Source organism: Protomyctophum bolini (assembly GCF_963924005.1).
Source record: "Protomyctophum bolini genome assembly, chromosome: 1".
Lineage (NCBI taxonomy): Eukaryota > Metazoa > Chordata > Actinopteri > Myctophiformes > Myctophidae > Protomyctophum > Protomyctophum bolini.
This window is the reverse complement of record NC_137862.1, coordinates 16,130,771-16,202,859: the sequence shown is the minus strand read 5'-3', so window position 1 is coordinate 16,202,859 and position 72,089 is coordinate 16,130,771. Positions and strand designations below refer to the sequence as shown.

General features: G+C 42.3%; 1 protein-coding gene across 1 annotated transcript; it reads right to left on the bottom strand.

The window, feature by feature from the left end:
• Window positions 1-38,139: 38,139 nt before the first annotated feature.
• LOC308319489 (nuclear pore complex protein Nup205-like) lies at window positions 38,140-44,088 on the bottom strand (the record flags this gene model as incomplete). Its single annotated transcript, XM_080769595.1, has 1 exon — window positions 38,140-44,088. One exon carries the CDS (start codon window positions 44,086-44,088, stop codon window positions 38,140-38,142), a length of 5,949 nt encoding a protein of 1,982 aa, XP_080625721.1.
• Between the last annotated feature and the right edge of the window lie 28,001 nt (window positions 44,089-72,089).

Sequence of the window (72,089 nt, the reverse complement as noted above, 5' to 3'; positions counted from 1 at the left end):
TGGGATTTATTTCCATGGCCAAGCAAACGTGTGCAGGAAATGTGGCTCTAATCAATCCAGTGGTTCATGAGATTAGCCGCGGATATACAGGCGGATACACGCTCTTCTAGAAGGCCCTCCCTAGAAGGCCCTCCCAAGCCATAAAAATAAATGTTACCCTGACATACATACCCAACCGACTCGATCGCACTGCACCGATCACAGTACCTTTTTTCTCACCCAAGATATCATCAATAGCCAATAACGGCACATTATGGTTATAATTTTTTCTCTGACAATACAACGACTCAAACTTAATACATACAGGTATGTTTTACGTGTAACCTCTATTAATCTAACTCTAATATATTAAAGTAAGTAAGTAAGTAAGTAATTGTTAATGGCAATTTAATGTTTGTATTAGGGACAAGATTATGTACATTTTCTCTTCATTGTCAATGGTGTTTTAAAAAAAAACATTGAACTAAACACAAACATTAAACCTGTATATAGGAGGGGTTATAGCGCCCCTCAACAATGATGTGCTAGCTGCCACCCACCCACCTCCCCAAAATAAAAAGAAAAGAAAAGATGACAATGGCAGATATTTATTTCCAAGCAGTGGGACAGAAGAAAGGGAAATCACCTATCGCTGACCTTAGAGGAGTGCTTCACACACAAACTGACTTTTTTCTATCAATGACCCACCCTGTGAAGCCTTGTGTACACACATAATAAGATGTGTTGATAAACTCCAACACAGAGCTCAGTATAATCCAAATGTCTTGTATCCAAATAAAGGGAGTGCTGCTTTAAAAAGCGCTTATAATCTGTGATACCATTACAATTACTTCAGTAGTTTCAAGGTTAACTACTAACAGTCTTAATTTACAAAATGTATACATTATTAATTCATTTGTGTTTAGATAGTTCTCATGACGGAAGGCCAGCTGTGTTGTAGGTGCAGGGAGGGTGCTGCTGAGTGGCTGACAAAAGGGCTCTGGTGTTGCCTTTTCCATGTACTGGTATTAGAATAGTAGGAGTTGGCAGCAGAGAGGGTTCACTAAGTACCGAAAGTAGTTAATCAACTATTGCTAACACATTAACTATCCGTTTGTGAACAATCTATTACATACACTATTTATAAGGGATAGTTATATAAGTGTTTGTTTGTTTGTTTGTTTGTTTGTTTGTGTGTGTGTGTGTGTGTGTGTGTGTGTGTGTGTGTGTGTGTGTGTGTGTGTGTGTGTGTGTGTGTGTGTGTGTGTGTGTGTGTGTGTGTGTGTGTGTGTGTGTGTGTGTGTGTGTGTGTGTGTGTGTGTGTGTGTTCATGCGCATGCACGTGTGATATAAGTGTTACCAATGCATCCAACAGGGATACATTATAAGCAGTTTAGATATTTCCTCCTCGGATACAAACAGAGTTTACGCCACTGCGCAATTTAATGATTTCTGTGGATTTGAAAACAGGTTTGGGTGAAGCCGAGGACTTAAATAATAGCGAGAGTGGTATTGAACCTCTTCGGAGAAGATCAAATGCGGCTTTCATTAGTTTAGTACAGCGCCAGGGCCTCATTGATGACTTGTCAGACAGTCTTCCCTTCAATACGCAGCGAGAGGCTCTAAAAATCATCCTTTTACTGAGCCCTCTCAGCTGTAAATTCAACCCAGCTCAATACCGCCCCAACCCCCCCGTCTCTGTCTCTCTGCAAACCTCCATTACTTCTTACCATGGATTAACCTCATGCTGTTGATCAAAAGGAGCTTCTCTGTGTTGTCTGCTTCAGCCAAGGCCCCATCAATGCATTAGCCACTCATAATGAAATCTTCAACTTATTATTATGGAAAAATCCATTGTTTGTCCACAGGTACCATATTTAGTGGGGAGAGCATGATCTTCCGGAGGATTAAGGAAGTGCTTAGGGGGTTTCAGAGGGGAAGGGGAGGAGAGGGGAGGGGGGGTGAGATTGCCTCACAAAATCAAGGGCCTTATGCACCTTTTTGTGGGGTGAGACTGTTTCCAATTAAGACAGCATGAGGCGCACAATATCACATTGTCACGCAGTAAACAGAGCTCTGCTTCCCACAGAAAGAGGATTGCATCGCCCCTCTGGGGCTAATCATAGTGTCACTGTCCTATTTTTCCAGGCTTGCATGTACGACTCAATACCACATAATCTCCACAGCTATCAACGAGTATCAAGCGGGCATGAGATACCGATCATATTTAGTCATTCCAGTCTATTCCAGGATTGACCCGTGCGTGCAAACAGTGCTTAATAATTCACGTTGCATTAGTCCGCCCTTGGGTTTGACGTGTACTTACAGTAAATATGATACATACGCCGGGGCTAAAAGCTTTACATAAAACTGTCTCCAAAGAACATATTAACCCATCTTTGTTTACAAGGGACGAGTCGGAGAAAAAGGACAATTTGGCGCAATGGGTCGTAAAGCACCCGGTGCTTCCTCCCTACCTCGCTGGCATGCGTACACACACGCCTCTCGCAGACATAACGCAGACGCGAGCAACTAAATCACCCGGGGACGGGAGCATTTAAGAAGGAGTGTCACATTTCTAAGTAATAAATAGCAGAGATTGATTTGACCTCCCAGCCAGGACCCTCAGTTTACTTATACACACACAAGTTAAGAAAAATGGAAGCTCTCCACCTCTCAGGGGATCTATTGGAAGGAAATCAGATAGGCCACTGTGGGGGCTTAAAGCGGCATGGCGGTCCGGCAGGGTCAATATGGCACTGCCTCACTCCTCCACCACCAGCTCACTATGGTTACACGCAGGCATCAGAAGCATGTCAGAAACATCTCCAGCTGTTATCTTAGTGCTGACTTCAGAGATGTACCGCAGGCACGGACGAAGGTCAAAGGGTTTCTGTTACTTCAGGACAAACAGATCTGCCTTTTGCATTATTCACAAACCGTTGCCCACTCTGCTCATATTCCAAATGTAGCCCCCCCCCACCACTTGCTTTAAAGGGCACCATACCCAAGACAATATATCCACCCCTCATATACACAGCTCAATAAATAAAAATTAGTGAAGTGAGGGACGCTCTTATCATCGTACATCATCATCATGACGTAACATGTTGATTTGCTCGGACACATATTCTCCATTCATTGTCAATGGAATTTTTTCCTACTTTGTGTAGGAAAAAATTGCCGATTTGCTCGTCCACATACTGTATGACGTAAATTCTCCATTCATTGTCTGGTAAGACAAAAGTCTAGACTAATAGCTGAATATAGGAGGGGCTAAAAAATGTGTCCGAAAGAGCATAGATAGAATGTAAGCATACGAACAACCACGTGTCCTTGAGCACCACTTACTGATTCACTGTAAGTCAGTCAGGATGACATCAGCTATATAAATGCTCACAATGAACAAAGAAACAAGGGTGAACAGTATAGGATTGGGTACCGTTTCCTATACTAATAGTATCTACCGGTACCAGATCTGACATGTTACAATCATGGCTGTAATGTGGTCAAATTGTGACTGACGGATTAACATCGGAAAGGACGCAGTATACTGATAATGCTACATTGTGAACAACAAATCTGTATTGTCACTGCGCTTGCAGAGATGAAATCCTGTGTTCATCGTCTTAAATAACAAAAACACTAGTATGTATATCTATCTATCTTGCATTGATGAGATCCTGCGTTCATATAGCGTAAATCATCACGAGACTAATCGCGGCACAGTTAATATCAACAAACAAGGTTACAAACGTGATTATTGGTAAATAAACTCAGGTCATTTTCATACGGTATGCTTCTCCCATAAAGGACAGATCGATGATAAAGTGTCATGTTATAAATGCGATAAAAGTTTAAATCACATTCACACAAATTGGAACAAAAAAGTTTGTGTTGTGGCTATGAGACTTGAAAACCTGGGTTCAAGTTTCAATATGAGCAAGATAAGCATTACATCACGGATGTCACGTGTGTGAAATGTTTTGCACCAAGCATCACATAAAAATGACATGGTCCAGGCATCGTTTTTGGTACCGGTACTATTTTTAAAAGTATAATTTCAGGTATCGAAAAACGAAAAGCAACAATACCCAACCCTACAGTTATGGGTACTGTGAAAAGCAAAGGTACCGCCCAACGAAACATTGGGACATCTGCCCCGAGGACCGGAAAACGAAAGCAGGAGACCAGCAGGTGTAGCCCAGGATCACAACATTTGAGTACATCACCAGAAGGCAACTACTATAGGGCTCTTTCAACCTGTGAAGCTGCGTGTGTGTGTGTGTGTGTGTGTGTGTGTGTGCATGTTTTGGAGGGGGTTTAGGGTGGAGAGAGAGAGGGGGGGGGGGGTGTCTCTGTGAGCATTTACAGTGACATAGTTGGAGGAAATTGCCTGAGACGCAGGGGCCAAAAAGCTTGTATGAGAGTCTGGCACCCAGCTGCTGGACAGAGCTCAAATAACATTACATTTGCTCAAGGCTTTAGCTGATGCTCTAAATCACAGCAGCATTACAACGAGTGCAGCAGGTAAGAAACGCTCCCGTTTCCAGACTGCAGCAGAGCAGAGGTGCTCATAATGTAATACTGGTAATCCTGCAATGGTCATGTAAGATACAACAGTCATCGCCCCAATGTGCTAACATTGCCTCCAATGAGTCTGGCAATGCACACCTGCTTCCAGAATTGATATAGAGGAATTCACCATTCAAACCCTATACACATGTACTTGACCCCTCAGGGTTCTGTTCTTGGCCCCCTCCTAAACAGCAGATCTACAAGCTATGAGCTGAATATTTGTCCATATGTTTGCCGAATGTTTGCATATTATGCCCAGAATAGGAACGCTATGGCTCATGTGGTTAATGGCAAGCATGGGGCATCAGCATACCACCAACATCAGTGCAGATTTAAGGAAAGTCCTCCTCGCTATAAGAGCAGAAACAAAACAGAAGCTGTTCCTAGTGAACATGTGGTGCCCATAAACCTACATCCTATTTACTGTAATTCTATTGCTGTAGCCACATGAATTATCATTGACGCAACATGCAGTGACAACACCTTCAAAATATGTCAACCGCACCAGATAGTATAGCTGCAGAACCAATCCACATGATTCAGTTTCCATTAGGTGGTTTGAGTTAACTACAGTGGAGGGATGTGAATGACAAAGTAGCGAGAGTAGTCGTAGAGAGAAGCCCTTGAAAAGGTTCTCCTCAGTGAGTGAGAAGATTATACCAAATGTATGTTTCTGTGGAACTGTTACTGTATGTGGTTTACTGATAATCTAGGATAGGAAGATGTACTGTAGTGAATGATTGTTCCAAAAAGAGAGACAGATCTTTACAGAAATAGTTGTTAGCCTTATGATGATCAAAAACAGTTGTTCCTACGTACTCAGCCCACCCTTTATATTTACCACTGTGCCTGTGCTGTAAGTGTAAGCTATCCGTATCCTGCCCAGAGATTGTCAAAGGTGGAATCCTCAGGGCATACTGTAAACACTGCACTCTCTGAAACATAGCATTTAACACATACATCTGATCTGATACAACCATCACCCATGCTATTTAAATTAGAGTGTGCTTAAAGCACCATACCAGTGGTCTGGCATGTTTAGCCCATTTGTACACTTGATTAACACCTAGAACGCCCAGGGGCATCAACTGCCATAAAAGTTTACGATAATTATGTTTCCACTATTTGTTTTCAATGTGTTGGATTATATTTCAAGCAGGATTCAAGACTATGCCAGATTGCCAGTTGATTTTCATATCAGAGTAATTAATCAAATTCAAAACAAAATAAGAAACTTTCGATGGCTGACAGAAATCAGCAGGTGATCAGAGATTTCCACGGCACCTATTGAAAGTCTGGGGGAAATCTGAATTAAATTAAAGATCAGTAGGCGGAGCTAGATCACCCGATTGTCTGAACACAAGATAGCACCACAATACTTTATCGCCATTAGGTTCAGCCACATTCAGGCATCCCATGATACACCGTAGCATTAGTGCTTGATAGTGACATTCATTAAGTGCTTGGGATCTTTCAAATAATTGTTTTCTTAATTAAACTTTGCATTAATTTGAGACTGGCGTATCGTCGAGCGACGCCAGGGCCTCATTGCTAAGGAAGAGATTATACTACAGTAAATAACTTTTTGTCCTGTGGTTCTAAAGGCAGTTTACAGTTGTAGCACTGCAGGAAACATAGGAATGCTGTGATAACATTGGCTCAGCACACTATTGACTATCTCGCGGCTGCTTCCCCCCATGGCTCTGCAGAGGGAAAGGAGGGGAAACTGGCCAGTGATGAACGATGGCAGTGCAGTCAATGAAAAAATCAGCTGGGAAGCACAAAGCTCTTAATGCTCAGGCATATTGGTTGCTGACGGGAGCAAATAACATCAGCATAGCACTTATAGAGACCAATCATACATTTCCAACCAACAAGTACACACACACACACACACACACACACACACACACACACACACACACACACACACACACACACACACACACACACACACACACACACCCCCCCCCCCCCATCCGGGACCCTGCAATAAATTTTTCCCCCCTGATTAAACAGTAAATTCTGCATGCCTATCAGGTTCCCATTAAGTGGGGGGCCCGCTTTCAAAAACATCATTAATCAACCAAGGGAGATATGGCGCGAAATATCAGTCATCGATTGTAACTGCTTATGACAGTTTACACAGCTTTATATCTGCAGGGAGCGCGCACTGATCTATCAATTACCGGCAGCCCCTGCAGCATGCTAATTGAGCATTTTCCTCTCTAATGCATTTCCACTGTTATCTTATAGGCTAATGAAACCAAACAAATCAATAAATATAAATTATACATGCAAAGATGTACTGCTGTGAACATAAAGCCTCTAATTAATTGCACTTGATTAATTTATATACTTTAATTATCTCTCCTAGCTGCAGATGGCATAAATATCTGGACAATCTGCTTATTGCTATGTCAGTCATAAAACGGCAGACAGTGAAACTATTAGGCCTGGCTAGCTTTGTCACTGGAAAACACACAGTTGCTGACATAAAAAAAAAGGCTCACCACTGAATAATTTAAGGGGAGCAAATTGCCAGACAATGCAGGGCTTGGGACTGTACTAATTTCTCAGCTGGTTTATTATGGTGAGTGGTCTATTTTATATGCACTGAGCGAAAATCACCACTGTATCTTCAATAGTCATTCTTTATGGCCCGTTTCTGAATGGTCAGGGCAAAAATATTCAGAAAACTCGTCTTTAGAAAGTGCAGAACAATCTTTCTACATGAAGAAAAACGTGAGTATCAAAGACTGGATAAACAAAGACACTTAAAGCTTTTTTATAGAACATACCTGTAAATTATTCTGAGAATTGGGCTGTACAATTGTCACTAGTTGGACAAAAGCTTGTTACCATTAGTATTCCTAATACTGGAATCTAGTGTGCTATACTGTATGGATTTCAACTTGCATTAGTTTCATTTACAAACAAGTCATTTTTAGCTGATGCTTAAAAAGCTGCAACTTTCCCAACAGACAAAAGATCTAAATAACTGGAGTCTCCCAGACCTCTATACTACAGTAGGTTCAACATTTGTAGATCTGCGGTTTTCAGTGAACGTTTGCTGGTTATCAATGGTTTCTTAGCTAATTTAGTAAATACAATCTAACAAACGAAAAGTGACCCCATTGGGAAGATCAAAGAGGACAGCAGTCCCCATTACTAGAATGATGATGGTGATGGTGATGAGATAAAAGTATGTTGAATGTGCCTGGCGGAAATAACAAAATAAGTTGCTTTCTTACCAAAGGGGAGGAAGGTTCTAGAGGCTTTGGGGGATGGCTTTACATCTTGATGCTGCTAATGAGGGTGTTTTTAGTATAATTACCCCAACAGGGTGCTTGGCAGAATAATTACCAGAAAGAAATTACAACAGAACATTAGTGTGTCCAGGTACAGTAAATATGTCGAGATAGACGGTGACGAGTCTTCCGCTCTCTGTGAAGTTGAACCTTTTCGGGGAAAAAACAAGCTGTTATTTCTCCCAACATGTGCCAAACTCTGCCCTGGAAAATTGCACTATCAATTTAGTCCCACACAGCAATTGCAGGTTTTCTGATAAACCATTTCCTTTTCAAGTGTTTTTTTTTTAGAACATCTTAACTCTTTTACAGTTGACTGCCTGTGTGAATATCTGGAATTTACGGAAGGTCTTGAATGTCTTGACCAATTGTTGGATATGTGTAGGTGTCCTTCATATAATACAAGTCAACTGCCTGGCCGGTGGGACATGGCGGTTTTATGTGCAGCAAATCAGCAGCCCACATTTGAAATGTGCTTTTATGAAGTAAGCAAATACTTGGCAGGGATGTGCAGCGCTTTTTAGTGGTAGGCGACTCCAGACATATAGTTTAGACCACATAAATGCCTCACTGTCTATAAAAACACCTGGGTGTTTTTGGCTCCGACTTCAAACGCTGTCCGTGCACTCCGTTTACCCTCACACATTTTACATGTGGCTGCATGGGCTCTTCAAGAAAAACCTACCCCGTTATTTGTGTGGGCATCTGAACCTTGTGTGGAGCTGTTAAATGTGTACCGCTTTCAATGCTCTAAAACCTTCTCAGCAGGTCTCACATTAGAACGTGGGCTTGTGTGTTGACCCTGATATCAGGACACCATGTGGTTGGGTAGAAACTAGAAACCTTATGTCCAAAACTCTTGGACATAACTCATTACTCTTCAGGAAATGGGGGGGGAAATAACCTACAGTAGGTTCCAATGGACAGTAATTATTTAGTCATTTTATTATTTTACTCAAGTAATAATGTAATTTTCATTGGTTTTGTATAAACCCCACGTCAAATTTCCAACATGAAACATAATTAAATTAATTTTTTTAACATACAAATAAAATGCAAAAAATATCAGTCACGGTGAGCTTGTGAACTACGTGACTTCATATACTTCATATGACAAAGTTGATGAAAAAAACAATATAGATACAAGGTTTCTGCTCAACAGCTACAATTTGTTATTAATGAATGCATGCCACGTGAACCTGATGTCTTTACAGATAATCTGCCCCTACCCCCCCCTCCCTCTCTGTCATTACCCCCCCCCCCCCCCCCCCCCCAAGCCTCTCCCACCCCACCTATCCCCTTTCTTTCTTTTCTGAAGATGCAAGTAGGCCGGGCGCAGCTCATGCTTGCGACCAGCAGCAATAATTTTGGTTTGACTGATGTATTCACATGTTTCAATGCCTTATGACCTGCTGTAAAACCAATTGCCCTTCGGGGACACTAATAAAATAACCTTGAGGATAAAGTCACGAGTCACGACCCAATATATAAAATAATTAACATATTTCCCAAAAACTAAAAAGAACAATGAGTAAGGAAAGGTACTATGTTTACCCAGGGTAACTGGACTAAGCTCAATAACTTGTTTACAGCCAGGCCCTGCTCATAGAACATTTCATGGTAGGGGTTCAATGCCTTGTTCAAGGGCACTTCAGCGGTGGTAATTTTAACGTGCCGGTCCGGGGATACGAACTAGCGACCTTCCGATATCAAGACCGCAAAGCAAACCGTTCGGCCACCGCTGCCACCGAGTGGCCCGTTGTTGATAAATAATGCACTAAAACATTAAGTGCACATAATGTACTGTATGTCAAATATGAAGCAAGCAACAGTAACCAGCTAGCACATAGCTCACACCCTTCAGTTTGCCCCGTAAAGGGCTCAACAGGCATCATGGATGGCACATTTTACTGGGGAGCGACGTAACAAATCACCTGGAATAACAGACTTTAGCCCACACAGGTAGTGTGTTGAGAATGTTTGCTGAAATAACACAGCTTCTTGTTCTACGAGCGTTCTATGAACTTAAAATGGCATTTATTCTAGGTTGTGTTCAAACATTTAGGTTCCAAGGGTTGATATACTACTGTACTGAATGTCTTGCACTGTCCCGCTGCATTGTATTGTATTCATTCAACTTTGACGCCTCTATCACATGGAACTATTTTTTGGGTGAAGTGATACACAAAAAACATAGTTCTGTGTGATAGAGGGGTCAAAAATGAACGAAAGTTGCACTAATATTTTAGAAAAAGGTCAACAATACAAATGACATTAGGTTTGTGGATTAATTTACTTCTACTGCGTGGCCCCAGTGCCCCCCACAAAATGACCGGAACTACTTAATATAATAATCACCAAAACCAAAGCAGAACTCCCACCACGGGACTCGGGCAATCAATTAATACAGTTGCAACCACTATACTAATGGTAAGTATTTCATACAGCTTAAGTTAAAAAATCTGAACTATGCCTTTAATAAAAGTAGCATATTAATTTGGGGGTAGGCCTACTTGACGCTCTAACTTCCCCTTGACAATTATTAATAGGCCTACATTCACTGCACTTGTTAAGTGATTTCAATACTGAAATCACTTAACTGCAGACCCAAGACAGTCACTATAGAAAACTTAAAATTGGCTGCAGCCATTTTATGGACAAAACGCAGCACATCCATGAGGAAATGTGAAGGGGGGAAAAAACACATAATTTCACCAACATTGTTTCTTGACTTTATCTTTTCTCCCTTCAGAGCCAGTGGGGTTTTTAATCATCCCGATATGATTTAGTCACATTTAAACAATAATGATCACGGAGGGAGCGTCATTTGGGACGAGGTGATCAATCAGCGCCTCATTCAGCTTTAATTCATGTAGATGCACACCTAATACTCATTACAAAGATGCAATTTCCAACCAGTCGCAGCTGATTAATGGGGATCTGTCTCTCCGAGTGTTTCCTCGAGCCGCGCCATGCCTCCAGCGGGATAGATGACTTTCATACAGACAGCACCAGTCCCTCGGCTCATTTGTTTTAACGACATGCTTATGACAAACCGGTCGGCTGACAACTTGTTCGCCAGAGAACGATCAAAGTGACACAGTGGAGAAACAGCCAAAAGAGTTTTGACGTTTGTTCATTTAAACGTCTGCAGGTTTATTAGTAAAGTGCAGTTTATTAGTGTAAGTATTATCACCCAAGAGCGTAACCAGGTAAGATGTGTTAATGTCAGAGAAAGGTAGTTTACAATAGAAATTCTCAACCTGTGGGCTGGGGCTCACTGGTGGGCCGTGGGGCCCCCAAATAATTGACAAAACACAAATTAAGGAGTATAACTTTTTAAACCTTGAAAAATGTTTTTTCAATATGCTCAATTCCTCTTTCTTTTTTTAAGTGGCATGATTTAATTACATTTGTCTGACGGTATCTCAATTTAAATATAAATTTCATTGTCATCTCAGTTTGGTACGAAAGTTGTAGATGTTTAAAATTAAACAAAACAGTAGAAGTCTCACTGTTTCATTATAGTACATAAAATATAAATATATTATAATAAAAAAAAGCTAATTTAAAATATGCTTTCTTATTCACACTCACCAGTCATCAGGAGTGTGTGTGTGTGTGTGTGTGTGTGTGTGTGTGAGTGAGTGAGTGAGTGAGTGAGTGAGTGAGTGAGTGAGTGAGTGAGTGAGTGAGTGTGTGTGTGTGTGTGTGTGTGTGTGCATGCGCGTGTACGCACGTGCATGTGTGTGTGTGTGTACATGCGCGCATGCTCATGGGATGCCATGAGCTCTTTGGCATAGCCATAGAAGAGCATGGACATACTTCTGGTTGATTATGGCTGACAGGAATCCACTACAAAGCAATGTGTTGCAATGCCTTCTAACCTACAGTACTGCTTTCTTGTTCTGTGTGGACGAGATGATGAAGCATTAGTCTGACATGTCGCCGGGCTGAAAGCTCAACTTTTTAAGTCAAATTGTTGTCCATATCTCCATATAATAACGTGTTTTTTCATGAATTAACACCCTAACAAAAGGAGCAGATCCACAAGCTTGACACATGGCGCGAAGTGCTGCATTTTGTGTAGCTCTGCTACTATAGTTTTTTGCTGCCAAGTATTGAGTACAGGTGAGCTTTCAATGTGGAGCAATGTTAATAGGAGAATTGAAATGCTTTTACATTTAAAATTATATTTTTATGTTCATTGGCTATGTGGATCACAGAATGAGAGAGAGAGAGAGAGAGAGAGAGAGAGGCGAGCAGTGAGAGGACTGGGAGCAAAATGAAGTGTGGAGAGAGAGAGAGAGAGAGATAGGAAGGCGGTCGTCTCTGGTGGCCTGGAGAAAATCTATAAGCTGTGCATTTTAATAGAGACACTCAGAGTCCCTAATAGTCATTTTCCCAGTGACGGACTGCTTTGATTCCACTTTTATCAGCTGGTGGTTGGTGACCGTGGCTGAGAGGGGGATTATGACAGTCCTATGACGAGTTCCAGGTGGCTGTGTGAAGTTGAACGCAGTGATAAAGGGTCCATGTCTGGCTGTGGGCTTGACCCAGCGTGGCCTCCCCTCCCCTCCGTCACCTATTCAGTGCATCCTTCAGCCGTGTAAAGTAACTAAGTACATTCACTGTACTGTACTGTACTGTACATATTACATTTTTAGGAATTTGTTTTTACTACAGTGGAGTATTTCCGATGGTCGTGTAATTTTAGTTTGACATCTCTGCAGGCACATATACTTTTACTCCACTGCAATTATTTGACAACTTTAGTTACAAGTTACCTACTGTACTTCAGGCCTAGCCTATGTACATTTTACCTACTGTACTTCAGGCCTAGCCTATGTACATTTTGGCTATTTTCAAAAGATTTGCATAGACTATCCTTTTTTTTTGTTACATTTGAAAACGTGTGAAATGGGACATTGTGCATAATGACTTTTACAAGTATAATTTGACACCAATACTTTTTGTATGTTTACTCAAGTCAATTTTGATTACCAGACTTATACTTGTAACTACATTGCAGTATTGATACTTTTACTTAAGTAAAACAAAAATAGAGTATTTTTCCCCCCACTGGCATCCTCCCTTCCCTTCCGTTCCGTCGTATGCGGGAGGACCTAGCTATCCCTCCTGTGCTAAGTGGGTTTGGGACTGGAATCCCCTTCTCACGCCACGCCACACACGCTTACTGTACGGCACCGTTTCCCAAACAGTGGGTCCGGACCCATTTGAGGGTCGGACACATTTATATGGGTCTCTATATTTTTTGTTTCCTACATTTTGCTTTTTAATTATCATAATTTCAAAACAATTTAAAACAAACATTCACAAAAACAACATTCATTAATTAAAAATTCAAAGATTTTGTGTTCATGAAGATCATGAAGAAATAAATAAAAAGAATCAAAGAAAATCACATTTTTAAGAAGTTTAAGAAATGTCTCTCTCAAGCTAAAAAGTGTGGAAACAGCTGCTGTGCAGTACACCCAACCGCCTGTAAAAAGTAGCAGCCACGTTTTGACGCGATGCAACAATTATGATAATTGCTGCGGAGACCTCGGCACTGAAGGAGTAAGGCCAATCTGATTAAGGGCCCAAGCTTCTGCATGATCAAATATTAATCTGACATGTCTTCTTCGCCCTGACCTGGGCTTGGAGACATAAGCAGCTTCTTATGGTCTTATGCATTAACAGATTTGCACCGGCTGAACTCATAGCAGCAGGCTAATAATATTGGACATGCGAGGCAGGACAGTGGCGCAATCTCCTGCGAGGAGGGGGATCAGAATCCACTTAGTATAAACTGAATTAAAAATAACCGCGGCTGATAATAAGGCTAATCTTTATGACAACTCAAATTATTTCAACTCAGTAATGACAGTAAATGCCTACAGTATTAGGACAGAAATTCCGAGGACCACCTGTTGGATTAATTGGATCATGTACAAACAGTTGGTTTAAACTCTTCACCGGGGTTATACGGCGCGCGCGCACACACACACACACACACACACACACACACACACACACGCGCGCGCGCGCGCGCGCTCACACACGAGCACACACAAAATGTGAAGATTACACTTTTGAAATTACCGGTACATCAAAAGTATAATCACCTCACAATAATACAATAATTTCCTTTTTCAATTTTCAATTGCAATGCTTTGTCAAAACATAAATAATAACAATTAAGAGTCCTATGAGCAAATTGGAAGATTGAACGACACCGTTTTGAGTGCTTATTTATTCATTATGTGTGATACACAATAATGGCATGATGGCTAAGTAAAAGTATCAATACTGCAATATAGAAATACTCTTACAATTAAATCCGGAATCCAAAATGTACTTGAGTAAAAGTTTTGGTATAAAAATGTACTTAAAAGTACAAAAAGTAGAAATATGGATTTCACAAATAAAACAGATCCATTTCCAAAAAAAATGCAAATGGTGCCTCAGCTTCCTTTTGCAGTGATAGCCCACAAGCCTGTGCCATTTCAAGAAATAAAACAGTATCCTAATTGTTTAGATTTTCACAAAGAAGAATCCATCCATCCATCCATGTCATCTCAACCTTGCTTATAGATTGGTGTAAGACGGCACCATTTCAAAAGAATCACAATAAACATGCCGCTTGAAGTGGAATCTCTCAGCCAGAGGAAAATTAACAAAGAATCATCACATAAGGAGTCAGCCGCCACAGCAAGCGCTTTTACTAAGATTTACAAAGTGTTAAACAATTATGTAATAACTGCGGAATTTTGTTATTTATGAATATATGAATTTGACATGTACTTGAACTCAGAATCCAGTTTAAGAAAAAGGGTTGCTACTGCCCCAATGAATACTAAATGAATTGGTCAATGCCGAGCTTGAAGACGGCTTGTTGGGTTTAAACACATGCTCACCATGTCATAAATACTGTATAGTACAGAGAGCAAACAATAAACCAGTCACACAGTGACTAGACAGCAACTGACAGTTTTAAAGGATTAGAACAATATTAAATCAACATAAATTCCTCGCAGTATTTAACAACACTAAACAGCTTGTAAGAACCAGTGGATTATGTATGTGGATTATAAGGTATCGGCCCCCTTGCTCTCAGGGGCAGACTCCAGATGACTTAATCTACTTACAAAGCATATTTAGGTATGATTTATAAATGAGATAGGGCTTGTTGCCAGGTCAAATCTTAATTCAAAACATATTGTTTGCCCTGTCTGGCATTAGCGCAACAGATGTCCCCCCCAACCGACTGACTGTTGCATGGGATCCACACGCAGCATGCAATATCAGGCTTACTGTGTGCTATAGTGTGCTGTACTTGTAATGGGCACGGAATGCAGAATTGAGCACATGTAAACCACGGGACACGCTAAATAACATCAATGGATGTATGGACACTGAATACGTGTATCTTTAGGATGGATCAGTGAGAAGGCAGTCTTTTGTGAGAGAAAATAGGCCTCGTCTAAATCAAAATGTTAAAAGTTAACAGCATAAACTGATTGCCTGTACAAAACCCATAGGGTAAACAATGCAGGGGCTGTTGTCAACTTAGATCAAATTTTCCGCGCAGCAGAAGATGACTGTTAACACTTTGTACCGTGTGTGTCATCATCTGTCTAGATTGTCATTAGTCAATATGTATTGTACGAAATAGTGTTTTTATTTTACCTTTTATTTTGGCTTTATTTTTCTTCTAGTGTATTCATATCTGTATCATAAGTGACTGAGGCTAAATATATAGCCTTTATTTTCTTGTATTTTTTTTAGGTGATACGTTTTATTTCTAAATTAACAGTTCAAAACGGCAAATGTTTTTTTAGAGTCAATAAATGGTTAAAATGATATTGCAAACCAAGGTATTTTACCACTTTAACCAGGGAAAGCATCCGTGTCATTTTCAATTTTATCGTTTTATCGTTAAAAAATAGCAGATATACAAGTTCAACTTGTACATCCGCTACATGGCAATTGGTCTGAAGTACTTTATATAATTTACAGTAAACTTCTGTACAAGCAAACCAAAGCCATTTGTGTGAGAACAATCCTCCCTGGCTAATATGAACCCAGATGCTTTACAGTACAAAACTTGTATTATTTTATTTTAATTTTTTACTCACCGGTAGTTCAATCACTTAGGTTAGCCTAACTCGCCGAAAGCACTGAAATACGATATGACCTCAGTGAAATAATTTGTGTAAATACAGTCATAAACGGGGCCTGGAACACAGCCGTGACAGTAACGGGCAGTCATGCACGGTGCAAACAAAGTCTAAAAAAAACAGATGACTGCAATGAAAAACATCCTGACACTATTATTCTTTTCTTTTCAACTGAGAAGAGCCTCTTCATGGTCAAATGGCCTTCTGCTATAACTCTGGGACTAATGGGGTCTAGGCATTTGCTTCAACACCGTATTCACAATACTTCAAGTATGTCTATATGAATGAATTAAAAAATTAAGACAATGAACAGCTTCAGTAACAAATTGTACAGCACATGGCTGTACTGTATCTATATATACATGTATTTCATATTCAACATAATCCTCAGCTCAGTGTTGCATAATTGCAATGTGCATAATTTATACTTTGTTCCAAGTTGTGTCGCACATCGAAAACGGCAGATCTACAAGCTCATGGTCGTGTACACATAGTATATGTATACAGTATGTATATGTTGTGCAATGAAGTCTGAATCAGGCTAGTGTTTTCCAGTCCAGTTGGTGCAGGGAGTGTCAGGTGAGGATGGTTGAGCATCAGACAGGTGTCCTATGTACCTGCTCTTTACTCTGCTGTCATACTGGAGCACAACACTCGCCAACACGCCACTAGAGCCACCAATGAAGCGAGACGACAACATACCAAGTAACGTAAACACACTTACGAACACGGCTTCAAATACAATGGTGAAAGTTGTGAAGTTATTGTCTACTCCAACTCATCATCACACTCCTAGCATTGGCCTGGACGGTGCAATCAATCAATATTATAGTGTTTATGCAGAAATGTCAGGTACAATTTATGTAGAGGCTGTTGTACTGTATAGTTTATTCGTGGTGTAACTGATTAACTTTTTTACTAGACCTGTATCTCTCGTAGTTCATTGAGCACAGCATATTGTATGTCAATGTGCAAGCATTTAAAGTGGTTGAGCCTTTAAATAAGTAAGGCTTTGACATTATTATTAGCTGTAGTAGTAGTAGTAGTAGTAGTAGTAGTAATAGTAGTACTATTATATTATCATTTTATCTGATACTAACCCTAAAAAGAGTATAGCACAGTTGACAGTTATACTAGAAGATCCCTTTCTTGACTCCAGAAGATTGAATACTCATCCGGGACAAGCAGCATATTGACGAGACATCGAAGCGGTGGTGACATCATTTATTTGGCCAGAGAGAGAGAGACAGAATGTTATTCTTCTCCTCTGGGTCGAGCATGCAGGCCCCTAGTCCTACTACTACTGTCAGCCTGTGGCCATTTCACAGCCCAATCTAAACACACAAATGGGAGAGGAGATTGAGTATTTTCACGGCACGCTGCCTTCCTCCGCGATCATGCCACATGCGGGCTGACCAGCACAAAGTGACCACAGCATTACCTTCTGACCCCCCCACTCCCCCCCCCCCCCCAAAAAAAAAAAAGAAATAAGGGAAAAAAAGCTAGACTGGCCAGCGTTCCTGACTGAACGGCGCAGTAGTGATGAGCACCATGACCGCACCATGAGAGAAAGCGAGCGTGCTCTGTGAACCCCGTGTGACTGCTCTGTGAACAGAGCTCTACCTCTCTGCTATCTGTCTATGTCTCTTGTTCTGTGCTGTTACACAATTGGATTATTGCGCCCCCACCCCTTCGATCCTAAACAGCTCCCACAGATTTAATATGCCACCGGAATTTGATATTTGACTTAATTTAGATGGAAAACTCATGACATGTGGCTTGTGACCTCCTGTTGAAATAGCAACAGACTCATTAAGTCGTTGTGTATTAAAACTCTCAGGTCCTATAGGTGGAGGAAAACCTCCCCAGTTGGTCAGCAGCTAGACTTAAAAATAAATAAATAAATAAAACATACATAATTGTGTTCCTTTTTTATATCATATTTCATAAGAAATATTCATAATCATGCAGAAAAACAATGGTAAACAAGGTAGAAATAAATCAAGTGGTAGTTTCCAAAACGCTACAGTATCCACACTATAGTTATGTAGGCCTACTGTAAAGTGTAAACAGTATCTTATGAAGTTGTTTATACAGCATCTGTAAAATATGGAGTGTTTTCAGTTTGTCAGCCTCAGTGTTATATTATTTCAAAAGTAGTGTTATGATTCAATATCATTCCATCATTATTGTTATGTGCAAGTAGTGCTATTTTTTCCAAATCTGTCATTTAACTTACAGTAGGAGACCTTTCTCATCAAAGACGCTAAAAGAAGGAAGGAAAGGCGAAGAAAGTCTAGACGGAGCTATCTTTGACGTAGACTTGATGTGAAAAACAAAGTTTGCATAGTTTGACTCTAACATGCAGACAGAACGGTGACAGTGATACATTAGTTAAGTAAGGCGTAGACAGCACATTATCTCACGGTGGCCACAGGTTTAGTTTGCAATTCTTCACAAAGCTATGACTGTTGTAAAAAAAAAGAAAAACACCACTGATTTTATAATCAAAAACATTGAATGCATGTGTGTGTCTGACTCTGAACATTCTCATATCAAAGACGGTAGATTTTACAATGAATTTAATTAATTTTACATTTGTTAAATTGTTATTTGCTCAGAAAGCAGGGAGTAAAAACAACAACTGCATTTAAGAGTTATAATAAAATAGAAAAATACACAAGTCATGTTTAAACTTGTATGTATGGTTTTATAAAGTTTCTTCCACCACATGTACAATGTATGATATTGGTCATTGGTAATACTTTGTTGGAAATAAACAAAATATATTACTTTAGCAAAACCTAAACATCAGGAGAGTATGTCCATGAGCCTAACCCATACACTAATTAATGTACCTTGTACATAGTATACTGTAATAACGACCAATTTAAACACCATGTACAAACTATAATAATTAATAAGCATTGTGACATTATCTCTATCTCTATCAGTGTACTGTGATGTCAGTTGGATGCATGCACAACGCACATAACATCATAACTTTCTTAAATTTATATATTTTTTTCCATTTTAAACTTTTTAGCTATGATTAATAAAATAGCTTAAATTGGAGGAGGGGGACTGTAAGCTGACCTCATAGTCTACTCAAAAAGGAAATCTGGAAAAAGAAATACTAGCAATTGTCACTTTTATCCTTGATATTTTTTATATTCATATCAACGTCATACTTCAAAAAACGATCATGTGACCAATAATACCTGTGAACTGCCGTGTATGTATGTGTGTGTGTGTGTGTGTGTGTGTGTGTGTGTGTGTGTGTGTGTGTGTGTGTGCGCGTGCGTGTGTGTCTCTCTGGCTGGATTATTTCCACTGTGGTGCACTACACACCGTTCTTGCCAGATTTTGTGAGAGAATTAAGCAACCAGGTCTAGGAAAACAAGCCCAAAATAAGTGATTTTGCGTCTTCGGATGGCTAATTGAAAATAGCCAATCGTGTTGATCTGCTAAAAATAATAATAAAATGTGTAATATTGAAGACATTTTAAAACATTCTAACACCACAAATCTGGTACGGCGGCTTCCTATGGAAGTATTTGTCCTAGGGAGAAATACATATTAATTTGGGGGCCGATCATATTTGAGAACCACTGGTTTAAATAATAATTATAAAAAATATAAAAAAAAGAAACATGCCCCCAAAACCCAGCAAACCACCAATATTTACAAGCAAGCTTTACAGGAAAAATAAGCTAAAAGAAAATTGCTTATACTAAGCGGGACGTGGCAACCCTGGCGCACGGTGTGCGCAGCGGCGGCGGTCTGCTCTGACTCTGGGCAGGTGCATGCAGCAGCCCTCCATGGGGTATCAGGTATCCCCCTGGCCTGGGCCTCTCCCCATTTGTCATGGTGAATGAGTGGTCTGCCTGACTGCACTTTCTCATTCCATTTCCTCTCTGGCTGCGCTGAGGCCCTACCACCCACTGTACACGCTGTCATTTCTGTAGCTACCCCAGACCCCCCCCCCCCCCCCCCCCCCCCCCCCCCGAAACCAGTTCTCCATTCACATGAAGTGTGAGCAATAATGCACTCTCACATTCCTGCTTCCAATGGTTTACACGCTATGACCCCCACCAGCTCCATCCCCAAACAACTATCACCTCACTCACTCTCTCGCGCACGCACGCACACAATGACGGAAAAAGCTAATTACTCCTGTATTAGTTTTACCAAGTGTAAAGAAATATATCTGACAGACTTCAAACAAAAATTAAGAAAAATAAGTGCATGATCATGATAACATACTTCAACAATAACAATAATAACACTATCACTAACAGTGTTATTTTTAAGTATATATACACCTTTCTCACGAATCTAAGTTTCAAAATGTGCAACCATTCAACCAGGCCAAAAAAAAAGCATGCCTGCCAGATGCCCGTCCGCTTAATTATTAAGCTGTTTGCCATGTAGTGCCAACACACTCTCCTCTCACGCTCTCATCGCTTACAGAAAACAAAGGTGACAGTCAGCGCTGCTCTTACCTACATACAAGACATCATCAACATCTACATCATCCGTATAATACAGCTCTGATATTAAGACGCAACAAACTGAGCGCACCCTCGTCTCTTCAAACCGTAACAAGTAACTGAAAACAGAAAACATTATCTGTTCCTGCTCAAAGAGGAAGTGAAACACAGAAGGAAAAAAAGAAAAAAAGACAGCGAGAAAATAGGGGTAATTGCAGAACACCCCAAGCTCGACCAATAAAGAAACTTTTCTCTTTCACCCCACCTCCTCCCCCTCCTGTTTTTGTGTAAAAAAAAAAAAGAAAAGAAAGAAAGAAAAGAAAAAAAGAAGAAAACCAGGAAATCTCCACTTATTTCAACAAACATTGTGCCTCAACTCAGGAACTAAGCCGGACCCTTCCCTCTCCACCCAGCGTGCACACGTGTGTGTGACTGTGTGTGATTGTGTGACTGTGTGTGTGTGTGTGTGTGTGTGTGTGTGTGTGACTGTGTGTGGAAGAGCAGCAGAGCATGTGCTTGTGTTGTCTACTGCCACTTGATACACATTGTTAAGAGACTGCAGCGCCATCTGCTGGCACTACAAGTGTTGAGTGTGGAAAAGGAAAGAGGCCAGGGATAATACAGAAGAGTACAGGCACGCGCACACGCACGCACACGCACACACACAAACACATTTTTGGCAGAAAGACTCTACAAGGACTCAGTGGACCAAGAGTGTCTCTGGCAGCTGTACTAATGTTAAGAGGGTTCAAATCCTACACTGGCAATGAATCACTTTGGATTCAAAATGTCCACTAAATCAGTGTTTCTCAACCTGTGGGTCGGGCCCTCATATGGTCTGGGATCTGGGGTGCAGATGATTTGCTTAATGTGCACTTTTCTTCTCTCCATTAAATGGTAAACATACCAGAATACAGGCTAACATGGTATTAATTACTTTTAAGACCTTTATAATACCCAATTGGACAAATTGTCTGATATTACGTAAGAGAGAGGCAAACGTTGTGATAATAGCCAATCTACAAGCTCACAGGTGCGAGGTGCTGTGAGCTTGTATAGTTGAGCTATTTTTTTGACTAATGCATCTGTGGAACCGAGTCAAACTAAATGTAATACCTACAATTCCAAGTGCTTGTCAGGGTGGGGGGGGGGTCCCCAGTTCAAATAGGATTATTGTGGCCGGAAAACCACTGTACTAAATGACACAATGCTTGGTAAGAACTACACAGTAGCAGCAAGTGTAATGCCTGATTCACACTCCATCGTGTCACAGACACTATAAGCTCTTATAGATGAGAGTGCCAAAAAAAATAATGGACACAACTTTTTCGCCTTTACTTTGGATTATTTTTGGAGGGACAGACAGTAGGCTGACAGGAAATGGGGAGAGAGATGGGGGATCAGGAGTCGAACCGGCGGCACACTGCCAGTGGGTGCCTGGACCGCTGAGCCACGGCCCAGGCCTGGACACAACTTTTTAACAAAGCTAGAAGCTTTGGGTCTAATGCAGGATGTTTTTTTGTTTGTTTCTGTCTTTATCCTTTGATTTTTATGCCATTGTTTTTTAAACCCAGTAACACATTGTAATTTGCTAATAAAAACGTAAAGTGTGTTAATAAAATATATTATTCTATATTCTCGGCACATGGCTGCACCATCATACGGCAACGTAGAAACCGGCCTTTTGGAAGACGCAATCCTTCAACACTGAACGACGTCCAAGGCCCATAACTTCCAGGGGTCAAAGTACAGCTTTTTTACATGTCACATTCATAACTGTGACCTGACCTGCAGGGGTTCCACATCCCCAGCCATGCCGGCATGCAGCTGGCAACGAGTAACAGGACACATAAACAATCTCTTTGGTCCTGCCCTCATTTCCCTCCCGAGGATCCGCCGAGGACGACTAATAACGACTTAATCAGGCTGATTGCACATCCATCACCATGATCTGTTTCTCACTCCATTTTTAACTGAAGGAGGGGCGGGGGGGGGGGGTGTTTTACTTGGGAAATGAAATATTTGGCGACCTGCGCCTCTGCCCCCCTCTCTCTCTCGCTGGATAGAGAGAGAGAGAGACCTTGCAGCTGAGTAAACAGCAGGGACTGGTTAAGTGGACAGGTAAGAGGTAACCGTGGCATCTATGAGGCTTTGCCATCGCTGCTGCAATGAGTCTGAAGTCTGAAGGCACAAAAAACCAAATACATTTCAAAATGACCTCCCTTTCTCTCACCCCTCTCTAATTTGTCATCTATCATCTCCAATGCAAGGAGACGATAAATTTGACATCGCCACGACCACCCAGCCCCCTTTTTCATTGTTGTACATCCATTAATAATATGCAATTAGGAACGCGTATAAAACATAATTTGTCTAATTATGCAATTAACGTGCAATTAATCACTTGCTGAAGCAAATTTGGATGTAGTAAGTTGCATAATGTATGCTCAACATGCCATAATACAGCTGTCGTGACTCTTGTCCACACTTGAGGAATGTGAGCGCTTAAACAATACGCTATATAAAATAAAATAAAACACTATCAATTCAACTTAAAATAATGTTATAAAGACAAAGTCAGGTGTATCATCTCTTTGATAGCAGCATGGTCATCCTAAAGCCTGATTTATACTGTGCACGTCGGTGTGGCATTCAGTGAAAATAGGCGATCTACAAGCTCAGAACGTGCCGCATCGTGACACGCCAGATAGCGTGTAGATTGGCTATTTCATTTTAAGTATACAATAGGCAAAAAGGCCACTCAAGTTACACAGGCGCCAGCAATCCTTACCTCCACCTAATCTTCATAGTACCTCACCCTCCCACGTTCTCACTACTGGACCTGCTGCTGTGGCAGACAATACCCATCAGGTTGTGTGTGTGTGCGTGCGCGTGCGTGCATGCGTGTTTCTCTAAGCCATGGAGTTGGCTCTAATGCTCCTGATGTGGTCATTAAGTGGAGACATTTGGTGCGGTGGAGCGCTAAGCCTCTCAGTGCTCAGAGACTTGGAGAGCGATGTGGAGATTCCACCCCTAGTCCTCCCCCGGTAAAACCCACAACTCACCACACCACCGCCCCAGAGCACCTGCAGGAGAATTAAGATCCTTCTGCGGGGGTCTATACAGAGTAACATCAAAGACTGATATGAAGACCCACTAACAAGACCAGAGGGCATGAGAGAGAGAGAGAGAGAGAGAGAGAGAGAGAGAGAGAGAGAGAGATAGAGGAAGGGAGAGACAGTCGTTGGGAAAATGAAGAGAATCAATATCTTTGAGCGGAAATGGGGGAATTATGCAAACGCAATATTCACCATTGCGGGAGAGAGTTGTAAAGACGTCAGTTTTCATTTTCTCGCGGTGATATCCAAAATAGAGCCTGCATAACATGGGCTTCACCTCCGGGAGGTTTGAGGGATATTCTCCAATCATTGCTCAAACATTATTAGGGATTACCGACTTAATACAAACGGGTAATTTATGAAGCTGTAAAAAGCGGAGTTGAGAGTATCAAGCATTGAAACATGTGAATGCTGAAGTGCAGTAAACACTGCCATAAGCCAGAACGCACTCGGTAAAGATACATAGAGAGAGAGAACAGAAGTCCTGACGTCACTTGCATAACACCTGGGCCGGGTCACGGAAGTGATTCCTCTATGGAAAATAACATTGGGTCATCTTAGAATCGTCTCAATTGGCGTCCAAAAATAAACAAAGTCCCCCGGCAATATGGTCAGGGAGGTGGCTCTGTATCGTTTACGACAATCAGTCCCTCATAATTGATAAAACTGTTTCTGGTGAATATTTAATTAATTTGGCGGCCGTAAAGGCTAGTGTTTTCTCATCGTCAGTTGATGTTCCATATCCGTATGAGACAAACTGTCAGGCTCATTTTGTTTATTTTTGGAGCAAAGTTCTAATATGACGCAATATGAAACACCTCTAGGGGAATTTAGAATGGGGGGTTGGGTTGTGGATTTTTCAGCTTGAATTCTGGTATAGAGCCATGCCCTCTTGGAGAGTTTCTATCCAAATATCTGACAGACTTTCACTGCTAATTGAAAAACTGTCTTGAGAGATTACCAAGCTACAAACAAATCCAAAGTTTGATCACAGATCACGTTCAATCATAATACTTTAACAATATGAAATCTCAAAAAGTGCATTCAGGATTCATCATTCAATGGACGGAAGAAAGGAAGGAAAGAGGAAAGAAGGACATAACTGTAATTTGTTGCTTATGTGTAATGAGAAAAACACAACATATGGCCATATGTTCAGTCTAAACCTTGCCAAACACAGCCTTAACCATTTTCTTCACATTAATAAGGAAGATTGATTGATTGATAGAAATATGTATTAACAGTTTGCAGAATTACAGCACAAACTCAATACAAAGACTGTTAACTGTGAGTGGACGACCCAATTAAGCATTACACTTGTTTACAAGAGGGTCCACCTTGTTCAATTCATCAAAACATTTAGAGACGTACAAGTAGACACTTCTATATAGCCAAAGAACAGAACAGGAATTCATCATAAGGTGAAGTCTTCTGCCACTTTTCATTAATAAGGTGTGAAATGCACCTGAGGACACGTGCCTGAATGTTTAGTAGCAAGGACGGTGTTACAGTAGCATGATACTGTAAATCATCTTTTCCCTTCAGGGGTCACCACAGCAAATCATCTGCTTCCATCTCACCCTGTCCTCGGCCTCCTCTCCTCTCACACCAAGTAACTTCATGTCCTCTTTCACTACATCCGTAAATCTTCTCTTTGGTCTACCTCTAGGCAGTTCCAACGTCAACATCCTTCTACCGATATGCTCACTATCCCTCCTCTGTACGTGTCCAAACCATCTCAGTCTGGCCTCTCTGGTTTTATCTCCAAAACATCCGACATGAGCTGTCCCTCTGATGTACTCGTTCCTGATCCTATCCACCCTTGTTACTCCCAGAGAGAACCTCAATCTTAGTCTCTGCTACTTCCAGCTGACATTAATAAATGATATTCATATTTTTAGAAAATACAAAAACAAAAAAACGATATAGATGTAGTCTGACTGGCATCTCATTTACACAGAAAAGATCCTTGGTTTTAAGTTAACTCTAAAAGATTGTAACTGGGGTTCCATTTGTACGCTTCGTCAGAGATAAATAAACACAGAGTTTTACTATGTACCACTGGAACTTGAGGATAGATGAAGATAGATCGGTTGTGTCTAATCAAGGTCTATCGAAGTCTCCCAAGCTCTTCTCAAATGACCAGTCAGCACTAATGCTCCCATATTGTGTCTATAAGTGTGAATTGATTTATATTGCCGCAAAGGATCCCCAAGACACTGAGGGAGCGCCATTGGAACCCAATACCAATTATATATGTTTGTTTCTGGGGAAACGGCCACTCAGGAACATCGGATCAATGGGGACATCAAAAGGTCAAAGCAATATATTTCTGTTGAAAAGTTTGCCTTGCCATCAAGCGGCTCGTCTGCCTGCCACCCCGGCCCTCACTACAGACAAGTCTGGTGTGACACTGCACAGCTGGAGAGGGGACCGGCGTACCGACCAATACCCAAAAATCTCGAGGCATCTAAATTCCATGTAGAGGCCACTGGGTGGCAACAATTTGGATAATTAATTCTACGACCTCAACCACTAAAAACAGGGAAAGCATCTGTGTCATTTTCAGTTTTAGCTATATACATTATGTCTGAGTGTGTGTCACGTTTTCCAAAAAATAGCAGATATATATGCTCATAGTGTGTCACTTTGTGCCGTGCTATAGTATGAACTCCAATTTTTGAAAAATCTTGAAAATGTATGTATTAACATTCATAACTCAGATCATTGCTTATGGGGGTCCCCGGAAAGAAATATTTTGAGATGGGGGTCCGTGGCCTAAATCTGATCATTTTGGGGGTCCTTGACTTGAACACATGGTGTTACTATACAATTTTATTCTCACAACCACTTAGTCATTTAAGGTCCCACAGAGGTATCTTTTTGAGGGGCGCTCCTAATACCTATATACAGGTTTAATGTTTGTTTTTCCTTAAACAATTTTTACGTTTGTTTTGTCTGATAATTACATCATAAAATATGTATTGGTAGCGATGTTGGAAGATGATAACAGCGCCCCTCACTTCACACAGGTGTGATTGTTTCCCCTCTACGACGAAAATAGCAGATCTACAAGCTCGTAACGCGAGCCTGTAGACATGCTACTTTTGCCAAATGTCCGAAAACACACTCAGGCCACCTACCTGCCGTTGTTGAGCTTTCGTTGCGTAGAGACAAGGCAGGGAGGGTGACATTGTGGGTCAACGGCTGCATGCGAGGTAGGTAGAGCCAATCTGCAGGGAACACTCCCCCTCTTCACCACAGACCGCACTGTAAATAAATAAATATAATATCAGAGGAACGCAGCATTAAAACAAACCTGCCACTGCATGCTGCCGTGTCCTGGGCACCATATGGGAGCTCCCAAAAGGAATTAGCATGCAGTAGCGCAAGAGGATCACACATGATATGCGCGCGCACAACACAGGTTTGTTCTATACTATACTTGTACATCAACATTTTAGGACAGCACACTTCTGAATGCCATTTTTAACCGCAAGGCTAAAGCTGAAAAATAGCAGATCTACAAGCCGGCAATGTGTCAATACGTTTTGAGCTTACAGTAAAGATCATATGTTCCTGGTATGTTCCTGTGCATGCCACCACAGTGCACAACTAAGTGTATAAATTAGGTATGACTCCATCTATAATCCCTAAACCTATACCTTCTAAATGTCTAGTCTTGACCCTAACCTGAATCTTTTTCTAATTGTATATAAAGCTGTCTAAATACATGTTTTGAACATAAAACAACAATGCCCTTGTGGGCCCTCACAATGTCCAATTTCTCAAATTCTACTATACTTGTGGGGACATTTGGTCCTCACAAGAATTGCAACACACACACACACACACACACACACACACACACACACACACACACACACACACACACACATCGATATTCATACGCACATCTAATTAGAGACCTGTATTAATTACCTGGGCCTGAATATCCCTACAGAAACCCACGCCCGTTAAGCCAGTGAGTGGAGAGGATATCCTTCTGCAAGCATGGCGTTATAGATTGTTGCTTTCTTTCCCTCCTTTACAGCCCATGTCTCTGAGGGGCTTTTGAATCCATATTAATTTCCTCTCTGGCAGTTATGCGGGCCGGGTATGAACTGTGCTATTTCACTTTTAATCTGTCAGTAATTTAGTAATGTGTAAACTAATTATGCGCCAATATTAATGTAATTGGTTCTGGGGAGCTGTAAAAAAAAAAATCAATGCCTTTGCAGAGAATGCATTAAATTGCATCGAGTTATTATAATCATGTGTCAAGTGCTGATTATGTTATGAAACTAAAAAGTGCATGTCAGCCACAGGTCAATACGCAGGCCCTGCTGGCTCCATAAAATCTATGCCTCTCCATTCAATAATGTGAAATGGAGCAGGTTCCCCTCGCCTCTCTACCGGACAGATCACTGCACTGTCTGCCTCCTACGTGTGCATTAGAGCAGTACTTCTCAAACTTTTCTTATGTCATGACTCATGGACCCCAAACTTGATATTGTATTTGGCCACAGACCCCCGTTAGAGCAGCTTCAGTAGAGTAGAATGCAGACCACTGCTCAAAACTCAAGATATTGTTTTATACAAAAAGTTTCCTTTGTGCTTTGTGTTAGTAAAGTTTATAGTATTTTAGGGGTGCAACAGTTCAATCTATGTATGTATTCAATTAATCAACAGGGCAAAGAATATTAACACATCAACAAATACATATAGCTATATTTACAGAGGAGATATAGGAAAAAGGGAGGCAGTCAATGAGTGCTCACTTCACTTGGTAATTAATATCCAACACTACTTGTAGTTTCACTAATAGATGCTGCTTTTTCAGGCCGCAGTTTTGAAAGAAACCAGTGATTCATATCCATGGATGATGCCAGGGTAGTAAAATGAGTCCCCCTTGTTTGTGCTTAATTTGGGGGCACCAGATCATTGACACACTCCCTCTGGTGTTGTGGCAGTCACTCAAAAGTTGTTAGTAGTTACTGTTCCTCTGAGTATCTTAAATACCAATCCCATTGCTTTGCTTGAATGAGGGCTCCAGCATGCCCACAAGTCTCTGAGCTCGAGTCTTTAGCCACGGATCCGAGTCACGTCATGAGTCAAAAAGTTTTTAATTTATTTAAAATACGCCAAAAATAAATAAAAATATTTGCGTCTTGTTAATCACAATTATTTGTATGACAATTAATCGACTTAAATCCACTTAAATGTTGTAATCGTGAGAGCCTTATCTAAACATGGAGGAAAACGTCATGTTTTGTACATGCACCTGCTGAGATGGACACAATATTGATATCAATGATCGACATGTAATAAACAAAAGACAAGGTGGACAGTGGCAACACCTGTATCATTGAGGAAATGGATGTATGTGCTCTCAATGGTGGAATAATCGTACATACTGTATAACATTAAATGTATTAATACTTCCTTTACAGGATCTCCTCACTGGTCAACAAAAACACCTTGAAGACCTTAACAGGAGCCCTCGTACAAGGTTTCTTTGACTATGCATCCACCTCTTGGTACCACAGCACCTCAAAGGCCCTTAAAACAAGGCTCCAGACCTCCCAAAACAAACTGGTCAGGCTCCTTCTTGGCCTCACCCCCCAAACCCACCTCACCCCTGCCCACTTTGACAGGCTGGGATGGCTTAGGGTCGACGACAGAGTACAGCATCTTGCAATGGGTCTGGTCCACAAGATTCGATACACCACCAAGATACCCATGTACCTGTCTAAATACTTCCTTAATGTAAACAAGGTCCACACCCACAACACCAGAGGGAGTGCAACAAACCATGTACAACCCAGATTCGGCACAAACAAGGGACTAAATTATTTTCGCTCCTATGCCACCAAAATGTGGAACGCCCTACCAACAGTCATTAAGATACTGTACTGTATGTGAATCCCTTGACTCCTTCAAAACCGCTCTCAAAGGGCACTTACGGATGGCTGCAATTCGAAACTGGCCTCTGTAAAATCTGAATCCCCCCCTCCCATTTCCCCTCACTGTATATGTATCTTTTCCATTTTTGCTTCCTATATGATGAATTCCTGTTCTGTTCTCTAAATGTTTTGATGAATTGAACAATGTGGACCCTGTTGAAGTGTAATGCTTAATTGGGTCGTCCACTCACAGTTAACAGTCTTTGTATTGAGTTTGTGCTTGAAATGTACTGTAATTCTGCAAACTGTTAATAAATATTTAAATCAATCAATCAATGTAATTTCACAGGAAAACTGAGGCCAAAACGTTGTTTTAGCACTTAATTATTTTATTGCCATCTGATAAATAAATAATGCAAAAATAAATAAATATATATGCAAAGACATATATAAATCAATAATTAAATGCAAAAATAAATAAATAAATAAATAGGCAAAGAAATATAGAAATGAATTAAATGTATTTGTGTTTTAATTATGTACACATTTAAATACGCATTTAAATACACAAGTATACATTTAAATGTGCATTTAAATACACATTTACCGTACGTACGTAACCATGTTAATGAGGGGGCGTGTCTTTCCTATTCAGCCATTAGCGATCTAACCCAGAGCAATCAAACACCAAAAAAGTCCCATCCAGCCACTAGCATATAGTTTTGGATTTTTCATTTAATTTTAGTTTAGTTTTAGATGACGGGGAAATTAAGTTATTGGCATCAAAATATACAAGTACCCAAAGTAAAAGTAGGCTACATTATGCAGAATGTCCCAAATGTATACAAATATTTAGAAAATAAAAGATCTCCAAGCTCACAATGTGTCACATTGCGGCCCATGTGAGCTTGTAGATCGCCTATTTTCAAAAGCCCGAAATCTATAGAGCTATTGTATGCAAGTTTCACAGGAAGTAATTTTTATGGGCTTTTGATATAAAAATAGGCAAATACACAAAAGTGAAAAATGTCCCATTGTTTGGGCATCTATTGTTAGGTATGACCATATGATGACCACGGATATGGTCTAAAAGTGTGAAAAACGTATTTTTAATTTCACTACGTCTTTAAGCTATACAGTTGCCCAGTATTCTTCAGAAATCTACTCATTGACTCATACATGTTAATAGAAAATGTAATTTTCCTGATGCTCTCGGTCTACTGTCTACACTGATGTGTCAGTCCATGTACCCAGACATCCATGCTGGCATATCGATATATACAATTGAGACGGTAACAAGTTGTGAGCGCACACTTCGTGTGCAGTTCAGCTGGGCATGGGCAAGTCATAGCGTATGCCCATGCTCCGCGGCGTCGCCCATGCGTTTTCAACCCAGCTCCGTGATGTGATGGCCCGAGAACATACAGTACACAGAGAGCGGACACACAACATTCACGGAGAAACAACACAGAGCATCGGACAGACGACCAACTGTACAAGTAGCCTAAAGGATTTCCCCTGTATGGGTCCTCACATCAGATATTGTCGAGCCTTTTTATACAGAACTGTACAACTAAAGGTTTTTGAGCGGTGTCTAACCGCGTGTGTATGAAGTACGACTCATTGACGCAACTGATTGGGGTCGCATTCGGGTCACACACACACACACACACACACACACACACACACACACACACACAGAAGGAGGGGTAATTACAATGCTGTGCTTAAGTCAACAACTGTGCTGGACAAGGCACCGCTCACTTTACATTGCATGTGTGATTTCTTGCAAGGTCCAGAAAAAAAAACATGTATTTTACACAGAGATGTTTACACACAGAGATAAGATGTATATAAAGTTGCATGAGCATAGCAGCCGGTGTGTACTGTGGATTAAGGTGCAAAGAGTCAGTGCATCTCAGCCACATCCAACACATCCTTGCACTCTCGAAAAAGATGCTCCCATTTTGTTCACCTAGTAGCTCCTATGGGAACATCATTATTTGAAGGTCGGAGCATACAATTCAACTCATGGCAAGGGAACAACTGAATCTTGGCTAATAAGAATGGCAGCGTCTCTGCATTACAAATTCCCAGAAACCGCACAAGCTAACCATATTCAAAGTTGCTCAAAGGCCCTTTGTAAGCTAATTAGGAAATCAGTTGCTATAAACAGATGAAAAACATGACAACTTAAAAGTTTATACGACTGAAAATGACTTCCCAGTTACTTAAACATGTTACTTCGTCATTTGATGAGACTGGCACGGACCAGTATGTGCCTGAGCAATGGCTTAAGGCAAGGGCGAGTGAGCTCACTACTAGTCCTCTCTGGTAGCAATTACAGCTGTCAAGGGTTATGATTGATAGCCTTTGTTTACAGTGTTTAAAAAGGGAGACAGATTTCAAAACATCATTTTGTTGCATATATAAATAATGGGGCTGAAACCCAACGCTAATCCGGAGTAAAGCGTTTTACAGTTGCCCCAAAAGGTTTAATAATCAAACAACAATAACAGTTTCCATCCTCACCATGAAATTATGTCCGTTTTACATGCCCGCTCATACATCTTCACTTGACAGGTTTCAGCCAGCTGTGACCATTACCGTAGTAAATACAGTACTTATGTCGAACTGTACATACTCATCAAGGGAGTGGTTTGGGCTCTCCTCTTCTGGGGGTGATTAAAACAAAATATCTAAAAAAGAAAAACGAGTATGAACTCTTAATTACCGCCGATACATAATCTCAGGAAAATGTGATTTCTAAATTGAAGGATGATTTTGAAAGCTTGACACGAATGGGCCTCGATTCTGACTGAAAAGCTGCCATGAAGGAAAAGCTACTTTGAAAGATATCAGTTGCATGGAGGCTGTAAACAGTTTAACGAACTGAAAACCTGTTGCATATACTGTAGGCCTACTACTATGATTCGTCCTTTAAGAAAATAAGTTCAACTTTTTGTACCATTTTACACAGGACAACAAACCAGACGTTTTAAAATGTCCTACTGCCTGTCTGATGCCTCTCAGACATGTCTGGCTGACACCAGAGTCAATGAGTCGATTGAGGCTTGTATTCCACAGAGAAGCCATTAAGAGGAGACTCAGTCCCATGCTGTGAACGAGACACGCAGCTTTTTCTTCCGAGATAGATTTTTGTTTTGCTGTTTTGTTTTGGCACAGAGTAGCTAGAACCCGCAACCCTATGACCCCCACCCCATCTCTCTGTCTCTTTGTGTCGTTTCTTTCTATACCTACTTTCTCCCAGTCACTATGAAAGGGCTTCTTTGTTCTTTCGCTTATGCGTCTGGCTGCCACACACACACACACACACACACACACACACACACACACACACACACACACACACACACACACACACACACACACACACACACACACACACACACACACACACACACACACACACACACACACACACACACACACACACACACACACACAACTTACTGTATGTGACTTTTCATTAATTATGGATGCAATTTCCTCATTGTTCAACCGTTGTTCATTTTAGAGAAGACAGGACAAGCGACTCCTGAAAGAGCGAAGAAGAATTGCCTTTTTCCCCCCTCTGCATCTTATGGAAATCCATACCCCAACATCATTATTTAGCCAAACATGACATACAGGCTAATGCATCGGGCAATGGGGCTTTGATGAATGCCTATAATGAACTTGTCTTTTCTGGGACATAACAATGGCTATTTTCTGGTCCAGATACCTTAGCACCAGTAGCTCAAATCCTCCCAGTTCTAAGCTTTATTTTTTTCCTTTACAGTGGGTGGAGGATACCCAGACACCCCCCCCCCAACACACACCTTCAAGTCCTGCTGAGTGGCTGAGCTGTGGGTTAGCCAGGACTACTGAGAAACATCCTCTCGCTCCAAAATCACACTAAACCTCTCTCCTGTTTAACAAATTGCCTCTACCAGAGATTCCTTGTCTGGGGAAAAGGCTTGATTGAGCTTTGAAGTCTGCAGGTCAGCGCAAGGCCAGCATTTGAAGTCACTCTGCTGAGCTTTGACTGAGTTGATATTCTTCGGCGGAAAGGCCTGAGCCTGTGGCACAAGACATTGATACATGCTGTGTGTTGTGTTGTATGCACTGTTGTATGAAAGACGTTTCATTCAGCTTGACCTGAAACAGTGAACTTTTTATGTTTATTTTTTTACTTAATACTAAACCTACGAAGGGGGACTTGGATATAGAACCCAGGTGTGGCAAATCCTTCTGAGACTCCCCAGTGGCTAGGTGGGTTAGGATAGCAAGCATGTGAAGAGTAATGTACTGTAAGTCGACGATGGTTCGAACACTTGTGTCAGCTAGAAAATCCACAACACATCCTTCAAGACTTGCATTCATTTGAACTGTCGTTGAGCAAGGCACTTTTAAATCTCAATCACTTCAGTGGGGACCCAAAAAATGACTAAATAAGAAGTGGAATGTCCGCACACGATATAGCTCTGCTCCGTCTTTTTTATTTCAACCTAAATACAACAACGTTTTGCCCCTCCGGGCTTTCTCAAGTACTTGATAAAGCCTGGAGGGGCGAAACGTTGTACCTTTGATGTTGTCAAAGGTACAAGACTGTGGTGAGTTTTGTGTTGTTCATAATGGCACTACCTGAAGGTAGGGAACCTAGACGGGTTGCATTATCTTTAGGTGGTGCTGTAAATAAACAAGTTATGTTTAATAGACTATATATCATTTGTATTACTTATGTTCTATCAATTACACTCTCCATGAATGCCCGCCTTGAATTCATGGATATTTTTTAGTTTCTGTCACATTCCTAAGCCAATAATTTGATGACCCACAGGAGCCAGGACTCTTAATAATGAAAATATAAAAGCAATCAGGTTTAGAAAAAATAAAATAACTAAAATAAAGCATAGAGGTATGTATTTTATGGACAGTCGCCTGTTTGGAGATCAGACCTAGGGCGCCAGAACATCCAGAAACGCCACTGTGTTTACGTCTGCAGCACTTCTCCGTCTCCAACAACTACGCTCTGAACATCTGTGTATGTGCCGTGTGACCTGAGGTATACTGTAGCAGATGTTTATTATTAGAATAATGGTAACACTTTAATTTATATGATTCATTCAAAAGCGAAAGGGTGTCTCAAAATCCCGTAGGCATAAGTCACTTTTTTTCTTCTTTAAGTCAACTTCCCTGGGTTTTTCTCAAGGTCTTTCTAGGAGGCCCTCACACCAAAAAAAGGGGTCTGTGTTTTCATCACTTACAATGACACATCTGCCATGGCCACCCAGTTAACACGGCCTACAGGGCCGGGTCGCCGTGGCCACTTACTCTCTCGCCGGTTGCCGGGTATAGGGAGCGCTCACTCCCCGGGTGAATGATTCACTTATAGCAAAAGCTGGTCAAGCAGGGAGTGATTCCAGAGAGGCTAAGGTCACAGGTGGATGATGAGGCTAATTAATCTTGCTTTGCACTCTGCTCGTAAATGATTTGCTTCCGTAATTATGCCCCCCAACCCCACCACCAGCACCACCACCACCGTACTCTGCCTCCATAAACTCTGATCGCCCCACCCTCCCCAATCTCAACACTCCACCTCCCGCTTGTAGCTAATGCCATGGCGCGTAAAAACGAGAGGGTTGGTGGGAATAGTAAGCCACTTGGGGAAAAAAAACATTGCAACAGATAACCGTGAAGCAAAGAAAATGCTCCAAATAGGTTTATGTACAATAAATGTATGCGTTTCGTTATGTGGTTGGGTAGGTGGTTATTCTGTATGCATTATAATTATACATGTACTGTATGTACTGTAGTGTGTGTGTATAAAACAACATTTTTGTTTTCCTTGATGCTTAATTGTGTGTTTTAATAGTGTTCTTTTACGCTTTTGTCTACTGTAGCACTTTGAGATTCTGAGGAATGTAAAGTGCACTATAAATAAAATCCATTATTATAATTACCCTTATTATTAATTCATATCTCTTGAATGAATTACAGGTATTTTATTTTGTATTATATTATACTTTTTTGAGGGTCGCTAGCTCCTCCAATGTATGGCTTTTGAATATTATAGCATAATTATGGCAGCGGAAGTCTATGTTTGTTTAAAGCACTTATGTAAATCGTTTGCCGGCCAAGTCTATGGAGTTTATTGTTTGTTTAGGGCACTAAAGAACAATGAAACATGTCAAGTGGCCAGTATAAATACAGTGGACACTTCACACGAGTGTGATTCTTTCTTCTGTTTTTAACTATTTATAAAACTGACAGCTGTTTGTGACAGTGAAGTAGAGACAGACGCCTGTGATCGCGCCCATCAGCAACACCGCCGCCACGCCATCCCTCGTGACCTCCCGCCGATGCTGCAGAAGAGGTGCTGCTGCGCGAAGCGCTCTTCCTGTCTCACCACATCCATTATGGCAGGAAGTCAGAGGGAGAGGTGGGAAGAGGAGGAGGGAGAGAGGAGTGAGGAGCTGGAAGGAGGCAGCCATTAAGTAAACTCATTCATTCCACATAATCACTCGTTCTGACACGTTTCTGACACTTTCCTCGCTGCGTATTAATGCATACCGTCGCGGAGACAGCGGCAGCCACCCAACTTTGGAGAAGTCTAGGATGGAGTGTTACATTTGTGGCCTGTACACATTTGTATTGTGTGAGTGTGTGGGGTGAAATGGGGAGGGGGATGTTTCTGCATCAACGAAACGGGACAGAGACAGACAATGACAAGAGACAGAGAGGAAAAAGAAAGCAAGAGAAGTCTGAGGGGTTTGGAGACCCCCCCAGGGCTTGAGCAAAGCTAGGTTTACCCCTACATACTGGACTGGAGGAGCCACAGTCATTGATCGAGCCTGTAGAGCCATGGAAGCCGCCATTAAGACTGGAGCAATAGAACTGTACATGTATTGATTGATGGAGCCAGTCCTGTTAATATTATTTATGGTGGGGAGGGGGGGTCAGGGGGCTATACTGCTCCCTGGCAGAGTAACCCCCCTCCATAATAAGTGGTAATTGATGGCATGGGAGGCCTGTGTCTCTTCCCCCCTCCCCACCTTCCCCCTCTCGCTGACCCCAGCCCCCTGTGAAAGTCAGACGGATTGCCTCTAACACAGTTATGATTGATATTATCAGATTACATAACCTGCTACAAAGGCCATGTGGGTCCGCTCAAGTGGGGCGTATTGATTTTTGATTAGGATGGCACTCAACACATCTCAGATATATATACCACAGATCAAACAGCTCCTCTAGGCTTGTTTTCCCATTATATTTTGGTGGCTTGTTGAGATGACTGATCTGAACAATAGTCCTTTACCGGCAACTAGAATGTTCAGCTCTAGCGTACAACTGTTGGGTTATATGAATGTGGGTAGGTAGGTAAGTATATACAATGACATACACACATATATATATAGACATATAGAATCACACCCGTGTGAAGTGAGGGGCGCTCTTATCATCGTACAACACATGTCAATGGGAATTTAATCTCTGTGTAGGACGAAAATAGCTGATTTGCTCGCTCTTATCATCGTACATCATCATGACGTAACATGTCGATTTACTCAGACACATATGACGTAAATTCTCCATTCATTGTCAATGGGAATTTGACAAAATAGCCGATTTGCTCGTCCTCGGATGAAGTAAATTCTCCATTAATTGTCAATGGAATTTAATGTTTGCGTTAGGACATAAATCTCTAGCAGTATATAGGAGCTAGCGCACCTCAAAAATACACAGGGAAACCAATAACTATTTGACCTCTTGGTTATTTTGGGGGTTCAGTCAAGTAGTCAGCGCAGCAATTTTCCCAGGGTCTCTCTCAACCACGTGCCCCGACAGGGCATACCATAGGTATTTGACAGATGGCAAATAGCTACAAATTAGGTGTGCATTGGCACTGCCCTCACAATACAATTCGATTATGATTCACCAGGTAACGATTCGATTCAATTCTACGATACATTGCAATGCATCACACTTTTCCATATTACTGCACAACATGGCAGTTTTTGCGGTCAGTACGAAGAGCACTCCTGTCCATAGTATGACACGATACATAACTCTTTAGTATAGATTTAGTTTACAAGTTAAATATCCACTACCCAGTCTTATGCATGGTCATAAATGCAAATTATGTTTCGGATGACTTAGATATGCAATCCGATTACTGTTGGTGGCTTTCAGTTTCGGTTCACAGACCTGGGAACCGAGGCACAGATTTTTTGCCTCATGCAACTCCGCTCAGAATGGAATGAACGGCAGAGGCTACGATAATTTATTAATTAATAGCAGGCAAAATAAGTATTACGTTGACAAGGAATGTCACTAGGTTGTCAGAAGTGCCAGACTGTGTCTTGGTGTTTTGTTGTTTTGTATTGATCTATATAAATCTAGTTAGACCAGGCTCTATTGTGGTGCAAAAACCGTGTATCTACACCCATTTCTGTGCTGCAATGAAGAGAGCACTGTAGGATAAGTGTTGTTTTACTTTTCTTTATCAATGTTTTTTTTTTTGTGCAAGTCTTTGGAATCGTCTCAACTCTTGGAGAACGCATGATTCATGTGGTTGTACCCATCGAACTTTTGGGCTGGCAGAGCAGACTACGGATCTTGCAAACCAGGGTCTCGATGATGGGGTAGCGAGACTGGATCCGACTGTACGACCCCTCCACTTCTAGCAACTTCCGTTGTAGGGCTTTATCAAAACCTGCTACCATGTTGCTCCGCAGTTGTTCTAGTACTTCCTGGCTGACTCTGGACTGGCCGAGGTCTCCAGTTCCTTGCAGTCCTCGAAACAAGTCACTACTGACTACAGGCAACATTGAGTCATTGGGGTCAGTGGGAGTGTAATAAGACAAATAGTACTCCAGGTGGCGCCACAACACAAATAAGCAGGTCTCTATCACATAGGAGCAGAGGGCTAGAAGCTTGGCTCTGTTGTTGATGAGCTGAACCAGTCGTCTTTTGGCCAGAAGGCTCCTCTGGACAGACGAGATCTTCTCCAGCCCGCCTGGACCTGACACCAAGCCTTGATACTGCTCCTTGAGCTCCTCTGGGGGCAGCTGATCCAGGCTTTGCAGTTTCCCTACGCACTGTCTGTGGCTCTGCTGAAACCTGAAGAAATCTGCAGCACTGTTCTTTAGCAGGTAAAGCACCAAGCCCACGCCGGGATCATGGGTCCCGTCTGGGTCACCTGGTTTGCTGCTAGAGGGTCCGAAGAGGCAGATGCTGAACTGAGCCTGAACAGAGCTCTGCAGCAGCAGGGAGTGACAATACTCCATAATGTTAGCACACACCTGCTGAATGACTACCTCCATCTCCTCACGGCACACAGCCGGGTCAGCATGCTTCAACAGCCTCTCCCTCTCACTTCCTGCCAGACGGCCCAGCAGGGAAAGACAGAGATGCCGGAATCTTTTGATGCGACTGTTGAGTCTATTGCCCTCTCCACACATATAAAGAACTCCTGGCAGGGCTGTCTTGCTGATAATGCCGGTGAGCAGAGACAACTGCTGTAGCGTTCCCATACTGAGATCCTGACAGAGCAACAGAGACTGGACGGTATCTGCATTGACAACCAGCCAAGTAAGTATTTGTGCAGCCCCCTGCGGGTGATGTATGGAGGTTGAGTGTGCTACCCCCTGCTGGTGGTGTGTAGAGGTGGAGATGAGGATGACCTGGAACAGATTGAGTGTGGGCAGGAGGATCTGCCCGTAGCGGTCTAGAGGACTGGGGATGAGCCCTGATGGGTCCCTCGTCCTGTGTGAGTCCCTGCGAGGCACCATGTCAAACACCTGACACTCATTCAACTGGGACACCAGGCCATACTGCAGCAGCTCCATGGCCCCTTGCAGGCCTGTCTTGGCTACACGTGTCAACAGTTTCATCTTACTCTCGTACATGTACAATGGTTCGAGGACTGGCGGCTGTGTAGTGAGCAGGCTCTGTAGGGCCACATCATCTTCCTTCAGACTTTCCACCAGCACCCTTAGGCAGCCATTTTTACGCACATGCACCAGCCACTGGCTGGATAGGATGCCGTCTAGCCTGATCCTATCCTGGTCGATGGATAGGATCCTGTCCATCACCTCCAACGCCTGCATCCGTCCGCTCCTGTGACCGTTGCAGGCGTCACGACACACCACCTCCATGAGGGCTGTGCCGTAGCTCTCAATGATTGCCAGGTTCTCTCTCTGTAGTTTGGAGAAATCATCTTCTGGAGCCGTCAGTCGGTCCCACATAGTGTTGCCTGACTGTAGCATGTCAGGCTCGTCAGGTTTCTGTGCAATTTGAAGAACATTTAGCAGAGAGCAGTACAGGTGTGCACGCAGACGCTGGGATCCCCCACCTGTACGGAGAATGAATTCCAGAAGCTTACAGAGGATCAGGTGCAGAGCAGAGTTGGCAATGGAGGCAAAGCCAGAAGACACCCCAACTTCTAGCCCCATCCCCTGCTGGTGCTCTGGTAGCAGGGACAGGCCAAGGTGGGTTGTAAGGGTGAAGACTGCCTCAGCAACATTGGGCATTAGCTCTTCTGCTGCATCTTCAGATAATACCTTATCTTGCAGGTCCAGCAGCAGGTCCCTGATGATGAGCTGCTTGTCCTCAGCAGGTATGAGGTCAGTGGGGCAGGTGGTCAGCAGAGTCTCCACCAGGCTCCTCCAGGAATGCAGCGCATGATGCTTGGCTCTGAGGGTCCGACGCACGCAGTTGCTTTCCACCACCTGTTCGAGAATAGAGTTCACCTCCTTCATTAAAAGGGACCTCTGTCCAATGGCTGCCACTCCTTGCAGGGCATTCACCTCGTCGACCAACATGCGATGGAGCAACTTGACATTGCACACAGTCTGACCTTGTTCGTTAACATGCTCACAGTTGGAAATCACCTGTTCTATCTGGGTGAGCTCAAAGAATCCCAGCTGAGGAAGCTCTGGTATGTCCTGGCTAAAGTTTATGGTGTCGAGCACACTCAAGAGCTTCATGCGCACTTTAGGCACGGTGTCAAAATGCAAGAAACCACCGACAGATCTGGCCTCTTCCTCAATTCCTGACTCAACATGAGATGCGTGCTGAGTGTGTTGCTGGTCGTCCAGGAGCAGGTTGGCAAGGCGTTGAACGTGAAAGCGCTGGCGGTTCAGTGATGTCACTCGTAGTTCGATGGCTGCCATTTTCATCAGCCACGACATCTGATTGAGAGCGGAGATCTGGTCACTTGCAGGCAGGACAAAGGGCAGGTGCTGCAACTGTGAGAATAGGAAGTCGTGGCTGGTTCTCAAGTAGCGCATGGTGGGGCCTGACGTTTCTGAGCAGGCACACAGCTGGTAGATCACCTGGTAGCAGAACTCAGCCAGACGAGGGGCTTGTACTGTGAGTACAGGCCCTGATTTTGTATCACTGCCTCTCTGGAGCATATCCAGAATGGCATGCAAGCAGCTCCTAGGACAGCCTAGAACACCTGGGTCCTGCAGATTGGTGGAGACAGGCTTCTTGACCTCATAGCCCAGCAGGTAGAGGGCCAGGTTGGGAGCTTTCAGCTCCAGTGAAGTGATCAGCAGGTTCAGAATGTGGATCTGGGTATCATGTCGGATTTGTGCCACCTTCTTTAGTGGGTCTGAGTCATCTGGTGATTCTATGTGTTCTTCAGCATCTACATTGTCCAGACAATCTGTGAATCCTGCGATCAGCTTGTTACTGATAGCCTGGTCATTTGTGAAATCTCCCACCAGCCTCATCTGAATGTTGGGGTAGCGGGCAATGCAACGCAGGATTTTGGCACTTTGGAAGGCTGCCTCTGGATTGGAGCTGTTGTGGTACATGTACCTGGCGATGTTGACAACGTGGTCGGCCCTGCGGCTCTGAGGTCGGCTGACCTCATGGAGGAGCTGCTCTAGAGGGGAGACCAATGGGGAGTCATGGCTCTGCCTCAGGAGATCCATGAACACCACCTCCTTCTGCAGAGCCAGGTCCAGCAGACACAGACAGTGCAGCACCGCAGACTCTAGTTGCTTCTGACCGGGTAAGGTCGCGTATGTGTCGAGCTGGTTGATACCCTCCTCCAGCAAGCTGAGGCAGAGAGCAAGCATGGGCGAGTCGGACAGAAGGTGGACCATGATTGTGTGTCCGGGGGGTTTGTGCGGCTCCACCATTTCCTGGACAAATTCCGACGTATGGGGTTCATAGTCCTGCAGCAGCTTGTGAAACACCTCCAGCACCACATTGGCTACCTCCCACTTCTCAGCAGGACGGTGATATGCTCTGGTCTGGAAAGGGAGGAACACGGAGTCCAGCAGAAAGGTCAGATATGGCTGGAAGCCCGGAATACGTATCCCCGCCCCCAGGTTGACAGGCAGGCCACTCTCCACCAGCGTGCTGATCAGCTGGCAGAAGGCCCGCGTCAGAGGGTATTCTTTAGAGCTAGACTCGACCTCATTCAGCTCCAGCTCAATTCCAGCAGCAGCTTGTTTCTGTTGTTTCTGGGGTTTCACTGTCTGGAGGATCTGCGCATATTCCAGTGACTGCCACAAAGAGGCAGCAATCTCGGGGGACTTCCCAAAGGCAGACAGGCAGTGCAGGAGTTCTGCCTTGAGGACATGAGGGATACTACACTGCAGCAACCCCAGCATCACCACCACGGGATTCCACTGAAGGTCTTGCCACAACGCCAGTCGGGACTCTTCACTCCATGTAATGATCGTAGTGAACAAATCCAGAAAGGAGGTGATACCATCCAGTTCTCTCTGGTTGATGCCCTTTAGTGGACGGTGGTTGTACTGCGCTGTGTCTGGGTTGGGCCAGTCTCGTTTTAGGTTGTCATGATAGAGCATGAGAGCATGGAAAAAGTGTTCCCAGGAGGCAGGGTTACCTGCTACGCCCTGGAGCTTTGCTCCATGTGGGTGTCTGTTTGTTTTCAGCAGATTGAAGCAGTAGTATGCACACTGAGGTCCATTGGCCAGGCCCTTCAGCATAAGCAGATAGGCCATATAGAGTGTAGACGGCAGAAGGTCTCCCATTTGACACACAAACTTAGACAGAATAACCTGTTTATGTGGAGGTCTCTGTAAGGTCATGCCCGCCAGGTAGGCGCCATGGGGAGAGGTGTGTTGGACAGAAGCCATTGGACACCAGAACCTCAGGGCCAGTTCCAGGCTGAATGGGTCTTTGCCATAAAATTCTCCAATCAGGGTCATTAAGTGGACCAGGTCTTTCTTTAAGGAAGATGGAGGCTCACTGCCAGCCTTTAAGGACACCAGACGGGCATCTTCCTCAGCGTGGTCACGTAGCTTCTTCACCTTCATGGGCATGAGAGCCAGGAAGTCAGTGAGGAGGGAATGGAAGCCACGGATGAAAAACTCTTCCTTGGCAAAGCCCTCACATCCCAGAATGCCCTCCTTCAAGAACAAGAACACATCTGCCTGCAGGGCCTGTTCAGCCAGAGCCTCATCTTCATTTGTGAACTCCACCAGAGCAGAACCCTGTGGTAGCTGAGAGAGAGCCCTCAGAGTCAAGGCCCAGGCAAGACGACACACCGCCTGTAGGCCAGGAAGCTTCCAAGGTCTACGATCCATCAGGCGACGGTGCACTGCAGATACATAATGCCTGTCTGTCAGCAAGGACATGGCCCGGAGCAGTTCTCCATCTTCTGTACCTTGCTCTAGGAAGCTGGCATTAAGGCAGTAGAGCAGTGCCATGACCAGCGCCAGGTTCCCGCTGTCCAATGATCCGTCAGCTTCAGCTGTCACTTTCTCCAGGTGACCAATGAGAGCCAGGGTATCATCTAATACTAAGGGTGACTGGCAGGTCCAGAAAAAGAGGCAGCCTGCCAGTGCTTGTCTGCATTCTGTGATGAGGTCAGATACATCCCTCCTGTGTTTCTCATTTCCCAGGCCACGGTACTTCTGCAGACGCTCAAACTCCTGTTGCACATCGATCGTTGACACCAGTTCAAGGATGCGTCTAGTCAGATGACCCTGGCTCATAAGTTCGTCTGTAAAACGGGTGGCCAATGCCACAAGCTCACCACTCAGGTCCAGGGAGAAGGTCTTGCCACGACGGCACTGAATGAGCGAACGCAGGGCACTGGCCACGGACTGCTTCCCGTCCCAGTAGAGCTGCACAGCCATAAGGCCACGAGTCAGACCTGGGAAGTGGGGCTGTACGTGTTCAGCCGCCAACAACAGCTCCAGAGCAGCCACCTCCCCCATGTCAAAAAGGTCACTGAGGATCAAGGCCTCAGCGACGAGCGCCTCCGGTAGAAGCCGTGAACCCCGGTGACCTTGAATGGCTATACGCTCTGTGCTGGCTTTACGCAGCTTCTCCCTCTGCTCTGCACTTTTCGGAGGGTTTCTGTAGAGGGACACAAAGTGTGACTTGTGTTTCTCGAGCAGCCGGTCTAGGTGGTGTACGTTCTCCTCTTTTCCCCTCAACATTGCACCCTCCACTGTCTCCCAGAGCTCTTTCAGTGGCTCCCACAGGCTGGCTCCTGAATTCACCGCCATCTGTGCAGTCATTTCACTTCACTGGAAAATCGATGACCTTTAGGTAGTATGAAGGTTTCCGTGTCATTCCCATATGTCTGACGTCACATGCAAATATATGGAGATGCCCAATGTCAACACACATGATTTGTCTGATGTCACATGACCAGCACAAATCACCATTTTATAGGTCTTATTTTTATTATTTTACAAACACAAGCAATGAAATAATGCAGTGATACTTTTTTGACTTTCTAATGTTTCTTTAGAGCACTGTAAGCAAACATTACACAAGTGTGCTTTTTTGGGTTTTGGTGTGTGTGGGGTAGGGGGGTCTGTTGCTGTTGGTAGTCATGGCTGACAATTCCAACTGATGCAGTATAATAATAATAATAATAATAATAAACTTTATTTGTATAGCACCTTTCATACATAAATGTAGCGCAAAGTGCTTCACAGGGCAAAAATAGAATACAATAAAAATAAGTAGTTAAAATGATAAAACAATGGCAAAGAACAAAATTGAATATAGGAACATAAAATAAATAAAAACAAATAAAAACAAATAAAATAATAATAAAAACACCACATGCAGCAAATCAGTCAGGGCAGGGTGGGAACGTGCAAATTAAAACTCAATTAAAAGCAATGTTGTAGAAGTGGGTCTTGAGCTGAGCTTTAAAAATGTCTACAGAGGCTGCCTGACGAAGGTACAGTGGGAGTTTGTTCCATGCCGACGGCCCATAGAAGCAAAAAGCTGCTTCCCCGTATTTTTTAGTTGCCATTTTTTTCGGCAGCGCGAGCAGGCCAGCAGTGGAAGACCTTAGGGGGCGGTTTGGGACATATTTAGGCAGGCAGTCATTTAGGTAGGAAGGTGCGAGGCCATTGAGAGCTTTATAGACAAGTAAAAGAATTTTAAAATCAATCCTAAAAACAACCGGAAGCCAGTGCAGTGATGCCAAAACTGGAGTAATATGTTCTCTCATCTTAGTTCTAGTTAAAACTCTGGCTGCTGCATTTTGGACGAGTTGTAATCTGTCAGTTGTTTTCTTAGGCAATCCTGAATAAAGTGCATTGCAGTAGTCAAGCCGAGAGAAAACGAAGGCGTGGATTAGCGTTTTTGCATCGTCCAAGGACAAATAGGCTCTGATTCGTGCAATATTTCTAAGGTGAAAAAAGGCAATCTTGGTAACATGATTAATGTGAGAATTAAAATTCAATTCAGAATCAATAATAACCCCCAGGTTCTTTACTGTACTGTTACTTTCTACAGTCAGGTTACCAAGTCTGCTTATTATTGATTGTTTCTGCTCACTAGAACCGATGATGAGAACTTCTGTCTTATCCTCATTTAGCTTGAGAAAGTTCTCACTCATCCAACATTTAATGCTAGACAAACAGGTCAACAGCGGGTCTAGAGCACAGGGATCATCTGGAGCAACAGAAAGATAAAGTTGGGTATCATCAGCATAGAAATGAAAATTGACTCCGTGATTGGTAATGAGTTCGCCCAATGGCAGTATGTACAAGGAAAAAAGCAAGGGGCCAAGAATCGAGCCCTGTGGAATACCAGAGCTGATGTCGTGGTTGTCTGAGTCAAACTCGGCTAGATTGACAAAGTAACTTCTGTTTGATAGGTAGGAGGAAAACCAGGACAGGGCCGTACCAGACAGGCCTATCCAGTGCTCCAGACGCTGTATTAAAATTGAATGATCAATCGTGTCAAATGCAGCCGTTAGATCTAGAAGTAAGAGAACAGATACATGTTTCTTGTCGGCAGACACCCTAAGATCGTTCATTACTTTTACAAGTGCTGTTTCTGTGCTATGGCCTTTCCTAAAGCCAGATTGGAATTTGTTGTGCACATTATTATTCTGTAGAAATACATCCAATTGATGAAAGATGCATTTTTCCAAAACCTTGCCCAGAAAGGGTAGATTTGAAATGGGTCGATAGTTACCCAAAACGGAGGGATCAAGATTGTGTTTCTTGAGTAGGGGCCTAACTACAGCAGTCTTCAGTGAGTCTGGGAAGACACCTGATTGTAGAGAGCTGTTTACAATTTTTAGTATATCTCCAATCACACTGTCCAAGACCTCTTTGAGAAAGGTGGTGGGAATTGTATCCAATGAACAGGAGGATGATGTCATCTGTGATATGGTTTTGCGGAGTTCGTCTTCATCAATTTCGCAGAACGTTAATAGGCTCCCCCTGGGGAGATCTACCCTGGGACCATTAGCTGCTGTTTGAAGGTTTGTGCTAGCAGCAGCACCATTCATAATATCGGCTCTAATGTTAAATATTTTGTTATCAAAAAAGCATGCAAACTCATTACACTTAGCTTTAGAGGCCGGGAATGACTGCTTGTAGGACTGGGGGGGGTTTATAAGTCGTTCAATGGTAGAGAAAAGGACTCTGGCATTTTTCTTGTTCTCATTTATAATGCCAGAGAAATATGCCTGCCTTGCTAGACGCAGGGCTTTGTTATAGGCGGCTGTTGATTTTTTAAGAATTTCTAGTTTGCTGGTGAGTTTGTTTTTTCTCCAGGCTCGCTCGGCTCTACGACACTCTTGCTTCAGTGAGCGGGTATGCTCATTTATCCAAGGTGTTATTCTGGTGTTACGTTTCTTTTTTGTTTTAAAAGGAGCCACTATATCGAGAGCTGACTCTAGTTTAAGATTGAAAATTTGAACCATATCATTCACTGGGGGGGTATCGGGCAGGGGGGGGCCCAGATGACGAGAGAACTCATTGGCTGCAGAAGGGCTAAAAAAACGCTTTTTTATAGTATATTCAGTGATGTTTTTCTCTAGTTCAGTGACAGTCATATTAAAACACAGCAAATAGTGGTCTGATAGCTCAGGCCTTTCAATAGTTCTTTCCACAATGATGTTCAGCCCTTTAGAAATTACCAGGTCCAGAGTGTGCCCATGTTTATGAGTAGGCCCAACAACATGTTGGATAAACTCAAAGGAGTGCAATAACTCTAGGAAGCCCATAGCCACAGTATCTGTAACATCATCCAGATGAAGATTAAGATCGCCAGAGATAAGAGTTCTATCATAGTTAGTGGAGCAGATAGATAAAAGTTCTGATATTTCTGTTAGAAATATTGCTTTACTGCATTTTGGCGGGCGATAAATGCTAATCATTGGCATAGAGGATTGACCAAGTAGTATAGTGGCCTGGTATTCAAAGGATTTATAGCTGCCAAGGGTCAGAGCCTTGAATTTTAGCGTGTCTGAAAAAATTATTGCCAGTCCACCTCCTTTCTTTGCCAGTCCACCTCCTTTCTTAGCCTTGCGAACAGAGTGAATGAAACTGTAATCTAAGGGGCAAGCTGCTGCTAATAGTATAGCTCCGTCGGAGCCAAGCCATGTCTCTGTTAGAAAGATGATATCAAGTTTTTCTTTTATAATGATATCATTAACTGAGGAGAGCTTGTTAGTTATTGATCTTATGTTAAATAGGGCAAGGTTTAGCTGGACTGGTGGTGACAGATTAACTGTGGTGGGGGCCATTGGGATGGATAATAAGTTTGAGTTTATAGATCTGGGGGGCCCATGCTGAGTGGAAATTAAATATAATGAAGTGGGTCTAGTCGTGATGAGAACGGTGATGGGCAGGGGGCAGGAGAGGGATGTGTAGTCATGGGTCAAGAGGTCAGATGGGACGGAAAGGGAGAGAGTAATATCAGCATGATTTTCAAGATGGGGCTCGTTATTGCAAGGTATGGAGACTATAGTGGAATCATGCTGTGATAGGCATCATTTCTTGAAGGCCACATGGCGGATGAAATTCATGGTGAGCTGTCTGATTCCTGTAGTATTTGGGTGAAGACCATCCGGTTTGTATAGGTTTTTTCTAGTCCAGAAAGTATCGAAATTGTCAATGAAGCCATGACCCGTTGCAGTACAAAAAGCTCTTAACCATTCCTGCAGACTGTAAAGCCTGCTAAAGTGCTCGGCGCTCTTGCATGGGGCAGGGATGGGACCAGAGAAGACACAAGTTTTGTTGAGGCACTCGATGTTGGTGGCAATTGCTTCTAAGTCTAGTCTGTGTTTGGCCGATTGCCGTTCCAGGACATTGTTCGTTCCGATGTGCACAAAAACAGTATGGGCCGAGGGGTAGAGGTCGATGATAATGGGTGCTAATTTAGAGACATCTGTAATTCTACCGCCTGGGAGACAAAAGGTGATGCCGCCTGGGATTACAATGTCTCTTGTGGTTGAATCGCCAATTATAATGAGCTCTGGGTGCATGTCCAGCTTGTAGTTGCTGGTAGCGTGCACAATACATATTACGTTGATTGGACAAGTAGTTTGCAAGATATTCTGTGTATAGACACACAGACAAAACCATTATGCAAGAGTTTATCTGCCTGGTGGAGATATAAACAGAGGCAAACACAAGGGTGTTAACGGATTAAGTTATACACTGGTGTGGTCAATACAAGGTGGATTATATTGCTTGGAAGATGTTGGTCTTTTCCACCGAGACGTAACCAGCTTGCCATCTGTTCTTGATGTTCGTGCAACAGCCCAAAAAAAAGTTCATAATCCAGTCCCAAATCGTAACTTTTGGTTCCCTGAGTTGAGATACTATATCCCCCCATGGTCTTGTATTCTGATTTTACTTAAGTATTAGCTTACATCCCTTCACTGCATCTAATTATTCTTTCTCTGTCTCTCTCACCTCATCGGCCCCCTGCGCTGACCTCAGCAGACCGCAGCTGTATGGTTGTGAATAGCAGACCACCATGATGGGAACTAGCCATTAGCGTGAAGTTTCCTTTTCCTTTTTATCTCAATGAAAACTGACCCCGGATTCCACCTCCTAATCAAAACATCCTTTGATTGAGCACTTCGGCATGGAATAACAGTTATCAAAAAAAGAAAAAAGAAGAAAAAAAGCCTCGAGGCCAAACTCATCAAATAGGCTAACGTTACACTAAATTCAGAATTTCTACGGTATGAATATTTTGTTTTTTCATTTCCAGCTCCTCATTCTCAGCCTTAACACGGCACACAGCAAATGCCAACCGGATGAGATGATAAGAAAAATAGCCTCAACAGTGGATGATTGTAGCCAAAATACGAAAATTTTAGTGATGACAAAGAGATGATCAGACAGAATTTCAACTGGAACACTATGAAATTTAAGATGCACAAGCTTGTAGATCAGCATTTTTTGCTCATTTTCCATTACACAGTCATACGACAAAACATAAAAAATACATAAAAACACGAAAAATAGAGATACAAGGTTTCTGCCTGCAAGTACCTGCAGTAAATCCCCCCCCCCCCCATCCCCCCCATCCCCTCCCGTCTAAAAAAAAAAAGCCTTGACCTGCTCAACTACCGTGGACAGATGGCCTACATCCAGCACATCTCAATGGCTGCCTGTTGAGTGAGTCACAGTGTGCTGTTGGATGAAATCAAAATGTGTATGAAAAACATATTAAGAGTTTCCCTGGAGACTCTATCCAGGCAGTGCACGCACAAGGTGTTAGGGTGAGAATCGGGAGGTGTGTGTGTGTGTGTGTGTGTGTGTGAGAGAGAGAGAGAGAGAGAGTGTGCAACGCAGATTGTGATTAATGTCTCCCCATGACTTTTTTGACACCTCTGGCGTAATAGCTCCCTATTTTAGCAAACGGCTAATTATCATTTCATTTCATTTAAGAATTTTGTCACTGCTCTAATGTTTTTCCCCCTCTTTTTACCAGCGTTGTGCTCCACTTGCACGACAGCTGCCTGGAAAAAAAAAAAGGTCCAGAACTGCGAGCTTGTTATGCACCTTGAGAGATTTTTAATTTGGCTGGTGGGTGATGGTAATTGAATGCAAATAGCAGGAAGGTATCAGTGTGGTCACTATGTGTGAAGTGACCCCTGGCTGACCAGAGGTAGAGGGAACAAGGCGAGAGTTATTTAGCCCGGGGAATACACCTGAACCTTGGGGCTCCGCTATGAACAGGCCTGCTTATTCATAACCACAATATTTCCAAATTCCACTGCGGCGACGTCAAATCAAAAACAACACGAAGCTAAAGAAAACCAAGGGAGCTATTTCACAGAAGTGGCATGAACTCAGCTGAGGGTGCTGAGAACAACACACGATATATGATGAAAAATATTAATGTCAATTCAGGGTGAAGTGTTTAATTTATGATGAAGAATAAGGCAGAAGAAACGCATGCGGATCACAGGAACAAGCCTCCTTGCCTATTCCGGCAGCCCCTCCGGGCACAAGACTCTCCAACCCTATTCTCAGACAGTTCTTATAGTTCACTGTTAACTTTACATTTTACTTTATTTGTTTATTTGGACAGGACAATGCATATTAACCCGGTTGATGCCAATTTTGCACACACTCCCTGGATGCCAACAATGAACCTCTGCCCCTAATTTTCCAGAACGGCCTGTTATAGCGCCACCAGGAGGCTGACTTTTGAAAAACGTTACTCTTCCAGATTCTGTCCAAAATTCCTGCAAGTCGTTACATATAATTTCCCAATGTCTCCTTTTTTGGGGAAGGAGACTAAAAGGACATATTTTGAGTAATAAATAGTAGTAAAAGGGACACCCGGTTATGCAATACCCGGTGTACCCGTGTCAGAGTACCCACCCATCTGTCTGTGTCCTTTTTATGCCCATGTATGGAGATTTCTGTATCTGTCTCTCTGCTTTTATTCACACACAAATAGGTTATGGATTGCACATTTAAACAAAACTTAGTGATCATTCTATTGATTATTAATCAATTAATGGTATTTTTCTGAAGTAATCAGTGCTGATAAACAATTCCAATATATTTATTATAACTTCCGTGATGGTTACATCACGCTTTGTCGTGCAATGGTTTCACGACAAAAATAGCTGGTCTACAAAATCAATTAGTTCAAATAACTTTGGCAGCCCTACTGTATACATCACACACCTGTTCTCAGTGATATTCTCTCCCTAGTCAGTCAGCTGCAGAGCAACGCAGTATAGCAACATCAGCCTGAGATGTTCATCAACAACTTGTTTGAAGGGTGTGAAGCGTTCCTTCATTGTTTTATTGCATGCATGGGCAATCTTCCAGATAGAGTCGAATTGATCGGTATAATGATCTCCCAGCTCTCCATGGTGCTGCTTTCCCCATCACCCCCCTCCCCTTCCCTCTCCCTGTCTTCAGCCAACCTTTGAGCCTGGAAGGACCTCGCCCCCTGCCTCTTTATCCCATCCTCACCCTCATCAGCGCAGCAGCAGAGCTGTGAATATGAGCATTATGAGCTTTGGGTTAAAAACGTAATGGTTCACAAATCAGGCGCTATGGATTTTCTGCTACTGGAATCAATAGCTGCTGGAAGGGGGTCATGATTTCCAGCTTTCAGATATACTCCCACTCCTAATTCATATTGCTGGGTTAAATCTCCCCATTGGCAAGTCGGAATAATTCGATGGTGTGGATGGAGCGAGCAATGGAAGAGAGGAATTTGTGCATAGTGGTTAAGAAGCTTGCCTGTAAGGTCTTACATCCCCCGGGCAGAGTTGCTAAACAAATGAATCAGACCAGAGCCTTCCACCTTTGCACTAAGATGCTCCGATGTCCATCTCACAATGATGAAAAATAAGGAGGGGACTGATTGTCGTTTTTAAGGAAATAGTCCAATGTGATTTGTTTTGTAGTGTAATTGCTGTGTGAGGTCGATGTATGGCATTTTCAATTAGTGAGCAGGAGTTTGACAACTTTGACAACATGTGGTAAGGCAGTACAATTACAGTACATTGTACAGTTACAATTACAGCTTGCATATTGTCCAACTCCTGGACATAAAGGAGTTGTATAGCTTATCTGAATGTAGCTGCTCTGTTGAACAGACATATCTCATCCATGTACCGTATATAATCAGTCATTAATAAATTACGACTACTGATGCTGCTGATGTTCCACAACTTTACAATTTTAACGGTTAGTATATTCCCGTACATCTGACCAGGACTGCTACAAGTGCAAAAGTAAGTAAACAAACAGCCACAGATACAGTAAGATACAGCCAAATAGTGTAATGTGTTGGAGCGGTACGTTGGAGCCGTCATCTGAACACCTTCACAAGGTGGCCAAACTGCGAAGGGAAACAGTGGGCCGTTCACAGCAGGACAGGCTCATATGATTAATGACCTCCAATTAAGGCCTGGATGGCAGGTTTCATGGGCTCTTACTACCCCTAACACCCCCCCCATACATCCCCTCCCACAGATAATCTCTCTCAGGCATGTCTGGGCCAGACAGCCCCGGCTCCCCTACATCAACAACATCCCAAACGCAGCGTTCCTCAATGGGATAAGACGTGCTGCTGTCCAGAGACCAGAGAGAGAGAGAGAGAGAGAAAGGTGCACCGGAGCTGCTCTCATTGCCCCATAACCAGGAGGAAGATGTCAGCTTGTTGTACATTACACTGTATAGATGGCACTAGTAGAACCTCGATTATGTTGTCCTTGTCTGTTCATATTTATAAATGCTATGACAAAGTCTGATAGCCCCACCTGTGCACAATACAAAAAACTGTTTTCTTTTTCCACCATGTGTCAGAATAGTTAGATAATTAGATATCCAACATCTGGGGCACAATTAACAACTGAATAAGTGGTTGAGTACCAAAAAAATGGTAAATGACACATGAATTGACCAACCAGACCTCCATAGACCAACCACAGGTTTCCGTTAAAGCCCAGCCAATCACAGGGATAGGCCTACCAGACATTTTCCCAGAAAACCTGGATATGATGACTTCTGATTAATACCCTCTGTAGTGGTGGAAAAGGTATTTTTATGTTAAAGTATCAATACTGCAATGTAGAAACACTGTCACAAGTAAAAGTCAGGTAAATCAAAATGTACTTGAGCAAAAGTACAAAAGTATTGGCATCAAAATATACTTAAAAGTAAAAGGACTCATCATTATGCAGAATGTTACCGTTTAAACAGGAGATTGTGTGCACATCTTAGGCCTGTATTTAGGCCAGGTGCTGGACATCAAGGTATCACTCACAGATATAAACATCTGCACACACTTTAAATAAAAGTAAGTCTATTGAAGGTATAAAACAGTGTGCAGATGTTTTTTTATCTCCCCTTTCACAAGTTTATGTCTAAAATGTATACAAATCTTTTGAAAATAGTTGATCTACAAGCTCACAAGTTACAACACATAGCATTGCAACACGTGAGCTTGTAGTTCAGCTATTTTCAAATAGCCAAAGTTTAAATAGGGCTAAAGTGGTTAGTGGTATGTTTTGTAATAGTAATCAAAATGTTCAAATTAATTAATAACTATACGGTAGTAAAAGTACAAGTTTGTCTCTGAGATGTAGTGGAGTAGAAGTAAAAGTATAGGAAATTGGTAATACTATGGTAAGCATATATACAAATATCTCCCAATTGTATGTAAATACAGTACTTAAGCACATGTACAGTACTTAGATATTTTCCTCCTCTGCTGGACAGTTGTCATGCACATCAACGTGAATTAACACCACAGATTGGGGTCTCTGAGACAAGCATGGTCTAATGCAATAAGACAAGAAATAAAATGGAAAAGGTTGACAATCACCGAGCTAGCTGGCCCTGAATGAATAAAGATGAAACAATTAATCTACATAAAGTATTCAGAGATGATCTCAATGACACATTTCATCTTATTTGTATGGCGTTTCAATGAATTGAAGGACCCCAATGGAAACAAGCCAATATAGTTTCTTGGCTTTAAATCCTCTATTACAATCCTTATATGTCTAGGGGTGGTAAAGGATACATACTTGTGTGAGAGTCAGTAACTGCCAAGTAAAATATGGGAGCCTGCTTATTGTAAACGCCACCTTTTGAAAGGTAAGTTAGTGCAGCCAGTGTGTGCTAGCATCTACTTTTGTAACCCTTTTGTTTTCATAGTTTGCTAGGCAAGCCAGTGTTTTCTTATTTTAAAGGTGAGGACAAGATATTTGTTTCTTTGAGTTGCTCCATATTATTTGTACTGTCCAAGCCACTTTGTTTCATAGGTTTGAAATCCTCAAAATTCTGTAAACTTGTACTTTAAGTTGACCTTTAAAAGAGCCAATAATAAAAATTGCCATATATTATAAATATATATATTACAATCCTTATGTGTAGGGGTGGTAAATATATATATTACAATCCTTATGTGTAGGGGTGGTAAATATATATATTACAATCCTTATGTGTAGGGGTGGTAAAGGATGCAATATAGGTGGCAAGTGAAGTTGTTTTATTATTGGACTTTTATTGGCTCTTTTAGAAAGAAACTGAAGTGCACATGAATTGTAAAGGTTTTCAAACCTAAATGAAAAGTATCTCCTAACAATAAAACAATATGGGGCAACTCAAAGAAATAAACAATAGTCCCACCCGCACCTTTAAAAATAAGAACACGCTGGCTTGCATAGCAAACTCAGGAAAATAAAAGGATAAAAGAAGTAAATGCTAGCACACACTGGCTTCACTAACTTGCCTATCAAAAGGTGGCGTTTACAGTAAACAGGCTTCCATATTCTATTTAGCTGAATAACCGTTTAAGCATAGCATTTGTTCACTTCAGAAGAGAGAGAGAAACTGAGGCCACAACAGAAATTCGGTGGACCAACAGTAGGCACATCACATTAGACCTCACAAAGCCCTGGACAGTGTGCAGGACAGCTACAGACAAACTGACACACTGCCATGGCAGACACACTTGTTTAAATAGTGGAGATGCCGGGCAGGTGATTGGTCCAGGCTGGATTGGAGGCGAGGCTTAGCAACAGGTAGGTCGCCTCCCATGGCAACAGGACCTATTCAATCAATCAAAATCGTCGACCGGCAACTATGTGTTTGCTCTTGTCCGTCTCTGTGTATGTCTCCTATGCAATTAGAACTGCAGACTCACTACCAATTTTCCACTGTAGTCTGAAAACCCACCTCTTCAGACTCCACCTTAGCCCATAGCACTTGCCCTAGTCTCGACAACCTTGCAGGCTTATGCAAAGGCTAAATTATGTATTTAGATAGCATGTTATGTAGACAGATGCCAGGTTATCTTTGCTGTATCAGTATCATGTTATCAGTGATGCTCAGAGGAGCACACTTTGAGTTAAAGGCTCTGCGTGCACTATACTATACTCTACAGTATGTGAGCTCACTGGAACCATCATTAGGCATTGGTCTGGAAGAACCTCCTTCTGTTCATGGAGTTTTGACTCTGTCTTTTGCTCTCCAAACCACTCTGTTATTAAGACTTGGAAAGAGCCTCAATGAAAAGGCAAAAAAGAAAAAGAAAGAAAATCTGACAACAATTAAACACAAACCGCGTTTGTACTTGGGAGGGAGTAGCTGTTGTATTCCAACAAACCCCAGACGGCCCGCGAGATGCCGCGGAAGTGCCATTAAGAGGAGAAAGGATGCGTGAACAGCTGTTTTCTGTGACGGCGTACACTGCCTGCCATGAGTTCCTTCTTTAGGCTTGGCTCGGGGGGTTACCGCAGGCCCCCAGCGCGCCCGCTAAACGCTCTTCACATGGTACACACATGACAATGTGGACCAGTGCACGTGTGGTGATGTTAGTGTGCGTGCGGGCATGATTGAATGAGAAGAACGATCATACATTCTACAGGCTATGCTACTGGTTCTCCTAATGGGGTCCGGAGACCCCCTGATGTCCTTCAGGGGGTTCCAGGAGGTCCCCAACCAAAATGAGAAACAGTTTAACCAATTAAGATGTGAGGCCGATTCTACAAATACCTCCTAAATCAGTAGTTCTCACACTTTTGAAAAATTACAAAAATGCTCGCAGTGACACGCTGTGAGCATCTGCTATTTTTAACACTAAACTCTAAAATGACCGGTTTTAACGGGATAAACATTTACAAAAGTGCAATTCTTTGATTTTTTAAAACAATTGAATAATGCTGGTAAATCTTGACAAATGTCTTGTGGGGATCCCTGGCGCACAAAATCTTCTCAAATGGGGTCTGTGGCCAAATACGTATCAATTTGGGTGTCCTTCACTTTTGTACCACTTTGAAAAATAAAGAAACATTTGAATAATAAAAAAGAACCACTGCTTTAAGACCTACCGAAGTGCAGAGAAGGGTTTGTTTGATCTTGCATTTTACTTTAATGAAACACAAATCTACACAGAAACTATGTCATTATGGTCCCACCAGAGACTATGTTCCACTACTCATAATTATACGCGAAGGCAGAGAGCGAGGAGCAATAAAATCCCAGTTCATAAAAAAACAAGTGTGTTTTTGCATAATCTTCTGTGGCAGGCAGATGGTATCTGAATGATGATTGGGGGGAGTTGAGGAAGTGTGAAATAGATTGGCCAAGCGAGGGAGCAAGGTAGAAAGACTGACCGAACAAGAAGGGGATGCAGAGAGAGCCTGATTTGTGCGATGGTGTAGAGTGTGAGGGTGTAGAGTGTGAGGGTGAATGGAGAGAGAGAGAGAGAGAGGGAGAGGGAGAGGGAGAGGGAGAGGGAGAGGGAGAGGGAGAGGGAGAGGGAGAGGGAGAGAGAGAGAGAGATAGCATAGTCTGCTGGAGGAATGTGATTAAGTCTGTTTATGGGCCCCATCACTGCCACACGAGAGCTGGACCACCTGCAGCCTGGAAATCATTACGCCAGGGTCATGGGATATCCTACATGTAAACTCTGAGTCACTTCACGTCAAATTGGGTGTAAAGATCCCATTTCCTCCCATCGACAAACTGAACCACCTGCAAGGTAATAGAATATGATGTTGTCGAGGTCCGGAGCATGCATTACCTGTCTATTACATTTGTCACAATAACCCAGGCAGCATGGCAGTGCTTCGCACAAGTCTCTGTCCTGGGTGTGAACCCAGTTTGATCCATTTTTGTAATATTTTCACATGGACACCAAGTGTCTAAAATCCTGATAATGCCATAATATTAGACTCGAGCATTCACCTGTTACTAAGCCGTTGACAGCTCTGTAAAGGCTTCAGATTCCAAGATGTAATAATGCTTCCCTAAAGTGGTTGTATGACTAATGTCCAACGTTTAAGTGGAAGTTATGTCGGAATTCATGTTTAATGACACAATAGGAAGAATTAACAGTACATGATCTTATGAAACCCACTGTACGTCACTGCTACTCTCTACAGGTCCACAGCTGTAAAATATTGAATGCCGAATGTATATGTGTGAAGTGCTATGTATAGTCTACTGTCCATATCTTGCACAGTACACCTGTGCACCTGCTGTTACTTCTCATGCAATGCCGTATTCATCAGTACATACTCTATAAAAACCTATCCATACCGCTGCACCAGTCTCAAGATAAACTCCTCTCATGGGAACATTATTCTACAGCAAAAAGGCAAACTAAGTGATCCACCACTGCCAATGGTTCTCAAAATGATTTGATTACAACATTGTTTTTCAACAGTAAACAAAATTCACATACATTCATAATGTATAAGCAGTGTTGTCAAAGTTACTTATTACTACTAGTTACTTTAAAATAAAAAGTAATATTACTTTACGTATTACTCCCTGCCAAAAGTAACTAGTTACTTATTACCTTTTTTTAGGTTTGGTTAGGGGGGGTTCCCAGTTCAAATCAAATAATTTTGGGGACTCACAGTCTGAAAACGTTAAGAAGCACTGGCTTAAAGTTAAACCATAATGTAAATCATATTCGTTCTGTGGTTCCCGTGCTCTAGGATTGTTGGATTTATACTCGGGAGTGTTTCCTTCCCACAGATGATGATGATGCAGCACCTGCTGTGTAGGGCCTGTTGTTGGAGACATCCAACCCCCCCTTTCTCTCTTTAGATTAGATAGTGTATCCTTATCACTGCAACACACCAAGCTGTTCCAAACTCTGGGAACACACAGATCATTGAAGGCTGATTTAGAGCCTGCGGAGACACTGGGCATATAAATAGACCAACTAGACAAGATCTGCGTTTTAAGTGAAATGAGTAGACTGCACCATGCAGTAGCCTAATGTTACGTATCAACACTTTTTTTAGGGGGGTATTCTGTATTCTGTATTCTGGTTTGAACATTCAAAAAGGGTGTAGTAGTCCGGCAGTCGAGGTGGACGGGTGGTCCGGTCCGCAAGTGGATTCATGAATGTATGAATATAGACAATATTTTATGCCGACTATACCAAATTGGTGAGACATGGTAGGTGCATAGGGAAAGAAAAGTTAACTAATACCTATCACAATGAAACTTCTCCAGTTGATTACTTATATTAAAACTAAGATTTTTTGTATTACAAATATGCAAATTAGGCATTATATGCGCTAATTTGCATACATTTCAGGACGATAAATCTGAAGATCGGATAAAGCTAGGTTCAAAATTATTGTTTTATTTTGTTGACATATTAGAGACAAAGATTTTAGATATCTCTAATTATGAGAAAATCGTGTCAACAGGCTTTAAAAAAAACCCAATTTTCGGCATGTTTTAGGTATAAAATGTGATGTAAATCAGGCTGTGAATAATATATCAACAAACCCCTCTGTAAATTCCTGCAAAATATAGTTATGAATAAGACTGGAAAGTTTGGTGTATGTGAATGCAACTGAAGTGGAGATTCTTTGTCCCAGGTATGAGGAAAACTCATTTTGAGAAAACAGCCTTTAAAGATTTGTATTGTAAAATTCCAAAACGTTTTATTTGAAGTCAATATTTTGAGACAAAAAATCTCATCCAAACCTTGGCAACAACATAATGCCATATATCATTGGAAAGGTCTGGACCCCGAGCTGACTGTGGTTTGATCCAAATATGGTCACTTCCTTTGTACCAACAACCAATCATGAAAATAGAGAGGGTGGATTTTGACCCAGCAAAACGAGCTGTCATTGGCTAAAATAAACTACTAAAATAAACGTTTGAAAATAAAATGTTTATTTTGCTTTAGTTTGAAAGAAAACATGTTAAAGCAAAATAGCATTTTTTATGTTTGAAAAATCATGATTTCACCTGCCATGTCTCGCCTTAAACAAAAGAAGCCTGTCGGCGTCCGGACTATAGATTTTCAGCAAAAATAGTACAGTGAAACTATAGGAATTATGATGTACAGTACACGTGATAAGTGACTGATGTCACAGGAAAAAACACAATCTGAACCATCTCATAGATGGCTGTGTGTTGCTGTCGGGCAGAAACACCTTGTATCTCTATATTTTTCGTAAATGAATGCTCAACTTAGAAGAGTGTTGCAACAGGTAGTGAAAATAAAATCAACTGAATTAAAGGTCTTGGAATTAATTAATTAAAATTCTTAATGCATTTTGATAAATGATCTCACTCAAGGGCACTTTGGCAAAAGGCCTCGTACAAGAATATGAGCCTGCAAAGATTCACTCTTATGCTCTACTAGGTCAAATGTATGTGGCAATCATATACAAATAACCTGCTTGATATGCATGCATGAGACATATAGACAAAGAACTAGAAAAAGTGCCCCTTGGGGCCAGGATAGGAGCGTTTAAAAAAAAGTCAAGTGGCATTTCTTCCTCAGCCTAGTGGTAGGTGCCACAACAATCGGACGCTGAATTCATGTTTTGCGACATTTCATACAAAACGGGCCACTCCTGTAAACTTTGGAAGCCAATCTTAGCCAGGATGGAATATGAGAAATCAAACAAACGTCTTGATCACATGACTATAGAGATCATGTGTACCGATTAGCGTGAAATTTGGAGAAAATCTGAAAGAGTAATAATAAAAAAAAATCCTCCTGGTGGCGCTATAAAGAGCACATGTGAAAATTACAGGGAAAAGGTACAAACATACAAAAAGAATGTTTACTGGACCCATATTTTTGGTCACAGCCTTCACCAGTGTCAACAAAAAATAATTTAACGACAATGTCATGTGCCCGTGCAGTGGCGTGCACAGACACTTCGAGGGGCAGGTGCTCAAGTGAAAAAAAGGGCACCTTGTGCAGCGCGTGGAACCGGTCGGTTGCCTTAATAGTGGGAGATTTATAGATTTTGGGGCATAATTAGAAGCTTTTTATCAAGAATTGATCAATGTCACCATGGTTCACATACTGTAGTGTACAGTGTACACTGTAGTACTGTACACAAAAAAAATATGTTTTGTTGTTTTCAAAAGGGCATATTGCTGTCCAGAGGGCAAAGGGCAGGTGCTCTAGAAACACCTAGTGTCTATCTGTACCCGTGCAATAATAAACTTGGACTTGATATGCACTTTTTTATGAAGCCCTATGCTTTTTTGCCTTGCCTTCCAGCCTTTTCCAGAACAAAGACATATTGAGAGATTGAAGTGGGGGGAAAAAATGACGTGATAATGTTAGCTAATGTTGAGATTTAATGCAATTAGACAGATTGGCAGGCTAAGTACATCAGCATTGCCAAATAGTCCACATATCAAAATGTCAAAGTATAATTTTAGACATAGATAATTGGTTCAATTATAATTAGACAGGTGAATTAGTCTCTAATTTAAGACTCATTGTGCTGTACAGTAACAACATATCACAGGTATCTATAGCAACATGACACCAAAACAATGTCTCTGCTTGAAAAGGGACAGAGTTCTACAGTGCTACAGTAGGTATAAATATATTTCTGAAGTGTTTTCAGACAAAGGCTTATAGCCCATAAGCCAATTCTAAAACAGTTTCCATAAAAACTTGTGCTTTCCCGGATTTAATGGGTTATAGAAAATTAAAGTGATTTGGCGCTGAAGGTGCACCAACACGTTATTTTATATCGCTTGTATTGTTTACTATTTGATATTTAGTGCACTTGAATGAGGCCACCGTAAAGTGCTGACAACTCTTCCAATAGAAAAGTGATGCTCCGCAAATACAATACACAAGAGTACTACATAGTACATACATGCCTTAATAGTATGTATGTACACTGTCGTGACAATACACCAGAGTACTACATACGCACCCTTCTGTACACTGCTCAGCCATCTCGTGACTGGAAGGCAGATGAGCGGGCGGCGGTATTGAGCTAGATTGATGCGTCTTCTCTCACTGACAGCTCTGAATCATGGCTACCCAGCCCCACACACCTCCAGCAGCTCTGGAATGTCTGATAAAATGATATTAATTCTGCGCATTAATGAGATTAATGAATGTGCGTGGCTCAAAGCAAGGGGGAACCAGTTTTTTTTCCCCCTTTTCTTTTGTCTGGCCCTGAAATAATAACACAAAGGTAATTATAGCGCATCCATCAATCTGCTGCTCGACAGTCTAATTATCTGGGCATTTCTGAAGTGCTTTCACTTCTTTCTCCACTCATTTGTATTGGGTGATATGTTATTTTTTCATTAATGGAGAGGAGAACTCCGTCCGCAGCGCCTCCTGTGCGTTACAGTGGCTTCCTGTCAGTGACTATGGGGGGAAGCTATGATGGAGAGCCGAGGGGCTCTCAGATTGAGAGATCCAAAATTTCCATGATGGATGACTACGTCATCCTGCTAAGAGGTACGCATCAACGGCTCATCCTGCAACTTGACAAAGTGCTGTTATCCTCCGGTGGGAATAATGAAGATGCGGACAGGCCCATACAGAGTATAATCAATGGCCTTCGAATGAATCATCAACCTGAAACCTTAATTGAACAAGGCATTTCTTTTCCTCCTGCTAGATTTGGAGGAAAGTCCTAAACTATAATGGTCAAAATATAATTTTGGATTCAGATGTTTTGTTTATATTTACACAAAAGGTAGTTAAAGCAATCTGCTTGGTGAATGGCACCTGGAAACTTTATGGAAACTCAACTGAGTTCTATGAAGTTCACCTCTTATCAAACCAGTTGCTTGTTCTATGGCCTTTTTATTGCTTGCTCTATGGCCTTTTTCGCCAACTAGTGTCTGACTGATAGTGTCGGACAAGAAAAACAATAGTACAACAAATCTTTAACTATTGATAGTAAGTTACTGTGTGCAGTTAACAAAGCTGCACAAATAACAGTGGTGAATGTTCAGAGGTACACTATACAGGCTGGCTGCTTGTGTATCGACTAGTGTGGTGATGGCCAAAATATAAATCTTACCGAATGGAGCAATGTCTCCATGTTCTTCTTTTTCATATGAATTAAAGTATGGTCAGGAGTCTGGAACACGTTGTCACGCTCATGTCATTATGACTCAGCCATAACACAATACAAATAAACCCACAATTTACCGGTCAACTCCCAGGACAAAAGTACTCAGAGAGAGTTGGGGTATAGTAATGGTGTGGCTTCCATGTGGATCTCGGACTTCCATGTGGCAAGTCTGTGACATCAGCCACCTGCTATGATGTCAGTATAATGATGTAAGTAGAACCACAGTAGCCTGGCTATACAGCCCCTGAATCGCTAGCCTCAGTCGGCACCCAGGCTTTTATTTTCGTTTGCATTGGGCTCAAAAATGAAGGCCTGGGGGAACGAGACATTTCCTGGTCTAGGAGTGGGGGTGAACTACAGTGCAGAGGTGCGTCGCTCGAAATATGGTGACATCAGCTTTCTCCTCTATTTTCTACCAGGGAGGGGTGGAGGGGGGCGGAGGTGCTCAGATCGGTGAACCAACATTATACAGCGCTTGCACCATGCGATACCCGCTCCTCTAAACCAGAAAGCATGCTGGCTGGGCCAAGCTACTGAATCGCTAGCAGATCACTAGCCTTGCGTTCAGGGTCTGGTGACGCTGTAGAAGGCGGGTTTTTGCAGTTGAAAATGGGATAATCCAGTATGAACCAATTCCCAAAGAGTCAAAACAGAAAACAGCTGCGCCAAGAGGGCTTTCAGACTGAATAATGGAGTGAAATTAAATGAAAATTCAGGTGTGAGTGTCAGGCTACAACCACGGATGACTAGTATTATGAAATTAAAGCAAAATAATGTCAAATATAGGCGGGAAAGAAACATGCTAGCAGCGTTTACAGTACAATTGGCTCCGATTGGTCCAGAGGTGAGGGGGAGGGAAAGACGGACCGACAGACAGACAGTGACAGACACTCATAGAATATACAATCTTTGGTGCAGGTCTGTAGCCTACCCTGCTTGAAGACATTTTCTAGTTTTATGTCAGTCATTAAACTAGAGTCAAATCACGTGGGCTGTAAAGAGCGACCTCTAGGGGTTGGATCACTAGCAGATTTTTTGACTTTTAGTCTAAGTCTCCTACCACATGCAGTACAGTACCACCAATACACCTCTCACTTCCCCTATAATGTATACAGCCGTATACATTGCACATCCCTCGTTGCCTACTGTACATTGTGATGCTTCCGTGCCTACTGTTTATTTTTTCCATCTTATTCCAACACACCGCTCACACCAAAGTAAAATACTATCTGCACTGCAGGAACCACTATTCCAACTCGGGCTCCTCCACAAACAACGCTTGTAATCTAGACCCTAATGGACCTCAAAAACAATAATCATTTGCTGAGTTGACCCAGGTGGAGCAGGGCTAGGTTCCGGATACCCCCCTCCTCCCATCCTGGGCTAATTGTGAAGTATACAGGGGAGGGCTGCTTCCTGGAGCTTCCTTGCTAATGGCTACAGAAGACGGACAATTCAGAGTAAATATAATATCCCACAGCTGTCCAAATAACCATCTCACTCACTGCTCCCTCCCTCTCCCTCCTCTGAAGACAACTGCTGGACCCGGAGCCTGTGTCCTCCCATAGCTGTCCACATTATGGGACACTAGTTGACCCTAGAGTTTGCATCCGTTACCTAGGGTTACCACCAGGTCCACTACACCTGAACAAACCATTACACAAAGTGTGGCTATTAAAATTATTCCAGGCATTGTACTGAAGGATGGCGCCATTACCTCAAAGATGGAAGTAAAAACATGAAGAGATGGCTTTATAAAAAAGACTTTATAAGCCGAGCATGACACACAAATCACTTGCTGGACAATGTTATGGTGTGACTCTCTGCACAGTGACAGTGTTGTTTTCAAGGCAGTGTTGCCAGATTTTGAGAGAGAAATAAGCAACCAGGTCTCGGAAAACAAGCCCTTCCCCCACAAAAAACGACTATAGACCACATGAGCACATTGACTCCTAAACATGACTTACCCGACCTAATTGATAAAGTCCTCTTTCCCTGCCGAACCCGACTTCCCCGACTTATGTTGTGTCTTTTTTGTTTTATCGGCCGACTTTGATAACTTTTAAGACATACAGGGTTTTCCGTGGACACTCGCTGACACTCGCTTCTCAGGGCTTCTGGGTAATCGAGTCACAATGCAATCCTATTGACAATGGCCACAGCCTGTGGGTCAATCTGTTCTCGCTTCTTGTTTTGGGTGGCGGTGGTGGAATATGTCTCGACATTATGAGAAACGATTGCGCTTGCGCTATTTTAAGGCAGACAATCGTGAAATGGAGCTACATTCACGGCCGGGTGATTCTTCAAAGGTTAGTGAAAAACTGCATGTCAGGTAAGCTGTTGTTTATGATCAAAAACTTCAGCGATAAATGTGTTAAACCTATAGAGCGTCGCAGTCCCGCCCCCTCGAAAGACCCGGAAAATAAATCCCTGTTCATTTTCCTCAGACTTTTCAGAAAGTATTTATTTAAAGACGTTTACGTCGCGGACAAAGCCAACTCTTGTTGTGACAAATCATGAAAATAAACACAATGTTATGGGCCAAACAAAGAATTAGAAAGTAGAAAAAAACGGCAGTTTTTTTGTTGTTGTTTTTCTTCTTTGTAATTATTAGTTTGGTCCAAAATATTGTGTTTGTTGTCATGATTTGTCACGACAAGAGTTGGCTTCGTACGACGCTTAAGGTCTTTTATATACATTTTAAAATGTCTATGGGATTGCATTGGGATTCATTTCCTGGGCCTGGCGTCGTCATGAAAGGGGGCGGGACTGCGACGCTCTATAGGCTACTGTGAAGATCGGCTATTTGAAAACAGCCAATCTACAAGCTCAAAACGCTTCAACTTGCGATGAGACAAGTTGTGTGTTTGTAGATCTGCCATTTAAAAAAAAATCTTCAAATAGAATGTGGAATATAACACAGATCTGGTATGGGGCTCCATGGCTCAAAGTTGTTTTAGATGGGGTTTTTAGGGACAAATACATTAATTTGGGGGACCATGAAAATATTTGAGAACAACTGGTTTAAATAATAAAACAAATTGTAAGCAAGACCTTTGAACTTTACAGAAAAATAATCACTTATAATAAGCAGACATGGCAACACTGCTTCAAGGTACAGCCCCTACTCCCACGCCACCTCACCCCACCCCACATTTAACTCTCTGTCACAACCTGAGGGTGGGGGGTTGGATGGGAAAATGCACAATCCGCACTTGGGTTACAGATGTGGAGCCATTCGCAGACAGGTTAATGGTAATATCACAGAGCAGTCTCAAGTTTAATTTCGATAAACTCATAAAAGATTTGAGACGACGAGTCACTGTGTTCCTTTCGAGTGTCTTGTAAATGGCTCATAAAAGTCCATTTATTTATATAAACATTGGAGAAGTTCCACATCAGGCTTGGTGCAGGGACACTGAAGTATTTCTCTTTGTTTCTGCTATGAGCAATATAGAGTTGTCAGTTCCATAAACAGACGTAGGAGGACATAATAAAAAAGACCAGACAGAAAGATGGCAGAGATCCATTTGACTGACAGATAAGCATGAGAACTACTAATGTAACAGTGGATACTCATGCATTTGTCTCAACATCCGGCTGGTCTGTTTTTGGCCGCCTTGTTAATGCATATGTGCAGAATTCTGATTTGGCAGCCATTTCCCTTGACCCTGTTTTTTGGTTCCATTTTGTGGCAGGCAAACTGAGTGGTGGGGCGAATTGACAATTTCGAAACGGTGTTGTGAATCTTTCCTTGCCTTCTTGGTGTTTGACATGTTATGTTATGCAATTTGAGAGGATAGGCACGGCAATATTGGTGTCAATGAGGACTACAATTTGGCTGTTCGCTACCTGCTTGGACCTGGTCAACCCTGTGTATGGCGAGGCATGGCCTGGTCTATTTTGCAAACCCACTTTATGCTATGCTTGTCTGTTTCACTTTGATATGAATCTCTCAAGTTGGTCCAAAATAAGTGACAGAAACTATGGGAAAATGTTGGCGCAAGGGTGGTGCTAGACAAACGGCCATGGGGTCACCAAGATGATCAAGATCCAGGGTTTAATCAAAAGTGTATTTAGATGTGTAAAGTATCCTGCAATCCTGCCAATTGGATTATGACATTATGTGTGCAAAATGTTGGTCTGAGGGTGGTTATCAGTGGTAAGGGTTCTAGAACCCTTACCACTGGTAACTCTTTGAGTCATGGCAAACGCAAGATGTGGAGATAGTGAGTGCAAGTGGAAATTGTTTAAAAATATATTTAATTTCATGTCCAAAGTGGTATAGGAATACCAGGTTGAAAGTGGTTAAAATGGTGTATAGAATTTGCTTTGGAAAATAAGTGTGCACAGAGCATAATATTTGTATTTGTATATTATATATTGCAATACTTAGTTGTCACAAAATCACATGGCACACGACTGCTCTATAGAACCAACCTTTAACAAATCCCTGGCCAACTGAAGACATCAGATACAGTAGAAAACCTTAAATAAATGATACATTTCATCTGCAGTGTAACAAGGAACCACCCCGACTGGTCTCCTTCCTCCACTATAAAATAAGTGATGTGGGCCTGCAGACTGTAGCATCTTTAAGTTGAGTTATATGCCCGGGCCGCTGATATATCACCGTGGCAGTTCCACTTGTGTGGTTTGGGGCGATTTCATTTTCCAGCCCCCTCTCAGAAGTTATCTAAATGGATTGTACAATAATCTGCCGTGCCCTGCAACCACACGGAGAATAATTATTCTGTGTTCAAACCTTTGACAGGAAAAATTAGTAACAATCACCCATGAGAGCAGGTGTTTTTCTTTTCCTCCACGCTCTCCCCCCTCCCTTCCCCGGCTGTCTCCCGAGTGCCTGCAGCAGGACTGGTTGTGTACAAGGCTAGTATTGATTTTGAAACCATTTGACAAAGGATAAATAAGACTGGAGAGAAGGGAGGCTTTAGCCATGAGCTTTTTGATCAATCAACATGTCACAGCTGGAACTAAATTCAATTCGTATTTATCAAAATCTCCCCCTGCTTGGTTAGGATGCTATGCAACGGTGCAGGCCCCTTTTAACAACCTTTTCAGCCACAAGCATCGCTGCCTTTGAAATGGATTTCATGGCTGAAACACTTAGCTGTGAAATCCTCATCATTTAATGGGCGCAAATTAATATGAATTGTGCCGACGTGAATCGCAATGCTGATGTACAGACAAGAGACACAAGTTACAATTGCATACTGTTCAGACAAAGAAAGCCCTAAAAAGGTAAAATAATTACTCTTTGGATAAATTAGTACTTTTTCAACATCAGTTGATGCTTCATATCCATATGAGTAAAATCAAGGGGCTGATTTGTTTATTTTCGGAACATGGTTCAGACGAAATCGAAGATGACCTTGGTACTTTAAATAGAAAACATTACTCTATGCAAATGGAGAGGTGAAACCTATACCTTGAAACAAATATTTTAACTATTTACACAGCCTGGCGTCCCTATTTTGGGCATGTCATAACTAAAAATGAAAATAAAATAAAATACAATACATATTTCCAGAAGTTTGCATCGCATGCTGTGAGCATGTTGATCTGCTATTTTTTATATGAATACAGTTGCGCCCATATTGACTTGCCGTGCCTTAATTGGGTACAAAATGTTTGTAAACTACTGCTTTAGAGCATTGGTTCCAGAGGGTCCCCAGCAAAAAACATTAACATACTGTAGCGTCACAATCATCTTAATCACTTTGTCTATATGTTGGCCATTTAAATCTGCTCACACTGCGAGCTTGTACATCTGCTATATTTGAAATTATAATAAGCCTTCGTATCTCGTCTTGGGATCCATCCATGGCACAAAACATTTTCAGATGGGGGTCCATGGCCAAATATATATAGATTTTCGGGTCCTTGGTACGAAAAGGTTTTAGAACCACTGCTTTAGAGAATAGCATAGTATATCTCAAGTTTTCAAATACATACACAGTTTGTCTGTGGTGAAGCTATAACCATTTAAACCGTTGATTCTTAGTAAAAACCGAGTTACAACTGTGCTTGGACCAATGTTTTTACGTCTCCACCAAATCTCTTCCCAAACAATCTGATCTACAAGCTTATAACTTTCCCCTCTTCCACCACCCCCATAATTAGTATGCTTTTCATTCTTGTGGAGTGTGAACCTGCTCAATCTATAGCATTGGGAGCCAGGCTCTGTTTAACTGTCATTCAACACCCTCAACCCTATCATTTTAACCAGGCAATAATGTGTTAATAAAAATACATTAAAAAAAAGGTTCAAAGGTGAGGTTCAAACCAGTCATTTCACAACAATGCAGTCTGATGAACGATGAAAACACACATCGCCTCCTATTCAAACACTACTGATCTAAAACCATGAAGTCAGATAGAAGCCCTTATTGATGTGTTATTATCGAAGGAAAATAAGAGAAAGGTGACTTCTATAGAGACATTTTGCGATTTCAAATGACCCTCCTACTCACCAGCCTTCGATCCCCATCACCTCCTCCTGTTCACCGTGTCATTCGTAATGAGGAGTCTAGTAAAACACAGATGAGAAAGTAGACATGAATGATTAGCTGCCATATTATGGGTTTTATGAACTGTGGTGAGGTTACAACAGACAACTCTCAGATCTGTGAAACTCTGTGAAACAGTTCGGTGGTGACGGAGCACCTAGTAAAACCCCTTCCCTGTAGGACAGTGTTACTGACGAAAACTAAGTACAAACCAAGCTATGCTGATTGCTGACTAAAACTATGACTAAATATAGTGACGATTGTGTCACCAACTACACTAAAAAGTCAGGGAGGGACTAGTGGGAAAAACTAGGCTAAAATGTCAGGGAGGGACTAGTGCAGAAAATTCCATGCCATGGTTGCAGGTGGGTGTCGTGCTATGAAAATAGCTGATCTACAAGCTCACGTGTCGCAGTGTGACAAGATATTGTTTTAAGCTTGTAATGTAATTTAGATGAGTTATTTTCGGCACACGGCCAAGTATAAATCATGCAGGCATTAGACGCCATCAAGGCCTGCCAACTAAAACAAACAATTGAGATGACTAAAATATGACTAGAACTAAAAGGAATTCTATTCAAAAGACTATGACTAAAACTAAGTCAAAATCAACACTGCTGTAGGGCAAAAGGTTTTAGTTTGGCAGACCAGGGTGGCATGTCCAGTCCACAAAAGTATTTTGGCGTGGCGGAGCACTTCCAATATCATGTTCAGAGTGCCCCACACACACTAAGGTTGTGCTGTAGGTAGGCGTGACCCTTGAACCGTCTGCATAGGAGAGTGACAATCATGACGAGCTGAAAATCATTTTGTAGTGCCCACTGCCCATAGCACTCTGGCTCTGGCAGCTCAGAAACACTTTGTACACTTTGTACACTAAATCTGCTTTTATAGCCTTTGGCTACACGATCATAGACATTGGACTAGGACATAATGCCTACTGTGTACATAAAAATAGATGGATGGAGCTGGGCAGGAGATGCAGCAGGACTCTCATGTCACACAGAGTAGTAACATGACCAGATATAGACCGCACGTTGACTAGGATGAGTATGTGACAATGTTGATAACGATTAGGGTATGAATAGGGTTGTGTGCTAAAGAGTGGTCCAATCAAAAGGAATGAATTAACTTGTGTTGCTCAAACAGTATATCTTGACGACTACTGGCTTGGCATGGAATTTGCTGTGCACCTTCATACTCGCCTGGGCCCAAGAAGACAAAACTTTTAATCCCTTTCTGCGGGGGTCAGATTAGAATTTTGGGTAGTTCAAAACAAAACAAAAACTGCATTGGGATCACTTTGATATCCAATCTATGCTCATAGAATTAATTCAGAAAACATTATGCCAATAAGAAAGTTTGATTATTCAAATAGTATCTTTAACACCACAAAATCCAAATCTGATCCACACAGATAGGGTCAACATTTTTGGTCCTCTTGAATTGTGAACACAGCCCGAGCTAGTCCTCTATTTCTCCTCCAAGTGCTTGACAGGATGGGGGCGGGGGGGTCTGAAAAGGTTGAGAACCACTGTACTACAGCATGGTGGCCATTTTGGCTCATATAGTGATGCCAGTGGAGAAAAAAAGAAACGTTACAGGTTTATCGAAACGGAGACAAGTGCAGGTCACAGTGGAGTGTATTCTGTTGATTGGCTCATCCCACCGTTCCCTTTGTGAACTCGACACCCTTTTCCTGTTCCCATGCAGTTTTAGCTTTGATGATAAATTGATTATCAAATAACATAAGAGCAGGGTAGATCTGTGAGATTAGTGGCTGCTGGTGAGGGCTTAAGGTGAGCAAACTCTCCCATGGTTCGCTCAGAGGAGGGGCGTGCAGGGGAGGAATCCATGTGAATGGGAGGAAGAGCAGATGGTGATGGAAAGGCGGGATGTGAGGAAAACCAAACGGTGAAGTTCTCTAAAATAGTTTATTTTCAGATGCTGACCATTATTATATTATTTGATTGATAGTTTAGGCAATACAATACACATCAGCATGTGCAGAAGAACAAAATAACAAGAAGAATAGAATTTGCATTGGCAGGGGGCACGGTGGCACAGGCGGTAGCGCTGTCGCCTTACAGCTAGAAGGTCCTGCGTGCGATTCCGACCGGGTACGCTGGGGACCCCGGGTACGCTGGGGGCCCACCACACAGAAAGGGTCTTTCTGTGTGGAGTTTGAATGTTCTCCCCGTGTCCCCTGTATACAGTAGGTACCCTCTTAACCCATTCTGGGCGGGAACCCCTTTTGGTGTTTGAATTGAAGCATTATGTTATACTTTAGCTATTGAAAAATAGCAGATCTACAAGCTCGTAGCACGGCATCTGCTATTTTGGAAAAAACTTGAAAATGTGGCTCAAATCTTTGAATATATATTATTTCACAGCGAACGTTTTTAACTCATATCTTTGCTTCTGAGGGGTTCCCTGGAACAACATATTTTCAGATGGGGGTCGGCTGCCAAATACATATATATTTGGGTGTCCTTGACATGGAAATGTTTGAAAACCACTGACATCTGAAAACTGTCATGATTTAAGACATTTTGTAGAATCGAGTTCAGGTCGAAATGAGTTAAAAAAAAACATGCAGTATTCCTGTTCTTCTACTGCGTCCTCCTGGTCAGCCATGATGGAGAGGAAAAGAACTGGTTGGAATAACGTGTTCCTTCCACACACTATGTCTGAGGAAACTCCCCCCCCCCCCCCCCCCCCCCCGTCAGGTGAAAAGAAGCATGAGCTGCAGTTCAGGGCTCTAGGTTGGCAGTGGGAAGAGTAGCGCCCAGTATTACAGATTAGGCAATAGGCACAGTTGGGTGAAAAATGGGTTAGAAAATCGGGGGATAAGACATTTAAAAAGAAATGCATTTAGGGTAGAGTTTATGAGTTTACACTTCATCCTATAGTCCTTTTCAAATAGTTGTTGATATTCTTTTCGGTTTTGCATTTTTAGTTTTTAATTAATGTTTGAAATAATTCATAACCACACACGTTTGTGCATGCATCATATACAGAGTGTGTGTGTGTCCCATTGTGCCCACATGCTTTCCTCCTCCTAGTGGACACACACACACACACACACACACACACACACACACACACACACACACACACACACACCTGGACGTGACAAACACAACGTGGCTATACATTCGATGTCGAGCATAGTCAAAACCTAGTCTTGATTGGCTGCCTCTAGTCACAACCTAGGCTGCCTGTGTGTTTCATACTGTTTAGTTCCTGTTCATAATCTCTGGTACAGTTTGTATTTATATACTCTGTTATTATTATTTAAATGGCGTTATATATGAATACAAGTTAATCTATTGGCCACAGCACAAGAATCCCATCTGACACATCCGTCCTCAAAGAAAAAAGCCTA